This window comes from Haliotis cracherodii, unplaced genomic scaffold (assembly GCF_022045235.1).
Source record: "Haliotis cracherodii isolate W230 unplaced genomic scaffold, xgHalCrac1.p SCAF_1, whole genome shotgun sequence".
Lineage (NCBI taxonomy): Eukaryota > Metazoa > Mollusca > Gastropoda > Lepetellida > Haliotidae > Haliotis > Haliotis cracherodii.
In genome coordinates, this window is record NW_027266264.1 from 10137646 (window position 1) to 10200198 (window position 62553).

A 62553-nucleotide genomic window follows, 5' to 3' on the forward strand; every position below is an offset into this window, starting at 1 on the left:
GGATGAGGTGTCTTTTGTTATAATTATTGGGTAATATAGATAACTTCAAAATGGCACACCTGAAAAACAAGACCAGTGGCCTTGAGCACACCTGTTTTTTGTCTTATTTTGAGCCCTGACTGATATTAGTGGTTTTGAAGGCGTTTTAAATTAACTTTGAGCTTTTGGGATTAGATTGAGTTTAAAATTTAAGATTTAATTTTATTTTTGCATTCAATGAAATAATATTCAGCTAAACATGCTAAACATATATGCCTCTTCCTCTGTATTTTTGCTGACATTTGCTGCAGACTTAGTGCTGAATATTGGCTTCTAATCAGGACTAACTAAATCTCTGTATTTGTGCTTAATTTGCAGCTCTATAGAGTTTACATTAATACATGAGATGAATTTATTAAAATTGGAGCCAGGTTCAGTGTTGAAATATGTTAGTGAAAGTATCCAATTCCACATAACCATGATAGGTACTGTTCCTACGTTTTCTTATGTTTAACATGTGTTTAATATTACTGTTATCATGATTATGTGACTTGGTATTATGTATATTATACCTTTCTGTTTATGGATAATTCAGTGTGCACTTGATACAGTAACCATGGTAACTGAGTATGTCTATCATGTTTATTTATTGCATGAGTTTATCGAGGTGTTCTCAGGTAACGAAATATAGAAACCATTTCTACCATGTCTACAGCAAATGTTAGTAAACATTCCCAAATTTGATTGTGGAATAATTGATAATTATCACAAATGCTAATCACTGTGATTAGCATGATTAGGTGATAGCCCTATTGTTTTGTCAGTGCAAAGATTACTTGCATTTTCACATGGTGATATTGATAGTGGTATCAATAAACATGGTCATGATGATAAAGAGAATACATGACATGCATGATACTTCAACATGACTTTATCATGACTTCAATATGTTCAACAGACCGCCTCCATGGTCTAGTGGTAGAGTATCCGCCCGAAGAGCAGAATGTACGGGGTTCGATCCCCGGTTGCGTCATACCAAAAGACATTAAGATATGGTACTTGTTGTTACCCTGTCTGGCACTGGGGGCGGTCGGGTAGCCTAGTGGTTAAAGCGTTCGCTCGTCACGCCGAAGACCCGGGTTCGATTCCCGACATGGGTACAATGTGTGAAGCCCATTTCTGGTTTCCCCCGCCGTGATATTGCTGGAATATTGCTAAAAGCGGCGTAAAACCATACTCACTCACTTACTGTCTGGCACTGAGCATTAAGGGGCTAAAACAAGGACTGGTCGGCTCGAAGTCAGTATTCTGTGTCTGAATAGGGTATTCATTTTAATGACATGAGATTTATGGTAATCCTTACAAAAACATGATAATACTTAACTTGCTTAAGAAATGATATTCCTGTTTTTCAGGCCAGTACTCAGTACACAACCATAATAACCTGAGACAAAGAACTGGTCAAACAGTGCCAGCCCAGGCTAGATCCGAGAGGTCAGGAGGACAGAGGCCACAAGGTCTGTATGAGATACTAACAATACTGGTAATCAGTAAACATGGTAGCAGATTTATAGTTATAAAAGATGCATTAGGACTTACAGTTGCTTCATCAGCATTGAAACTTTAAGCAATACACAGACAAACAGATGCACGAGCGCACATGCACACACACACATACTAACATATAAATATATACAAATTGTATGCACAGTACATTGTGTAGTACTACAACATTTTATTTATTTATTCACCTCATGCAGTTTTGAGACCATTAGGTCGTACTCAGCTTTTAGCATCATTTTCAGAAGAATTTAGCGTTGTTGTGTTGACAATTATTAGTTGAGATAAGTAGAGTAAACATGATTGTACTATTCTCTGGCTTCATACCAGTGGCCGAAGTCACAGACTGGCTATGTTAGGACGGTATAATCATGATATTGGTATAAGAAGTAGAACTCATGAATTAATATAGACACAAACTAGTCGCAAATAGGACATCATTTTATCATGTTCATGATGATTATAAGCTACTCTCGTGCTAACTCTTGTTCTGTTTAAATTGTGTGCTTGTATTTTTGTATTGCTTAAAAACATAAAGAGATGTTGGTGAAAATTATAGACATGTTTCAAATTCAGGGACCGAGTTCGCATTGCCATCATTTTGGAAGAGAGTTGCAGCTGAGCTGATTGACTTCACACTGCTGTTCTACATTAAGCTTGTTGTTACTGTCATTGTGATGAGAGAACTGGGCTACATGTAAGTCTACCTGTGTCATATCATATGCTGTGTAGTGTTTTCAGTCCTTAAGCTTTGTTTAGAAGTTAGATGATAATGAATGTACTCAAAATGCATTTATTGTAGCTGCAACTTTGCAAGAGACAAATGGCATTGGGACATTTAAATGATTTATCAAAATTTGATTGGACATCTCTATGTCATTCCCAGATTTGATCTTCGGGACATTTTAAAATACAGTCAGTGAATATCTTAGATAAGGAACTGATAAGAAACCCTGATTGTTGGTCTATGAGACTTAGTATTCGTGTGAGATGCCATCCTGAATGCTGAAGGTTTCCTTTTTAAGTGAACCCTACTTAAGGTTAAGGTCATTCAATCAAGGTGTTCAATTAGAATGCCTGACTTGCCTGACCAATGAAAATAAAGTGTCATGAAAGTTGGACAATAAGATTTAGAAGCCCACGGGCAAGTACGAAAGACAGCAGTAGACGCATCAAAAATAATTTGTAATTACCGCCCTTTACTCAACTCCTTGCTAGATTAGACTTGTTCCCTATCCTAATACTTCCCCTCAGCTAGCCTACTGTTGTGTGGCATTAGTGTGCATGGGCAATGGAGGCAGGGGGACCAGTCTACTCACTGGATAAAAATCCCAATTGACATTCCATCGGTTAATTCCGATAGTTACTTGAATGCTATCAAGTCCTGTAAAGATTTGGGTTAGAATTGATCTTCAGCAACCCATGCTTGTCGTAAGAGGCGACTAACAGGATGGGGTGGTCAGGCTCGTTGACTTGGTTGATGCATGTCATCATATCCCAGTTGCGTGGATAGATGATATCAGTCATGATATCAATCACTGAATTGTCTGGTCCATATTCGATTATTTTCAAACCACCATCATATAGCTGGAATATTGCTGAGTGAGGCTTTAAACAACAAACAAACAAATCAAGTCGAGAGTGTAGTGTTCATGTTTCAAGGTTCCGAGCGATTTAGCAGGGCAAGTTGAAAATCAGACTGGGCAAGTAGAATTTTAAGTTTACTTGTCCTTGGGCAATAAAGAAATTTTGGTATTAGAAACCCCCTGATATATATACAAATTATTTCAGTAGCAGGTCATGCTGACCTACTTTAATCATGTAAGCTGTGTCAAGTTTTTGTTGTAACATTATTTCAAGGAATATAATGATTATTGCATCTGCTGTATGCGTACGTGGTAAAATTGGGAAATCTTTTGACATAACTATTGCTTCAATAGGTCAAACTGACTCTCGATAATGCTCAAGATTGTACTTTTAGCATATACTTCTTTCCTGATCAAGTTCAGACCTTTTGTGTGTTAAGGACTTAATATTAATATTATTCATGATGTTTCGTGGTTATTTTCAGGGATGGCAATGTTGATTACAATTTATTTTTCAACCTGGAAGAAATGGATTATGACAAAGCTTTTGCTATCACATCTGAAGTTATCGCCATGGAGATTGTAAATCGACTTCTTATTACCATGTTTGAGGTAAGTTTCTGACCTATGCTTTGTGTTGAATGTTGAGTTTGACCATTGTATCAGTTTATTGTTATAGGATGGGTTTGTAAAATGGGGTTCTTTTGGCACAAGAGCGCTTACAAGTGTTTAGTTAATCAAAGTCATTGTGCCCTTGATTATTTATCATAGATAGATCAGCTATGGCTCTAGACCTGCTCAGACATCAATATTCATCCCTAAGTCCCTAAGGGCAGATATCAGTGAAAATTCCCAAATTGGAACTATAAATTTCCCAATTCATGCTATGTTAGTGATAACTAAGGTTATGGCTAAGTTTGTTTAGCAGCCAATTTGAGAAACTAACGATTTTTTCCCCCAGACTGCCTGCCAAGGGCACTTAGTTCGGAATACTGGATACATCCCTGTCTGTGTTACCATGGTTACTATGGTCATCGGCAGAAACATTCTTCAAACTGATTTCTGGGTTTATTTGACATTAGGATGAACGTATTCAATCTGTAGTTTGAGAATTGTTGTTTGTTTCAGAAGAAATATTTATGCTAATACTATTAAATGTATAATGAGGTTTCAGGTGAAGTTGACGAAGTATATGAATAAAGTTTAAACCACACTTATTGCTAAGGCTGGTAGTGTGTAACCATGGTAACCAAAAATAATTTTTACATTTCAGACATTATGTTTACGTCAAGGTATTGGAACAATCGGTGGTTCAACACCTGGCAAGAGGCTTCTGGGATTGAAAGTTGTTTCGTGTAGTGACATCATCGATGTGGGACATAACCGAATTCTTGTCTATCCTGCACAGAACATTGGCTGGGGAAGGTAAGTTATCAGGTGAACAGGGGATTGAGGGATGGCTGGACTAGTGCTGACCGGGGCATAATGCTCTTAATCAGTGAATGAGTACGCTACTACATGTACAAACAACAGCTGGGCTGACGGGTATTTCGGGCAATATTTTGGATGATTTTAGACCTGCTTATTGTTCAGAATAGATAAATTCTTCAATGATTTATCAAAGTTATTGCAATCGTATTTGCAACCGAAACATACAATTCTACAACACATATTTTGGTGATTCATACTTTACTGAAACTCAGAGTACTACAGCTTATTACTAATAGAGGGTGAACACACTACGTTCCTCCAGACCCGTGAAGATCCGGGGTAGAGTAGATCTTCAGCAACCCATGCTTGCCATAATAAGCGACTGTGCTTGTTGTAAGAGGCGACTAACAGGATCAGGTAGTTAGACTCACTGACTTGGTTGATGTATGTCATCGTATCCCAGTTGTGTGGATCGATGCTCGTGATGTCAATCACTGGATTGTCTGGTCCAGACTCGATTATTTACAGACTGCAATCATATAGCTGGAATATTGCTGAGTGCGGCGTTAAACAACAAACAAACAAGCAAAACGTTCCTCCGTGTCCCAGGATTACATTTTGCAGTGTTGCTATTTGTAACCAACAAATACAGTTATAGCCTAGGTCCTGTGGGAAGGACACCAGGAATTGCACAAACCAATGAGTTCTCAGATTACATCACTCAAACAGTAATATTTCTCGTGCACAGGGTGCCATTCTTGCAGCCATATACTCCTAGATTCAAGCACGGAGTTGAGCCATTTCACTGCCTTAAATTACGAATGGCCTCGTTTCATTACACCACTACAAATACACTTGTTATTACTTGTCAGTTGCATGTGTTCCAGGAATGTAGTGTAAAGAAACATGAAGTAATCACAATGATAGTTTATTGAAATGTGTAATTGTATTTTGGTTTTGACTTGAAGTCTAACTGTAAATGTGTCAGTTCCTGTGTCAGTGTTAAATACCATTCCTACATCTCCGAGCAGTCTGTCACATTCAGATCCCTTCCTGACTCTGAAGAATTTACCTTTTAAAAATCAAGTTGTATACTATAAAATAATGTCTAGTAGCCACAATGAGAATGAATAATTTATCTGCTGAAGTCTAACGTCATCATGTTTGCTTTTCAGTGCCCTTGTGAGATCAGTGATCAAGAACTTTACGATAGCCTTCTTCTTCCCAGCATGCCTCACGGTATTTTTCTTCAAGTACAGTCGCGCTGCCTATGATGTTCTTGCCAGCACAGTGGTCGTCCAAGCAGGGGAGGAAGACAACATGTAGAGGACGGCCTTGACCGACACCGATTGTGATATACTGGTTCTCATCTCTGTGTAGCTGGACTTACTAAGGGATTGTTCTAAGCAGACCGTGATATTAAGTAAACATTGGGACTGCCACAGAGAAATTAAGATAATTAGTTCAGTATGTTGATTCTGTCAAATTATGATTATGTTATTTAATGTGATGACTATGTCATTAAGAGGTAAATGGTGTGGTTTTGATGACATAGATTTTGACGTTAAGTTTCGTCAGGCAGAAATAATATTTTTATGTGTATATTTTCCAGAACGTCTGATGCTTATATTCCAGTTTTATAGAATTTTCCTATTCGGAATATTCTATAGTAATACGTTACCACTTGTTATACCGAGGCTGTTGTCTCCCACAACTGCTCTTATAGCGAAATCTACCACAGAGATCTCAATTACCTCATGCAGCATGTGCGTAACCACCTCAGCCATGTGACACCCTTCACTCTTGTCTCTAGCGAGAGCAAGTGCTCAAGGGACAGTCGGGCGGGCATCAGCCAAAGTGGTAACATATTACTATAGAATATTCCGAATAGGAAAATTCTACAAATTACATTAAGTAATACGTTACCACTTGTTAAACCAAGGCTGATTACCACAGTAGGTGGTGGCGAGCACCTAACAACCCAAACCTGACTGCTCGTGTCTCTTCCGACCAGCGGAAGTAAACAACTAGGCAGAAGCACTCGATGCGCATGCTCCCAGCTTGGCGTTACCATATAGGGATACCAAAGCACTGTCAAGCGCATACCGTAAGGCTCAATCATCTTTGCGATTGGTGACTCCAAATGGCCTCACTGGATAGGTATTTCATCGCCGCAGCGGAGGAGAACACAGTATCCGTTCGACCTAAATCTTAGATCAGGTTAAACAGTCGGAGAGAGGGAAATTAATTTCATTCGGACTGTATATCCCAAGAGCAAGCCTACTTCAAGTATGCATTAGGCGCATGACCTAATTCCAGTATTTGTAAGCATGCATCACAAGGTTGGAATACATGACAGACAATTAAATACATAATTGTCAAAGTACAATCAAGGACGAAACACACTAAAAGCCGCCCTCACCTGTGGTGTGAGGGCGCTGGTTTGCGGGACCCCCACTCCTGTACCCACGACGGTGGGAACATTGGAGTCGACCCAGATTGACCACAGTTCAAGGTCTGACGCCTGAGGAATTTCGGAATTGCGCTGGGCACACCCCTTATATGACCGCTTGCGCCGTGATGCGCGACCCAAGACGGTGCACACCCTCCACGTCTTCATCAGAAACCTTTCTGAGGTAATGAGTGGCAAAAACCGAGTCAGAACGCCAGTAACAACCTCGCAATATTCTGTGAAGAGAGATATTGGAGTGTAGGGCAAATGTTGCCGCTAGCGCCCTGATCTCGTGCAGGTTTGACCCCAACAACCAGTATCCCAGGGGGTGGTAGATGGCGAGACATCCATGTCCGACATTGGTTGGAAGAGAAACAGGAACGCTTCAGAGCAGTCAAGGTACACGTCTTGCTGGAGCAAGCGATGAGACAAGAGTGAAGGGTGTCACATGGCAGCTGAGGTGGCTAGGCACGTGCTACATGAGGTAATTGAGATCTCTGTGGTAGATTTCGCTATAAGAGCAGTTGTGGGAGACAACAACCTCGGTATAAGAAGTGGTAACGTATTACTTAATGTAATTTACGTAGCCTTGGTTATTTTACAGACACTCAGAACCTTGAAGTTGTTGGATTTAGCAATGTTACAAAATCTGGTTAATTGAGCATGTTGAGATAATCAGAAACCAACAATTGTTTCAAAAAGGAATATTTTGGACAGTTTGCATATACCATTGTGATGATCTAAACTCAGATACTATTCAATCACTGATAATAATCCAGAGGAAACAAGGACTGATCATGCTTATTGAGCAGAGGTTCATGTTTTTAGTCTATATTTGATAATGTCCCAGAAGCTGTTGTTGTGATTGAGAAATCAGGATGGACACATTGCCAATGAACTTACATAGAAGGCAATAAGAGTTCTCCCGTTTTCTGTGTACCAATTGACCCAATAGACATTACATTCATGTTTGGTGTACCAGATGGTGAGGAATGACTAGTGACTAGCCATGTTTACTGGAGGACATTGGAGTATGATTGCATGCAATGGGAAGATAACCGGGGACATTGAATTGCTTTTGTACGTGGCACTGTGATAGCCGATAATAACTCCCGGGGCACGGGTGACCAAAGACGCCGCGATTTGCTGTGCAGAGTTGCATCCCCTGGCTACGCCAGAAACCTATGATTATGGGTTTCCCCCCGATTATGTTTCTAGGTTTGTCAGCACCATACCCGTCCTTGTGGGTTTCACCTAGTGGTTAACGTCTGAGACCTGCATCACTTCATTAAGTTGATACGCTGTGATATAACTGTGACAGTGTTAAAAGAGGCATTTAACCAACTCACTCACTCACACTCATCACTTAACAAAAATCATGACATGACAATAGAAATGGAGATCTGCGTAGCCTGTTGATTACAACAGCACAGATGGAAGGTTTGCTTGTGGGCCAGTCTACCTGGCATGTTGTGCACTGTGACACACCCACCACAGAACCCTGTTCAATGAAAATGGATTCACCATGATACTGTAACAAAACTGTCTTTAATGTTATTTTAGCAGTAGAGCAAATCATATTAATACTGTATTTGTAAGTAGCTTCTTGTCTATGTAAGCATGATAAATACTAATCATGTTTTGGTCTAACTTTTGTCTTGCAATGATTGTAGTAGTAAAGGCTATGATCCATTTCGACAGTATTTTGTGTTCCAGTGTAGAAAGTGGTAATACTTTTGTGCTAAAATGTGCTGAATCCTAGCCCCACTTTATCTCTTGTAAATATTAGATGTTAGTAATTCTCTCAAGTACCCTACCTCTATTACATCATAGCCTTACATTCCTGTTTCGGCTGAGAATCTCACCATACATTACTTAAATTGTTAACAGACATCCTCTTCATTGCCAACATATGTGATAGTTGTGAGGGAAACTCTATCTATCCTTCACAGCAAATGCATGTGCTCAGTAGATCTTAATGTTATTTTTTTTTTTATTATTAGATGAACTTACTAGACTTTATGAAATTTACAAGGCTTGGGTTATACCACTTTTTAATCAAGAACTAAATTTTGCACATTACCAATCTTGCTCAGAGAAAGCTGTCCAGAAATGGCCGCATGAATCACCCAACAGTAAAGGAACGTTGTAACTTGTTTCATATTTTCTGTTTTACCATGTGCTCTTTTAAGAACAAAACCACCTGACTGATTCCCCCCATTAATAAATGTGAATAGCAACTTGTTACATTGTGAGAATCAAAATATTTATTTATTTTGTCACAATGTGAAATAGACTTATTGTACTACGCAAGTGTGACTCATTCGTCAACAAAAGACATTGGACCTCTCCAACCCAGTAAGTAGAATGTGGGGTAAGACACTCTAATCTGAGTTCAGGCTATAGTCATGATTAAAAGATCAACATGGTAATATGTTATGAATAATTAAATTTAGTTACTTGCTTGGCAAAGGCACGGCTTAAAATGGGAAGTATTGGTATTGTTTGTTTGTTGTTTAACGCTGCACTCTACAATATTCCAGCTATATGATGGCTGTTTGTAAATAATTGAGTCTGGACCAGACAATCCAGAGGTTGATATCATGAGCATCGATCAATGCAATTGGGATACGATAACATGCATCAACCAAGTCAGCAAGCCTGACCACCCGATCCCCTTAGTCACCTCTTACGACAAGCAAAGTCGCCTGTTGGTATTGTAGGTAGCTGAGGCAGTGTCAGACCCTGACAGGCTGACACTATTTTCAAAAGCGGGTTTGACCTTGCCTCCTAAAATTTTGGAAGGGGATGGCAGGTGTCTAAAGCATAAAATGATATCAGTAAAGTCTTGAATTCACTCAATGACTTTGCAAGTAGACCCGTGAAGATCCGGGGTAGAATAGGTCTTCAGCAACCCGGGTTTGCCGTAAAAGGCGAATATGCTTGTCATAAGAGGCAACTAACAGGATCGGGTGGTCAGGCTCGCTGACTTGGTTGATACATGTCATCGTATCCCAATTGCATGGTTGGTTAGTTGGTTTATGTTGTTAAAAGCATCGATCATCGCAATTGGAATCGATGACATGATCAACCAAGTCAGCAAGCCTGACCACCCGATCCCGTTAGTCACCTCCTACGACAAGCAGAGTTGCCTTTTATGGCAAGCATGGGTTTGCTGAAAAACTGTTCTACCCAGGATCTTCACGGGTCCCCAATTGCATAGATCGATGCTCATGATGTCAATCACTGGATTGTCTGGTCCAGACTCGATTATTTACAGACCGCCGTCATATAGCTGGAATATTGCTGAGTGCGGCGTTAAACAACAAACAAACAAACTGTGCCAGTACTGATGCAATTAGGAATTTCATAAGTGTATTTTCAACACAAACTGTGCCAGATATGCTGGTTACTTGTTTGAGAGCGAACTTTGCTTAAGGTGAGGTGGTCGTGCACGGGGGTTTACTGATTAAAGCCTGAGAGCTAAGACACCTTAGCCCTGAAGTTGTTTGAATCCTCTGTGTTGGTAAACATGTTGTAGATGTGGTTCATACGTATTGTCAGTAGAAGAATGTGTGATACCCTTAACCAAACCAATGAATGAGTGAGTATGGTTTTATGCTTTTAGCAATATTCCAGCAATATCACTGCGGGGGACACCAGAAATGGGCTTCACACATTGTACCAATGTGGGGAATCAAACCCAGGTCTTCAGCGTGACAAGGGAACGCTTTAACCATTGCCCCCACTACCAAAGATGTTGCCGTGGTTATATCATCACAGCGTTTTCAGGGTATTTGCTGTATCATAGACAAGGACTGATATTCTTGTCTTTGATATCACTGTTCATTCGTGCATCACCCGAGGCAATTCCCGGGAACATTTGTTGTTGTAACTGGGGGTGGGGGGGATCTCATCTAAATCAGTTACTCTGATTAAATGCCTCTATTCATCAAGATCTGATCACTATAGGTCATGTAAGGTGAACTTTCTAATCTATCCATGTTTAGGCTTCTAAACTCTCGGTACAAGCAAGCAGATCATATGGAGCAGCAACTCTGATATAAACAGGTAGCTCTGAATGGAGATTAATAAAGAATGTACTATATACATTGTAAATACGTGTATACACCCTGTCGTTTCTTTGCACCATGGCATCTACACCAAATAGTGTTATCAAAGCTACATTTGTGTTATGAAACAATTTTTTCACTTATTGACATTTCCAAATCAAGGTGATAAAGGAGAGATTCCAAGTTATTTTGGAAAACTGACATCTGATTGGGTCAAGAACCTACACATTGTTTATTTGGATTGGGCGGTTACAGTTTATTCAGTGTTAACCTGCCATGACCCCTTTAGGAAGGGCTTGAAGGAGACATTAACGGAATCCGAGCAAAAGATCGTATTTGAATGAGATCGACTACAGTAGGCTCATCACGCATATACTTGACAAATGAGTTTCCGATTCATGCTGTCAGGATGTGATACAGCTTGTCACTTTATCACTTTGTGTATTTGGTCAAGAAGGTATTATTTCATTTGATGATTTTCTATGTTTGTGGCCATTACTATCTCCAGTGTTTCAGTGTATGGATTCAAGTTTTCAGCCACATGTACTAGTGTGTGATATTTAACCATGTGTTACACTGTTGCTTGCTATATACACCTGTACAAAGGTTAAGCACCATTCCTTCTGTATCGTCATGTATCTTTTGGTTATATCTATGTGATCTGATTTGATAAAGATACCACCAGACTCTGGTAAAATGTTGGTATACAAGAACACTGTATGTTTCTACAAAAGCTGTATTCCAATGTGAGTATGTCACTTTGTAATCAAAAACAAATGTGCTTCATGAGAAACTTGATGCAATGGCTATTTTATTTGAAATCATCTAGTTCTTGCCAAACAGCACTTTAATACTTGGATATCGTTTCATTTGGTAAATATACACCTGAAAATGATCAAGGCAGTGATACCCACTGCCTCAATTATAGCAGCATTTCATTGATATATAACGGAACACACATACGTTGTTTGAATAGCATGATTGCAAAATGGTCCATCTTTAATTCTTGTACTTGGTATTATTAACATGTATAATGTTTACCATTGTTTCTTTATCATGTGTCCATTTTCCTTTAGAGTATATATAATTTGTGAGCTTGGCAGACAGAAGTTGACTAAATATGTTGCAAAATTACAAAGTGGGATGTGGAAATTTCTCTTATCCAAATCACATATTTCTTGATGTTAAAGTTTCTGTTGAGTATCTCCTTGTTTAACATTTAACACTCATATCTTCTATAGTCAACATGTTATGTACAGCTGAAACTATGACATTCATACTAGAGGCTGTTATCTGCCAACTCACCTTGTATTTATTATACTACAGAACACAACATTCTTTCATCCAACTTTTCTTCTCATTAAGTATAATGTGTGATTATTGCTTAGGACTGCAAATTCAGTTGTATAAACTAGGATTTGTCTGAGACCTAACCACATCTGGCTGACAGGTTCTACAGACACCATTATGTCAAATTCTTATTTTATTGATTTTTACACAAGGCATCTAGTCACTTCTACACAATCAACACTGAACTGTTCAATGTTGAATAATTGAAGAAATATTCAGAATGTACTTTGTCATGTCTGTAGTTTGAAGGGTTGCCACAGCACTGTTTATATGTCTTATTTGTCATTGCAATGTTGAGGTGTCCTGATGCTTAGGTGAAATAGGTAGGATGTCCTGAACTTGTGATACAATATCGTGAAGCTGTCCTGCCAATGCATCATCATTCATGAACAAGGTTATTTATAGCAATTATGAGTTGTGTTTTCCTTCATGAGAAGCTGCCACTAGTCTCCCTTTGCTTACCATGATCTATTTCCTGATCATTAGTTCACCTCGTGGGTTTCACGGTTTTACGCCGCTTTTAACAATATTCCAGCAATATCACGGCGGGGGACACCAGAAATGGGCTTCGCCCATTGTACCCCATCTTCCCGAGGCAAGTGAGTTAACTGACTTTAAAAGTCCAGTTTCCACCCTTGCCGAACTAGGTTGGTATTATGGAGTTATATTTTGGCTGGACTAGCAAGTCTATGCATAGTCCAATCAAAATCACGCACCAAAATCAAAATCCGGTTCGTAAAAGGTCATGCAGATTTCGGTCGACTGCAGGATTTGCAAAGCATGTGTACCGCTAACTCGTTGTCAAAAGATATTTTCTAAATCTTTTCATGCTTTTAATCAAGGTGCTCACGTGATTTGATGCTCTTCGCGATGTAAGACTCGTTTTATCACAATATAGATCTTGATTATGTCAGATCGTCTTGACTGATTATTCAGTAGGAGAGGCATAGAAAGGACATAACTCGTAAAAGCCACTGGTGGCGCTACGATCGAGCCCAAGAATTCCAGCCTAGTTTGGCAAGGGTGGAAACTGGACTTTTAAGTCGGTTAACTCTCTTGCCTCGGGAACATGATTGTACCCATGTCGGGAATCGAACCCGGGTCTTCGGCGTGATGAGCGAACACTTTAACCACTAGGCTACCCCACTGTCCGAAATTTGCTGTAGGGGTATAGATTAGAGATGTCCTTTTCAGTTACGTGGACAGGTTTACAATGCTCTACAAATCTCTAACATTGCTATATGAAGATTATTTTAGATGGCAGCTTCAATTCCTGACGTTGAGTCATTAATATATGGCAGTTTGCATATAATCGAATCTGGACCAGACAAACCCACATCAATATGAATCACTGACTGTGCACACATGGATAGGGGCACTGGGACTCGGACCACAGCTCAGAGTTGGGTCTTCACAAGGTGATGTGATTGAAACAGACCAGTTGGTATTATAAATAGGTTTATTATTGATGAAACATGTACATGAACAAAATAAATGTAAATCTGCTGTAATTATTCAAATGTTGAAAAGATGTGGTGTCCAGGGTAAGTGTACATCAAGCACTTTAGAAAGTGTGAACTAAGTTACGCAGGGTAAGTGAAGGGTGTTAGGAAACACTGGCTTGTATTAAACAGAATGGAAGGCCTAGATTCATCATAAATTTTCTATGTCGACCCTGAGAAATCTATTGCAATTAGTCATCACAGCAAGATTGTACCTGCTGGCCTTATGACGGCAGGTTCGGTCCAAACAGTAGGTGATGTCCACCTCAAGTCTGTTTTGAATAAATTTGAACCATCACAAGACCATAGTTTTGAATGGCTGAATTTCAAACCATGCGTGTGAGGTTGTTCTCTATACCAGTTCATTTACATAACCTGCTAACTTCTGAAGAATTGTCCCTTAAATTTCCGACATCCTTATTGTCCTGAAACTACACTACCGTGCGTTGGCATCATCTCACAAGAAATGTAGTCATGGTGCTGAACAACTTACAGTGTTACCAATCTTAAGTATTTATATCTGTGCATTAAGTAAGAAATTTGTGCTGTCATAGATCTAAAATCACATTCCAAACATAATCAAGAAATAACAAATGTATAACTCGCAACTGAGCAGCTTAACATAAAATTGCACCAAAGAATTAAAAGCTGAATAGATTCATTTCTCAATGAACAACTGAAGTATTTAAGGAAACTTAACAGAAGGTTTGTGATGTTTAGATAATCAGCAAACTGAGATGGACAAGCAAAGTGACAATTATTCAAGCACTCTCAAACACTCAATAAAACTCTTCACACACGCATCATCCGTACAAAGCCTGGTGCATCAGGCTTCAGTTTAGCTGCATAGAACCTCCTTTCACGTCACAAAAGCAATGGTCATAAAATTAATGATAATATTTACACGTGTCAAATTCATGTATTCTCGAAACTGTTTTTCTCTGCTCATAATTTCTAGTTTTTCCTTTAGTGAGCAAAGTTAGTTGAATGATGTGGATTTTCCCATTTGGAGGTTTGGCAGCAGCTGCATATCCCCAGCTTTCATATCCCACACAGATTGTCTCCCTTGACCGACACATCACAATTCATCCTTGTCCAAATCGTCGAGTTCTACATCGCTCAGATCTATATCATCTTCAACTGGGAGCTGTAATAAAACCAATTAACATCCGTTAAACAGATAATAAATAAATATTTTGAATAGTTTTAGTTAGGGATCATAAACAAAACAAGATCTGCCCCAAATCTGAAGAAATAAAATGCTGTCATGCACAGAAAAGATCTCTCAAGATTCTATTTTTGCTTAGGAGAGTGTGAATCTTACCACTCCATCTTTTCCGTCCCAAGCTTCTGTATCCACAATAGTTGGCAGCTTAGCATTCTTGATGGGGGCGGTGGATCCACGGCCAAATGAGAGCTCCCTGAAGACAAAATGAGTGAGAGGTTTCAACGGAGGGATGGAAGTTGCATAATGGATAACCCAGAACCCATAACAACTTAACATCACACAAACAAGCACACAGTTCACAATGTCTGTTTCCCCAAAACTTCAAACTTCGAGAAGTTGCTTTTCAAAGCACTTAGATAAAAATGCAATTATTTCATCACCACTTGTAACTGTACTTTGGAAGCAATTATATGACTTCCCATTTACCACGGTAAGCAGTAGCCTTTGCTTAGAAGGTGAAATTCACCAAATATTAAGCATTGATAAATCAAACCTTACTACAGGTGAGACTCAACATTCTTTTATTTATATTTGGCACTGGTCCTTTCACGGACATGGCTCTCACAAGGTAGCCCTCTCGAGGACATGGCTCTCTCACAAGGTAGCCATCTCGAGGACATGGCTGTCTAAAGGATGTGTAAGGTAATCTCACCTGAGGAACTCATTAATTCCCTGTTCACTGAATGGTCCCTTGAGCCAGGAGTATTTCATCTTGCGGCTGTTTGCAGCTGCCAACGCCTGTCAAGACAAAACAAATTGTATTGTGAATTTCAATACACTCTCAGTTCCCTTACAGATAAGTAGAGCATGGTAAATGTATGATACATCTCATTGCTACATCCAATCACTGTCACATCTGTTTGCATATGAAATGAAGATAGTTCACACTAAAACTGTTTTGTTTGTTTGTTTGTTGTTTAACACCGCACTCAGCAATATTTTCCAGTTATATGACGGCAGTCTGTAAATAATCGAGTCAGGACCAGACAATCCAGTGATTGACATCATGAGCATCAATCATTGCAATTGGGATACCATGACATGCATCAACCAAATCAGCAAGTCTGACCATCCGATCCCGTAAGTCGCCTCTTACGACAAGCATAGTCACCTTTTACGGCAAGCATGGGTTGCTGAAGACCTATTCTACCCGTATCTATAAGGGTCAAAACTCAAACTGTAAATTTTAGAACTAGTATATTGACAATGGGACCATGTAGATCCATATGAAATTAAAAGCATTTGACTAAGATAAGCACAGTTTCAGAACACAAGCATCAATGCCTGCACTCCTGCACACCATGAATCCCTCACTCAGTCACATTCTTCAAAGCACATCCCACCCATGCAAGTGCCATTCACATTCAGCAGACATTGTTTCTACCCAATGACCATAAAGTCAGCTTCCCTTACCAGGAATTTAGTATCATTCTGTTTCCATATCCCCACACAACAACGGCAACATTCTACTTACAGGGTATCCAAAGCCACCGATTCCGAAAGCTTCCTCCATAGCGGACTGAGCACCAGCCTCGGCCCACACCCACCTGGGAGAACAATTAGTTGTCAACTCATAACCCTTTTCAAGTTACAGGAATCCTTTCTTATGTATTAATAATAATAATAATAATAATAATAATAATAATAATAATAATACATGTCTATGGCGCTGTACTCAATGCATAAGCGTGCTCTAAGTGCTAAGACCTTTATTCCAGTCAAAGGATGTGCGCTCAACAATCAGTCTGAGCTCCCTGGGGAGTATACAACCCAAACTGCCGGATAGGCGCTAGAAGGTTAAGAACCACATTTTTAACTCATCCTATCTGGTACCCATTCACTGCTGGGTGAACAGAGGTACATTTCAAACAAAGTCAATTGCACAAGGAGACACCACATGTTATGTGTGTTTCAGTAGTACTTATACCATGTTTTTCATCTGTTTTTAAGAATTATAGCATGACAATTACAAACTGATGATAAAAAAATCATTTAAAACATAAGTCACCTTACATGATGGTTGATTGATAAATCCTTAGCCTCATATCACAGGAATTGCATTACAGTGATATATGTTGCACATGTCACATGTCTTAAGAGTGAATATGATTTTATGCCGCTTTTAGCAATATTCCAGCACGGCGGGGGACACCAGAAATGAGCTTCACACATTGAACCCATGTCGGGAATCAAACCCAGCGTGACGAGCGAACGCTTTAACCACTAGGCTACCTGATGTCTTAGAAGTACATCCACAAAGGCTTTGAACTCAATTGAGCAAATTGTTTCACAGTGACAAGTCTGTGACTTTTGTAAAAAAGACAAAATTGAGGAACAAGCAGTGATAAAGTACTTGCAGAAAAAGGGCTCAACACGGCAAGCGATATTGGTACAAAACTAGAGAAGATTTCACTGTTATGCGAATCCTTCTATGATGATTAGAACTTATCAATCAACCCTCGTACATGTCTTTTACTCCTTTTAATCAACTTTCATGACTAATTGAATGCCCTCATATTTATCTTTGTAAATAAATACACTATTTTTTGTCTTCAATTCACTGTGTATCAAGCATGTGTCTGTCTGTGGCTGGTTTTATTAACTGTTTCTTTCTGTCTTTTTTAACGCTGCACTCGACAATATTCCAGCTATATGAGGGCAGTCTGTAAATAACCAAGTCTGGACCCAACAAACCAGTGATTGACATCATGAGCGTCGATCCACTCAATTGGGATACAATGACCTGCATCAACCAAGTCAGTGAGTCTGGCCACCCGATCCCATTAGTCGCCTTTCACGACTGAAGACCAATTCTAGCCCAGACTAATGCCAGTTTTATAGTGCTAGCCTTCTTAGAAAAACATGCTGCAGTTTAACATGGACACCCCACTCAGACACAGTATACTGACTGAGCTGGCCAGTCCTTTTGCCAAGCACGAGGCATAATAACAACAAGTGCCATCTATTAACATCTTTAGGTATGATGAGGCCAGAGATCGAACCTACCGACCTTAGGCTCTCTGGGCAGATGCTTTATCAACCTCACCATGGGGGCGGTCGGTCATATATGTACCCTGGACTGACGCTCTATCCACCACACCTTGGGGGGCGGTCAGTCATATATGTACTCTGGACTGACGCTCTAGCCACCACTCCTTGGGGGGCGGTCGGTCATATATGTACTCTGGACTGACGCTCTAGCCACCACACCTTGGGGGGCGGTCGGTCATATATGTACTCTGGACTGACGCTCTAGCCACCACACCTTGGGGGGCGGTCGGTCATATATGTACTCTGGACTGACGCTCTAGCCATCACACCTTGGGGGGCGGTCGGTCATATATGTACTCTGGACTGACGCTCTATCCACCACACCTTGGGGGGCGGTCGGTCATATAGGTACACTGGACAGATGCTTTATCCACTACACCATGGGAGCAGTCGGTTTATTGACCACCCCATGGGGGCAGTCGGTCTATCGACCATGTCATGGGGGCAGTCAGTCTATCGACCACTCCATGGGGGCAGTCGGTCATGTAGGTACTCACCCCCAAACATTCTTCTTGTACTTGTCTCCGAGTCTTGTGAGAATTGAGATGTAATCGTTACGGCACTTGGACTGACAGTCGAGGATGTGAGGAAGAATAGCGATGACACACAGCTGATGATTCTCACAATTGTCTTTCAATACCTGGGCATTCGTCACCTGAACAGGAGATTCGTAGTATCAATGCATAGCCCTCAAAATTAATGCAACTCATGATATTACAGGGCTAATAATGTTAGTCCTACGTGTGAGTGAAACATGACCCTTAATACCTGATACTGCTGTGATTCAGCTTCATACCACCCAACATTTCCATCGAAGATGACTTTCTTCTCTCGTAATGAGTGACAGTATGCTGGATTACCTCCCCCTACCTGAACCACTTGTGCTTTTGTTTGATTGTTTTTTGTACATTGATACACTGTTGTTTGTTTGTTGTTTAACGCACACTCCGCAAAATTCCTGTTACATGATGGTGGTCGATAAATAATCAAGCCTGGGCCAGACAACCCAGTGATTGACATCATGAGCATTGGTCATTGACAATTGGGACCATGCATGCATCAACCAAGTCAGCAAGCCTGACCACCTGATCCCGTTTGTCGCCTCTTACAACGTGAATAGTCGCCTCTTAAGACAAGCACGGGTTGCTGAAGACTACTTCTAACCCGGATCTTCACTGGTGCTGAACTACTTGTGTGCGAGTGAAGCTTGAGTTGGGAGCCTGATTGTCTATAAACTTTGGAATCAGGCTCCAGGTGAAATGGAGTTGGCTCTAAACATATTTGCTGTAGCTACAAGACTATAATCAGGGCCCCATTCCACAAAGCCATCTTAGCGCTAAGGTGATCATAACTCTTGTACTTTAACACTGGTTGGTTTGGTTGGTTTGTTGCACTCAGCAATATTCCAGCTATTTATCGAGTCTGGACCGCACAATTGGGATACGATGACATGCATTAACCAAGTCAGCGAGCCTGACCACCCGATCCTGTTAGTCACCTTTTACGACAAGCATAGTCGCCTTTTACGTCAAGCATGGGTTGCTGAAGACCTATTCTACCCCGGATCTTCACGGGTAACTTTAACACCGGTTTCCGATAGTCGTATCCCCCGTGGAAGGGGGCCCAGGAGCCAGGTGGTCCTATAGGAGTGGGTGTGAGTGAGGCCTTCCTTCAGTTCTACACTGTTATCATCCCACCCATATTCCTGGAGAAACTTCAGTATTGTTTGTGGGTTTTGTTTTGTATAACATCACATTCAGCAATATTTCAGCTATGCAGCCATTAAACAATAAAGCCTGGACACGAAAATCCAGTGATTGATATCCTGCAACAATCGGCAACAATCCACACCATCGGAGTACAATGACAGTGACTCAACCAAGTCACCAAGTCTGACCAACAATCCATTAGCCCAAAACTTATGGCCTTGTGGACCATTTGTAACCCAGAATCCGATGACCGCCAGCATTATGTGAAAAGTTCAGTGCTGAAGCACCTCCACCTACCTGAACCACTTCTGGAGGAGGGACGTTGGCAGCAGCCTTTTCCGTAGCCCAGGCGATGATGTCTGATGCTGTTCGACCTCCATCATAATCTTCTGCACCATCCTTCTTACCACTTGGGAAATACTTGATTGTCGGGAAGCCTTGAATCTGGGAAAGTTACTCTCCATTACAAGTTGCTTCTTCACATACACACCACATAATACTGAAAGTTTCTTTGATTAATTGACAAGGGGCGGAAGCTACTTTCAGCAATACAGTAAACTAGGTTTCTAACGAATACGCTTATTAGGAACTGACGGCTATAACAAATTGGTTTTTGTGCCCATCCATTTCCTATGTGTATGTTGTATATATGGTAAAACAAACTACTGGTCCCTCTGAGTTCGTTATAACCCATTTACTGTATTCCAGTAATATCAAGGTAAGGGTACACCAGAAATGGACTTCACACATCATATCCATGTGGTGAATTGAACCCCATTATTTGAGAAAAGCCAAAGCTTAACCATTAGATTAACCAACCCCCCAAAAAATATCAATGAAGTCACTTATCCAACTTGTAAAGGTTACTGTTGTTAGTAATTCCACTGACCAGAATCCACACAGACAGAAGTATGAGAAATACGAATAAATATAGAATTTACATGGAAATTAGCATGTCTCAGATATTTTCTGATCCTGCATAAGATCTAAACCACATGTTAACAACATAAAAACAAGAAGACAAAGTTATTTTAGCACAGGCCTTTTCAGTAATACCAACTCAACCCATAACATGGCACTCTAAACAAGCAAAGGTACGAATGACCAATCACTTACTCCATATCTGCTAGCCATGACAGTGTGAACTGTGGCATCCAGAGCGCCCAACTTGACCTTGCCCTTGAGAGAGGTGGCAGCTTGAGCCCAGTGAGGGGCAAGGCTCTTGCAATGTCCACACCAGGGGGCGAAGAATTCTACCAGCCACATGTCTTCACTTTTCAGCACCAACTGCTCGAAGTTACTGTCTGTCAGCTCCACAACATCATCGGGGTTCCCGGGCTAGACGGAGACGACAGGCAATTACAACAATGTATCATAGACAGTGCTGAACATTACTGTCTACTATCCGTGCTGTCCAGTGCTGTCTACTGTCAGTGCTGAACATCACTGTCTACTATCACTGCTGTCTACTATCAGTGCGGAACATCACTGTCTATCAGTGCTGTCCAATGCTGCCTACTATCAGTGCTGTCCAATGCTGCCTACTATCAGTGCTGTCCAATGCTGCCTACTATCAGTGCTGAACATTACTGTCTACTATCCGTGCTGTCTACAGTCAGTGCTGAACATCACTGTCTACTATCACTGCTGTCTACTATCAGTGCGGAACATCACTGTCTATCAGTGCTGTCCACTGCTGCCTACTATCAGTGCTGTCCAATGCTGTCTACTATCAGTGCTGCCTACTATCTGTGCTGTCCAATGCTGCCTACTATCAGTGCTGTCTAATGCTGCCTACTATCAGTGCTGTCCAATGCTGTCTACTATCAGTGCTGTCCAATGCTGCCTACTATCAGTGCTGTCCAATGCTGCCTACTATCAGTGCTGTCCAATGCTGCCTACTATCAGTGCTGTCTACTATCAGTGCTGTTCAATGCTGCCTACTATCAGTGCTGTCCAATGCTGTCTACTATCAGTGCTGTCTACTATCAGTGCTGTCCAATGCTGCCTACTATCAGAGCTGTCTACTATCAGTGCTGCCTACTATCAGTGCTGTCCAATGCTGCCTACTATCAGTGCTGTCCAATGCTGCCTACTATCAGTGCTGTCCACTATCAGTGCTGTCCAATGCTGCCTTCTATCAGTGCTGTCCAATGCTGCCTACTATCAGTGCTGTCTACTATCTGTGCTGTCCAATGCTGCCTACTATCAGTGCTGTACATCACTGTCTACTATCAGTACTATCTACTATCAGTGCTGTTCATCACTGTCTACTATCAGTACTATCTACTATCAGTGCTGTCTCCTATCAGTGCTGTACATCACTGTCTACTATCAGTACTATCTACTATCAGTTGCTGTACATCACTGTCTACTATCAGTACTATCTACTATCAGTACTGCCTACTATCAGTGCTGTCTCCTATCAGTGCTACACATAACTTGTCAAGTGGTCAAGCATTGGTCAGTCCCATGTAGGATTCCATGATACGTACATCAGTATGTCATTCACAGTCACTGATATCTTGTCTAGAAAGGTTATCTAAAGTACGAAGCAAACCACAAATTTGTCTGAAATAAAATAAATACAAAGTGGCATCTCACCTTGCCACCGCTGCCTCCACTACTGCCGCCACCAGACTTGCCACTGAGACGGGCATTCACGATACTCTTCAGCTGACTCAAGGCCTCGTTAACCATACTCTGAGCATCACGACCTCCTGACAAACACAAAGTAAATAAATAGATAAAAAGCCTGCCACAATAGATACAAGAAACAAAATGCTCACAGTATCAGCAAAGCATCCATGCAATTATTTCTTCCTTCAATCATAAAATCAAAATCTTAGCATCTCGACATCAAACATTTCACTAATCCACACCAAGTTTTTGCTTGGGAGTCAGTAGCTTCATTTTCACTTACCATTATAATCAGAGGGACTGTTCTTGTTGGCCCCAAAGACTTTGATTGTTGGGAAGCCCCGGATGCCATATTGACCTCCGAGTCCTTTGTGTTCATCAGCATCAACAGCAGCCACCTTCACAACGCCCTGCAACCACGACATCAATCTGAATAGTCCTTTACATTTTACCATAATTGTTTCAGACTTAAAAGCAATATTAAAAGAACTTTTCACTACTTTTGCCTAGGCTTAAAAAAATTAAAGAACTGATTCTCAGGCAATGACTTTTAAAAATATAGTGCGGGGGCTGTTGGTTTTTTGTGATTTTTTTGCTTGTTCAAACTACAGTAAAGTACGGTTATAATGAGTGAGTGAGTGAGTGAGTTGGGTTTAACGCCGCTTTTAACATTATTCCAGTCATATCGCGGCGTGTCAGCTTAATGTGGGAGGAAAGCCCGGAGTGATGCAGGTTTTAGACGTTTACCACTTCGGTGAAACCCACGAGCACGGGTATGGTGCTGACAAACCTAGAAACATAATTGGGGCGAACCGGGATTCGAACCCACAATCATAGGTTTCTGGCATGCCCAAGGGACGCAACTCTGCACAGCAAATCGCGGCGCCTTAGACGACTGGGCCACCCGTGCCCCCCGGTTATAATGAACTCAAAGGGACTACTTATTTTAGTTCGTTATAACCGTAGTTCGTTATAAGCATATACACAGTATAACTACAGCAAATAGTCGGGACCAAAAAGTAAGTTCGTTATATCTGTCAGTTCGTTATAAGCGTGTTTGTTATAACCGTAGTTTACTGTAGTATGTAACCAAATAAATAGTTATGTACCATCAACCTGGGAAAGGGCCTCCCTACATAACAAGCATACAAACTCCTATAGCCACCACGACACAAGACACACCGTAAAGCAATGCGCATGTAAAGGGAAGTAACTGTGCTATATTGGATAGCATTGTTTTTTAAGTATTAGGATTATTCTTTTTTTTTGTAAAATGGAAAAGAAAACAAAATGTGTGGCAGACTTCATGATACGGGCAGTGCCTGAGAACCAAGAGTATTATTTTTTTAAGCCTTAATTGTGCATCATTCACGGAGGCAGAACTATTCATGCATATCACTCACCTTGAGAGCCTTAGCAACCTTCTTCCATTCTGGAGCCAAGTTGCGGCAATGTCCACACCTGCAAAAGTGACAAGAATTTTAATGATGGAATACCATACTGTCCATACAAAAACCAGGAAACAGCATCAATGAATTTACTCACTGACACATGTCATATCGTTTCTAAGTTCAAATACTTATCAAAATGGCGTGGGACAGTTCCACGAACAAGGTGAACATGACAGTCTGTAACTTCAACCACTGGTCCGAAAATGCTGTTAGGTCTTGTAAGATCAGATAATAATAGTCCATAAGACTAAAATGTACTAACATGTACGCTAAGAGCCATGTTTGTGCAAGTAGACTTAAGAGATCATGGCACAGACTGACATGCTGAATGATTTATTAAAATATTTCTGACAAAGCACACACCAAGGAGCATAGAATTCCACAAGGACAACTCCATCGTAGTTTTTGACCTCCCTGTCGAAGTTGTTGGCGGTTAGCTCCACAACATCATCTGACGAGGAGTACAGGCATGACACCGTCGCCACTAGCGACACAGCATACAACGACCAACCTACAAGACAAACAACAAAGTTCACATATGCTTTACCTACTTGATGTTTCTAGTCTGATGATAAAGCCATTAATGAATGAGATGATAAATAAGAAGGCAAAGATAAAATCTACATTCAGGACAGCCTAAGGCATAGTTGTGTGGCCAGCAATAGTTGTCACAGAATACAGGTATAGCATCACAACTGACCGGAGTGAGTGAGTGAGTGAGTGAGTGAGTGAGTGAGACCACCCGATCCCAATTATTTCTTGAAAATGAAACTTGTCTACTTTGACAAGTGATTGCACTTATGGCGAAGGCCAACCAACTCCAAGTACCAAATGTACTTTTCCACGATATAGTAGAAAGTAGAAAGTTAGTACGATATATTTGTGCAATGCTGCTTCACATGCAGCAGTTTATTGATCAGAACAGCTGATAAGGTTTGTGAGCCAGGCATGTGAAAAGATAATCTCAATTAAGGAGTCTTTTGTATATCAATTTCATCCTAAAACCCAAGTGAGGGAAGTCCAGAAAAGACAGATGTTATTGAATGAAAACAACATAGTAAATAAGGGACCTCACATTTGCCCTGTGTTGGTAGGAAACCGGTTTAGTCATGAGTCCAGATATGAAAGGGTTCCGCTGTACATGTATTTCAAAAGTCCTGACTTCTTTACACTATATACTACTAAAAAGATGTTAAAGAACATCCGATTCTTTCATATTGTCTATGGCAAGATAAACTACAGTAAACTACTATTATAACGAACTCAAACGGACCACTAATTTTAGTTCGTAATAACCGTAGTTCATAATAAGCATATATACAACAAATGGCCAGGACTAAAAAAAAGTTTGTTGTATTGGTCAGTTTGTTATAAGAGTGTTCATTATCAACGTAGTTTACTGTATAGTTATATGAGTGACTTAGTTGAGCTTAATGCCACAGTAAAAAGTATTCGTGTTATATCATAGCATGTCAGCTTAATGTGGGGGGAAAGCCTGAAGTGACGCAGGTCTGTAACGTTTATCAATTTGGTGAAACCCACAAGCTTGGCTTAAGTGCTGACAAATCTAAAAACATAATCGGGGCGAACCGGGTCACAGGTTTCTAGAGAACCCAAGGGATGCAACTCTGCACAGCAAATTCCAACACCTTAGATGAGTGGGCTTCCCAGTTGAGGAACAAACTCTCTATTACCTAAAAAGGCCATATATTGATTTTTCTTATATGTGTAACAGACTTGGCCAATTCTATTAATGTCAGACACAAGCAGTTAACTACTGAAGTAATTACAAGTAACTACCAAACAAGACCTGAGTACAATACCAGGCTTTCGGGGCAACAGTCCGTAAAATGTACAGCTGTTGATTGATTGATTAAATCTGAATAGGACACCTCCCATACGTGATTGTTGTGGCTGCAAAAGCACTTTTTAAAATCTTTTAAATCGGTTGGCTTGGTTCCTTTGTTTTTATCCCTCAATTTTGAATGTATTATAGTGTGGGGAAATTAAAATGAGACAAGTTGGTTTGCTTGTAACGAACTAAGGATATAACGAACACATTCTCTTAACCAATGTTTTACTGTGTTTTAAAAAGAAAATATATATAAAAAACTTATCGTTTGACATGAAACTATTTCTACTTTCATAACCGGGAAGAGGAAATGTCTCATGCAAATATGCATCAATCAGTTGAAAAGGTCTTGAAAGGTCTTGATAAATTCCAACATCTGCACGGACGTAAAGTTCTGATTTGTATTAATGTCATCATTAATACATAAATGATGTAGAAAAAAATCTATATAACATTTCACGTAGTTGTTACAGCCTGTCCAGAATAGGAAAACAGAACACTGAATGTGTTGAAATTAAGAAAAATGTTGGATTTGGGGGGGGGGGGGGGGGGGGGGGGGGGGGGCAAAGAAACGTACAAGTGGGCTCCCAAACATGAATACACGTAAATCGTCTGAATTGACCAAAATCGCTTTGTCAAACATGACGCAAATGTTGTCACTTACCAGCAACTTACTGATTAATTATATCAATACCAATATCAGTAAATGCGTCCCTGTTCGAAATCACGAATTCAGCTGTTTAGCTCACGAAAACTGGTGACAAGGAACAATAATAACACCTCTTGGTGCCACTCGTGGCACTGCATCGCCCTCGCGTCTACAGAAAACATACAGTGGGGAAAAAATCTTGAATTATCGTTAGATGTATTAGGTCATGAAGCACTTACCTAACATGTTGTGCACGTCTATCACCAACCGGGTTTGCGAGATTGAATGAACAAGCCGATACCTTAGTGTGTATTTTGCGTGGAGACAACACACGTTGACTAGGCCCTCCAATACGGATCGTGGAGTTTTCTGATTGGACAACAGCTGCAGTACGTGTCAAATATAAGCCGGTACTTTCCTCCAAGGGAAGTAACTCTCCTCATCACACGATTCGATCAATGAATGTCACATTGTATCCAAACATATGTTATAAACCCTAATTCAAACAAGTAATATTGAACTGTTATAACCAAAAATAATCACTAATACCGACGAGAAAATGGAGAAATATCTATTTCCATTTAACTTCCAAGCATTTGTCTCACCCGGTTATGAATTATTAAATTGTGATAGTTTGCTCAAATTTTACAATTATAAATTCAAAAAGGACAGGACACTTAAGATATGTAACATATATCTTTTATTTGACCTTTTGATAGGAAGATATTTATAATTGCGGTGACAGGGCGCAATACCGGAAGACAATCGATTGCAGAGTACATTCTTCCTAAAAATATATCTTCAACGATCTTCAATTTCTTTCATACTGTTTGAAGCAGCTGCATGATGATTTCTTGACAAAATATATCCACGAGACCCCTGTTTGTTGAAAGAGCCGAATAAATGAACATTCGGTGGCCACAGTGAATAATGAGTAATCGAGGTATTTGGATTTCATTGTGAACAAGCCGAATCTGCATCTTCTAAAACGACGACGTTGAATGTTACGTTGACCACATATCGTACACTGGTTTGTCTGGTCGAAACTACTATTTTAAATAGTCGTCACACATGTAGCTGTGAAATGTATGACAGCAGTATCTAACATACCAGCGGCGATCAAGCTCGTGTGACAAACAGTCCTTGTGACACAATATGGCGATGTCGCCACAGTGGATACAGTATTGTTATTTACATGAACTTTACACATGGATATAATACACGAACATATATATCATCATCATCGTATTTCTCGAAGAGTGTAATGTATCCCTCCTATTGCATCCGCCAGGGAGCCAAGTTCATCAGATAACGTTACGCCGACGGCAGGTGCATCCATGTGTAGGACAGATTGCTCTAATGTCTACGCACAGATTAACTAGTGAGTGAGTATGGTTTTACGCCGCTTTTAGCAATATTCAAGCAATATCACGGCGGGGGACGCCAGAAATGGATTTCACACATTGTACTCATGTTCTGAATCGAACCCGGGTCTTCGGCGTGACGAGCGAACGCTTTAACCACTAGGCTACCCGACCACCCCCGGGCATGAAATAGAAACATATTTCACGATCTAAAATGTACAACACCTCCACTCCACTCGATTGTGCTTTTGAACATAATATTAAACGTATTAAATAAAAAAACTGTCAGGAAATAGTAACACTTACATATAATCTATACTCATTAACCATATCAAATTCAGACTTAACTGCCGCGGTATAAACGTATAATGATATAACAATATAACGATGGCAAAGGGGATGGGAAGCAAATGACGTTCTGATTGGAATGATACAATTGTATGTCTTTATTTTGCTATCAAACGTGTCTCACGCTAGTATTGTTCTTACAGAGATTGGGTATTTTATTGTTAATAAAGAACGGCATAAAATGATATTTTTTTCATCAGAACTCCAGACTCATGTGCCAACAGCCTGTATTATTGATTTAAACACGTGAGCTGTACTGGGAATAACATTTCATTACAGCCTATTGGTTATTTGGTTGCCATCAATACAAGCTGCGGCAGCGTGCCTTAAACTGTTCTTTGGGCGACCTATCTATCATTCTATGGATTTGTTAATAGCCGATATATAAGTGCTGGGGTTGTATGACTTTTAGTAATTACCCCTAGGGTTACTCCATAACGGAGTTTATAAGTATCGCATGTGAACTACTGCAAATACCACTTTAGCGCACCAGTGTACTGTTAACGTCAGCCGGATGGCATTGTTGACGTCATTCGAATCTTTTCGTGATGTAAAGTCGAATAATTTTTTAATTTGAAGTTTACACGATATACGGCTTTTCCATTGTACGAGAGGTTGGTCACATGACCATGAAATTGACGTTCATAAGTGTATGAACGACACAATTTGACGTTCATACGTTTTTCACGAGACCGTGTTCTTTAAATGACGTAAACACTGACGGACTACTTCCACATTCCTGGGCAAACCCCTGGGAATTCTCTAGCACGAAAACACACATAAGCGTTCTTTCTGATCATTTAGAACCTTTATTCTTGGTCTCAGCGTTTCAGTATACATTGAGAAATGTCAGAGAGCGTGACTGCATGATTGTTCACGAATATCCTCGCTGCGGCCTATCCTAATGAACAAATGATGAAATGCACATCTAAACTATCGTAGTGTCGACTCGATCCGTGCCAAGGCTGACATTGACCGTCTCCAGCAATCTATGAATTTACCTTAGTGTCTGTTTGACGCATCTTTATTCACCTTTCAATGATCGGCCAGTTGATCAATGATGACGTACACATGTAACCGCCACACGTTCATTAACAACTTCGGAAATCTCTCCATTCACGTTTATCGTGTCGGCCATTTTGACGTCTTGTACTTGATGTAAATGTATTTCGACGCGCTGTCATTGTGACTGACTTACTGAGGTAGTTCTTTACAGACCTTTCTCATCTAATGAGGATATGATTTGAACACATGTGCTGCTTAAGATGTTTCTGAAGAGCAAGTTGTGCATCCATACGCCCATGTCACGTCGCAAGCTCCGACGTTCATACAGTTTGGCCCTCACTCTATGAAGGTTCATACTCCAATGAACTCACACAAAGTGAAGGTCAATTCTTAAAGGGGAAGTGTACACGCAAAAATCACTTTCTTTCTTTTTCTAAACAAAACGCAATTTTAGAATTAGTTAGTATCTGTGTTTGAAAACATTCACTCATTTTTTTTCACAGTGAAAGTAGGAAGCTCACAATAGTGTGAAAGTGATATGCCGTTATGAGGCCTTCGTTTTATGAGCGAAATAGGCCTGAGTTATCCCCCTTAGATTATGACGTAATTGGTGCCAATTCAACTGGGTCCCTGTCTATTCTCAACGCAAAAGATATCAAGGACCAGTTTGCGGTAAAACAACATGGTCTACGACACACTCCGGCGCAGTGGTGACTCAGCATAACACAATTCTGGCTGGCATCTGAGATGCTAGAATCACAAAACTGTACCTACACCACGTGAAGCGGCTCTAACAAAGCATGATGACGTCATAATGTTTATCAATTGGCACCAATGACGTCATATTGCAAGGGACATAAGCCATGGTGTTTTTGTTATGGAAATAGAACACTTGGTAAATGTGAAAAATATAAATCGTTTTAGTGCAAAAAATATGTTAATTAAATATGATGTTTTTATATTTTTGTCTATGACACTTCTATGTTAACACTTTTAATGTGGAAAAAGTACAAGAAAAAAAGGTTCATTTCCGTGTGAACTTGCCCTTTAAATGACGTCACACTAGAAACGGCTTCATAACTGAAGATTGTTGATGTCATTGGATAATGTGTTTTTTAACTAACAACATCCCAAGTCAATTAGCTTTATCTTTTTAAAAAATATCTAAATAAGTGTGATTAATTCTTATGATATCTCAATTTGAGCGAGAGCCCGACATGGTGGTACTTCCGTGTCAGAGTTCAACAACGTAATCGATACATGCAGGTGACACCTGGATCTCGGCGATAGAGCTTGAGTGACGAAGTTGATACCTATCTAATACGTGGGTCACAGCGCAGGGGTCTGGGGGCCACAGGTGATGACACTGGGTCAAGGGAAATAATTAAACTCTATCAACTGATTAATAAGTCTGATAGCAGGCTGATCAAATTGAGTATGTTGATCATATTTGAAACCAAGGCAGATATATTCGTTCGCCCTCAACTCCTATTGGGGGTGCCAAAGAAAACTATATTTCAACACTGAAATATTGGCATCCTCTTTGCATCCAACGTACGGCACTGTTCGGAATACCACTTAACGGGGCTCGACATACGGCGTACCTAAAGTCGAAACCAAGGCATATTTGTCGGGTTTATCATCACTTATTCAATCTGAAAATCAACATTTACTCACTCACTCTGAAGCTCAAATTGTTATTCTCTCTGATGTACAGCTTCTTGATATCACAATAATGTTTGTTTGTTTGTTGTTTAACGTCTCACTCAGCAATATGTCAGCTATATGATGGCGGTCTGTAAATAATTGAATCTGGGTCAGACAATCCAGTGATTGACATCATGAGCATCGATCCACACAATTGGGATACGATGACATGCATCAACCAAGTCAGCGAGTCTGACGACACGATCCCGTTCGTCCCCTCTTACGACGAGCATAGACGCCTTTTACTGCAAGCCTGGGTTGCTGAAGACCTATTCTAACCCTGAGCTTCACGGGTCTCATATTCATGCAATCACATGATATGTTGTGATGTTATTGCTTTCTGCCCCTTAGCAGTCTGTCAATTATACTTATCATTCTCACACATGAATGGCCTTATCAATAAATGGCGGTCCACATCACCAAGTCATGGATTTGTTCGGGTTTTTCAAACTATGTATATATAAGGAGATGACTTCTTGACGCATTCAATCAGTGCATAAAGATGTAAAAAATACATGTAGCAAAGTGAAAAGAGTACTTTGCGTAATTGCGCAGCGTGTTCTTAAACGCCAGCGATTCAAAACTAGTTGGGTAATGGGAATGTATTTTGCTACGCAAAAACGCAGCTTATCTAGAGCGCTTGTTTGGATATGGTCAACACACATACTACATTTGGTTTTCAAAAGGGGTTTCGGATGTGGGGTGGTCCGGAATCCCCACCTATGAAACCGCCTATGCCTAGCAACATGGGACAGTGACTAGCCTCTCCACATCGAGAACAAATTTCTTACTCTCATTTCTTCTCCTCATACCCAAAAACAAGTGTCAATCAGTGAAGATCTAATTAGAATTGGTCTTCAGCAACCGATTCTTCTAACAGGATGGGGTGGTCAGACGAGCAGATTGGTTGTTGCATGTTAGTGTGGATCGATGCTCATTCACTGGATTGTCTGGCCCAGACTAGATTATTTACAGACTATCGTCATATAGCCAGAATATTGCTGAGTGTGGCCTTTAACAACAAACGAACAAGTGCATCAATGTAGGCTGACACATGGCATATCAGTGTTGTGTACTTTGTGTGGCAGGTACCAGGTGTCATATCCTTATTATGATGCTTACTGGACAATCTTATGCAAGGTGTGTCACATCAAGTAAATATGACATACACTAATCAGGATATAAAGGGGCATCAGGCTGATATTGTTCGCTGTAATTTGAAGCTTGTTTGCACACACAGACTGTATGGGCAGTTCTCATTGTGTGCCCAGAAAGTTCAACTTGATTGGCACATCAACTAAACAAAAAATGGAATGTTAGTGAATGTTGTTTATCACATACGGAATGAGTGAGTGAGTTGGGTTTAATACCACTCTTAACAGTATTCCAGTTATATCTTGGTGTGTCAGCTTAATGTGGGAGGAAAGCCTGATGCAGGTCTCAGATGTTTACCACTTTAGTGAAACCCACGAGCATGGGTATGGTGCTGACAAACCTAGAAACATAATCAGGGCAAACCGGGATTCGAACCCACAATCATAGGTTTCTGGCGTGCCCAAGGGACGCAACCATGCACAGCAAATCGTGGTGCCTTTGAGTGGGCCACCTGTGCCCCGTTTATCACACACTGAGCCATATTCCAGCTATAACGATCAAGTCTGGACCAGGTAAATCATTGAAAGCACAAGCAATGATTCACACCACACACAATCAGCCAAGCAACGTGTGTGTGTGCATGCGTGCATGCATGTTTGTTGCTAGAACAATAGCCTGTAAATGATTGAGTCTAGACCAGACAATCCAGTGATTGATATTGTGTATACTGACATGCCATCAAGCAAGTCTGACCACCCGATCCACTAGTTTAAGCCTCACACAACCAGCATAGGCAGCTGTCGACCAGTTCTTACCCGGAATCACTCCAGGGGCCATAGTGCGAAAGTAAAGAGTGGAAAATCAAATTAAATGTTGCTATGAGACTTGGTTAGTCAGAAACAGATTATTTCCCCCTAATGTATAAGAAAACAGCATGAACCTTAACAACCAAGGCAGCCAATTCCCATGAAGGCCATTCTTCACTTGATCAGCAGTAGGCCCACAAGAATTTATCAAACAAACCATGGACGATATACTTTGTACTGCCTTTCAAAATTTCAGATGATGAAAGAGTAAAAGCTAATTTGTCCATTATTTTTTGTTGGTAGTTGAGACTATTTCTTTACTTGTCTCTGTGCCTTGAGAACCATTAGTCACAACAAACAATTTAACAGATATAACTGATAATGTTTATTTGTAGACATGTCAAATAAATATACACCTGGAATGCAGTCATTCATAGACACAAATTTCTCACTCTAAAATATCCAACAAACAATTGCACTCTACGATCTAAAATTGACAGTAACCATGGTAACTGAAAAATGTGACTAATGACATACACTCACTCCTTGATCAGCAAATTACAGTAATTTCATAATCATTTGCTGCTTGATTCCTGCATAATTCATGCATGGTTTCAATGCATTTTCTTAACCAACCACAACAGTAAATATCTACAACATACATGTTTGATTATTATAGTCAGTGCAGATGCCCTAAATTTCCTTAACTATATTGAAAGTGAGTTACTCCTTTCCTCATACAGGAATAATTCCTGATAAAACTTTCATATCACAAACAAAGATGAATATTGACGCAGGTTGTGGAACACTATCTGGATATTGTCCCTGCCTACAATGAGTGATCAGAGTATACATTTTAACAAACTATGAAACACAAATACATGGGCACCTTTGGATGTGCAGCAAGGCTGACTTGTAGACCACCATAGATGGTGGTTGGAACACGATGATTCCGTTCTATCTCGGAGAAAAGGGCAAGGGTGCCTCTCACTTCCTACAACCAATCCTTACGAAGGATTAACAATTCTGACCAAAGACAAAAATGTCACTCCAATAAATTTCTGAATAAGATTTCCATGTGTGTTTGATCCAAAATGTAGTAAACGACAATATAGGAAAGAGTAACTTGGACCTTATTTTGTGGAAATAAAAAGATAAGACGACTTCATCCTTCCCTATTCCTTATAGACAACCTAGATAATCTAGAACGGATAAGATGAACATCTAGCGAACAAGTGGGGTTTGTTTAAGCTGCAGCAACATGGAGCGCATTCTGGACACATCTTTTGTGGACTTCACATTCTTGGGGTTGAACTCACACAACCGACATATTTTCTCCCACTGAGCTCCAGGGATGGACTCGTCACGTTCCTTGATGAAAGCAGTCTCGGCAGCTCTGAAAAATAGTGAGTGAGTGAGAGTGAATATTCTTCTCAAATACATATAGTTTTAGAGGTGAAAAACAGCAGTCCAAGATTGGGCTAGACAGTCTTCCCCACGAACGTACATGTTACACAAAGCACCATTCTGAAATACGCTATGGATTAGTTGGATTTAACCCGATATCATGCCATGAGATATCCTGGGGGGGTCAGAACAAATTTGAACAAGGTCTCTGTGCCACAGGCAAATTGATAATCACTTATACACTGATCTATACTCAAAAGAGGTTAAAGAACAAGTCAGGTGTTCAAGAACTTCTTTTAAGTGGCATATAATAGTCTATAATAGTCGTGCAGTTTAAGTGAACAAATTTGGAGACAGCGGAGGCCTAAGGCACTGGAATGAACATTACATAATACCAAATAAAAAAAATAGTGTCAAAGATTTTTTCGTCAACATGGTATCCTACTATGAAGAAAGAGAATCTTGAATGGGAATATTTGAAATGCATAACATACATTGATGAAATGGGGTTATACATCACATTCAAGATTATTTCACTTATACAGTGACATGCATGACAGTCCAGACTAATACCGACATTTAGTGCAAGCCCACTGAGACACCATGCTACAGTTTAAAATGAATACCCCACCCAGACACCTTATACAGACTTCGAGCTGACCAGTCCTTGTTTTAGCCCCTAATGTCGAGCACCAGGCGGGGTAACAACAAGTACCATCTATCAACGCCTCTCCGGGCAGGCGCTCTATCCACTAGACCACAGAGGCAGTCCAGATGTGAATGATGAATGGCTAGATGTGTATTTGTTCAGCTCTACCTGTTGTTCTCCTTGGCCTTCTCCAGCTGTTCAGCATGATGCTTGTACCAGTCCTCGAGTTCCTTCCTGGCCACATCGTGCCACTCCCCCTTCTTCTGCTCCTCTTCCACATCTGAATATCAACATGCAGTAGTTACTGTCCCAGCTTTCAACCTGGCCAAAGCTCTGACCACTAGGCTACCCAACAGCCCTCTTCACACATGTAGAAATTTCTTTTTTTCAACAGAGTGCTTAAATAAGTATGTTTTTTTTATTACTTTGGAGAGTGATGATTAACAATACTGTAAAGACATGTAACTATATCATACACATCTGCCTTTCACAAATTGGGATACTGAGCAGCCCCAATTTTACCACCCTTATCACTGTTATTGTTAAAAGTATACTTTTTAAAATTATGTTTTGTTTGTTGTTTAACGTCGCTCTCAGCAATATTCCAGCTATATGATAACGGTCTATAAATAATCGAGTCTGGACAAGACAATCCAGTGATTGCCATCATGAGCAACAATCCACGCAATTGGGATATGATGACATACATCAAACCAAGTCAGCGAGCCTGACCACCCGATCCCATTAGTCGCCTCTTACGACAAGCATAGTCGCCTTTTACGGTAAGCATGGGTTGCTTAAGACCTATTCTACCCCGAATCTTCACAGGGTTTTTATAAATTATGATTTCAGCTGCTTGTTGCCATCTCTCTGTGCATATGCTGTATCACCTTAAACAAAGTCACACAAATGACACACCTTTTTTCTCTAGTCTATTTTTCTGTTCCTCTCTCCAAAGTTTGATCTGTTCAGGCTCAGCTCTCTCCGTGTCTACCTGTGAGATGGCAGAATAAGCGTCCGATGGGCCATTGGTCTGCAAAATCAACCAAACCAAATAATTATCCACTTGTCCAAGGTGTCAACAGCAACACGACAAGCATCCTGACCTGTCAATTCTCAATAGCTTACAATTACTTTCTAGTTCATTAGCAGTTGAAAGTCATAGTACAAGACGCTGTCGTCATGCTGTGCCTACCGCCTATTTTTCATTGGAAAGGGGGTCCACTTTTGACTTGCTTGAAATACTTGCTTGAGAGTTCACTGCTCAAGGCCGTAGTTAACTTTTTTTGACAGGAGGGGGGGAGTTTCAACATCAGGTTTTTGACAAGTATGCTGTGACTTGTCCCTGATCATAAGAACTAACAACTGATTGATGGCATGAATTAATGTTAAAGAAAATAAATTAGTAACACGTTAAAAGAAAATAAATTAGTAACACGTTATCATTGATCAACAAAACACCATATGAAGTTGTGTACAAAGTAAATAATCAAACCAAAATATGTAAAACGGCATGTTACACCATGTACATGATGTATATCATTAACAACATGCGTCAAATGTGCAGATTTAAACAACGAGCTTGCAACAAACTGAAACACAAAGAGCACAGATCATAAACAAGGAAAGCAACAGTCAAGCAACATGGAAGTGTTCACACGTAGATCAGCCTTTCAAATTCACACAATTCTGCTAGCCTGAAATTACTAAATTGTGCTGAAGACAAGCAAAAATTCAATGTTGGTAGTCCTCACTGACTGGTTGCATTTGTGGGCTATAATTCTCAACCAGTTCTCAATTCTTCCATTTTGCCACAAAATGGAACTGAACAAAACTGACAGAAAATGAAAACAGCAAACATTTGTCTTGTTCAAGCAGGACTAGTTACAAACTTCAAGGAAAGAAGGTTTACTCTAATCCTCTGGACTAGTCTTAAAGAATGATGAATTTCTAAGGCTGTGGATCTGTCATCAAGATAGGGAGTTAGTATTTTTGTTATGCCATAGTCATCACATTTACAGGACCTCCAAACAGGGCCTGGGCCGTCTGCTCAGTAGTGTAAGCAATGCACAGACACACAGGGCAATACTGCAGATCCACCTTGCTCTAAGGTATCTATGGTGGTGTTAACATGTCTAAAAGGTGGAACAATTTAGGACTTTCCAAACAATCGATCCAATCTATATTAATTTCCCATTCAATGTGTCGAGGTTAGAACAATTTACAGAAAAACTACAATTTGATTACAACATCTTCTACACCATGTTCCAGTGCAATGGGGGGTCAGAACTTCATCATGTTGTAAACACTGCTTCCCTCCATCATGAAGTATTGACAAGGAATGGAGGATGTCATCAATGTCATGTTCTGCTGAACATCAGAGCTCCAGATAAGCTTCACATTTGTGTAAAATACACAAAATATACCACCATTACCCCAGTAATTTTGATTTGCCTACATACAAATACACACGATAAATTGAAAAACAACAATACTATAACAAAAAGTGAGTCTGAGTAATAATATATCACCCAATGCATCCATGAAATCTACTGTAGTGAATAAAGCATAACAAGGTGATACGTCATGCTTATTGTTCATCACTGGTGTGAGATTATGACATGCTGCACACTTGTGCCAGCACATGAACAGATACAATTTTGTCACATGAAACAGCAATTTAAGCAGAATCATTTTACCAGTGTCCACTCGTTGGTGTTAGAATACCCAGTAGACAGGATTTAAGGGAGTGAAAGCACTGAATACCCAAAGAAAACTTACCAAAACCCAATGTGAATGATAACATGTGAGTAAATGTAAAAACATTATCTGGAGCCCTGTGAATATTGGTTTAGGATTATGCTTGTAGATGAAAAGGATGTGAATGATTCAGGTGTAGCGTTTCCACGTGCACTACACAGAAAAGTGTTTGGAACATTATTGCTTCCCAAATGAAGGTTAGTTCACACTCAATGTCATCAGTTTGACGAAGCTGTCACCAGTCCGTGCCAATAACCAATGGCCCAAAGCTTGCAGTCAGGCTTGAAATCAAGGACACAACTGAATATCTTGGGCTGATGTATGTTCATAACATCAGTTTCACTTCTAATAACATCATGCTTACGACATGCATAATGTTTTCTTTCCAAATTTCCTCAAAAACAAAACAATCTCCCAAATTACTCTTAACAAGTTGAAAGATTCCTTTCAGAATACTGTCACTATTGTTTCAAAATACAAACACTTGGGCGACACGGGGAAAACCAGTGTTAACTGTTCAACAAATGATAACCGTTTAGTTTTAAATGCAATGGAAACACAGGGAGTGAGGTGGCAGGGATGTAATACAAACTGCTCACTGCCGGTACAGATTGTTCAGGGGCTGACTGTTCATTGACCAATGGTGGAGCAGCATCCATGTCCAGCAAGCCTCCAGAAGGCTCTACTGACCCCATATCAAGGAGTCCGTCTCCCAAGGAGTTGTCTCCCCCTACCATCTCAAACCCACCACCTTGACCACCACCAAACAGGTCATTCTGAAACAACCAGGTCATGTCTTACATCTACTGAGTTGGTACTTTCTAAACTGGAATAAGGGTTCATGGGATGGTGGAGATGTGTCTGAACAATGCTGTATGCATCAAGAGTTTGAAGATGTCACTATGGTCATAACCGTTTCCCACAAGGACAGAGACTGAGAGAGGACCTTGTATATAAAAGCATGTCAAGAAAAAAGACCAAGATTCAGCTCTCAGCAGCTGATTCAAAGATATCTGCATGGAAGAAACTGGATGAAAATAGTTAGAAAATAAGAAACGAGTAGGGCAAAACCAAATGCCACTGTACATGTTAGCTAATTAATTTTCTACAATCTCATAAAAAATAAATCTTTTACTCTGATAGCTCTCTGCACTCAGAAATGACTGGAAGTATGAAATATCCACAACAATATAACGGTGTCGCAATACTTTCTACTTTTGGAACTTGTTGATTTTGTTCATTTTGGAGATACGGAAATCAGATATACTGGTTTGAATGCTTCACTCACTCACACCAAGAATTTAGAAGCCTCGATGATGATTGGCCGATTAGAAAGATGGAAGCGTCCTCAGATCTCCAGGTAGAGAGCTATCATATCGGAGTAAAACATAAGATTTTAATGAGACTGTGATTTCTACTGAAGCAAAGCAATACATGAATAGTGTAAAACTCCAGTAATTCATACAGAACCATCATCATAAAATTCACCTGGATTAACAACCTCCAGAATAATGAGCCATGGGTAGGCAATAATGACCATTTGTATTTAAAATTTTATATTGACGCTCTCAACAAACAATCATGGCTGACTTTAAGCAGATCTTAATTCTATCATCATTATCTTACAGATAAATTTTATTTACTGTTTTCAGAAACAAATACTTTTTATGGCAGCAGTTTCTTCTGATATCCTTATGCGTAACTGTCAATAATTTGAATGATTATGTTTGTAATCCTTCCCCCAAATCAGTAGCACATATCACATACAAAACATACACACTGTTAGGACATCCCACTGTCTTCCATATATGTAGAACTACTGGACAGACACTACAAGAAACAGGATACAGTGTAGAACTAAACCAACTCACTGCAAACTCATCATCAACATCAACATCATCATCATCTTCTTCTTCCTATAGCATGACAAATAACAAAGTCAAGCATGGGATATTGTACAACAATCATAACCATGCAGGAAGCTACGTTTCTACCATGATTCATGCAGCACACAGCACAATATCCAATACAATAGTTATACATATTGGTGTACCATGCATTGAGCTCAAAGTACTGTGCATGATGTCACTAATAATTACCATAATAATTTGAAATGTCCGTTACTGTATCCAGATAATGAGTTTTCCTACTTCACCAAACTTTACCAACATTGCCAGATGAAGGAAACAGCTGGAAAGGTTTGCCTTTCTACCTTGTGTTTTTTTGTTCTGTTTGTTGTTTCATGCAGCACTCAGCAATATTCCAGCTATATGATGGCAGCTAGTAAATCCAGTGGTCAATATTGTGAGCAACAATCCATGCCGCTGGGGTACGAAGACACACAATCAACTAAGTCACTGATTCTGACAACCCAACAAGTCGCCTTTCATGATCAGCATAGGTTGCTGGGGAGCAATTCTTACTCTGCATCCCCCTTCCCCATGTGATTCATAGCTAGTGAAGTTATTATGACATAATACATTACTTATGCTCATTGTTTTTACAGGTTTGACATTCTTTAAGGATAAACAAGTAAATGAATAGACAGCAATATGAAAATATCCTACTTCAATCATGTTAGTATTGCAAAACACATTAAAAAAAAATACACACTTCAAAAAGATGTGTCTAAAGGATTAGCTAAAGTATTACCTGAGCTGCAGGCTCTGTGGATTGACTGCCAAAAGCATCAAAGTCACCTGGAACAATAAAATGAGTTGATAAGAAAAAACATATTTCAAAAATGAAAACAGTTTATGCAAAGTTGACAGAAGAAAAGTACATAACTCAATTATCGATATGATTCTAAAAATACCTGTCTGATATGTTGAACACTTTATACCATCCAATTTTTCAGTACTCGTGTAAATATCATAAAGGCGAGTGAGAAAGGTGCAGAAAGAGAGGGAAGTAAGTTAATGTGAAATGGTGGAGGAATGTGGATTCAGATACTAATATCTTTCTTACTGGACCGTCTCCGTGGTCTAGTGGTAGAGAGTCCGCCCAGAAAGCGGAAGGTCAGGTGTTCGATCCCTGGCCATGTCATACCAATAGACGTTAAAAGATGGTACTTGTTGTTACCCTGTCTGGCGCTCGGCATTAAGGGGCTAAAACAAGGACTGGTCGGCTCGGAGTCAGTATACTGTGTCTGATTGGGGTATCCATGTTAAACTGTGGCATGGTATCTCAGTGGGCTAGCACTATAAATCGGCATCAGTCCAGCATCAGTCCTGACTAGTACAAGCAGCCACACACACACACATGCATGCACTATAAGTGCAATAATCTTGGATGTGACGTTAAACCCAATTTCAGCTCACCTCTTTCTTACTGTATCATGGTAGGTGGCTTGAATATCAGATTTGAATAGAATAATATGAACATTGTTGAGGCATAGTTTGTACAGTTCAGGATGATAGAATCTGAGCTATCTACTGTCAGTTTTTGAGAACATGATATGCTATGAATAGAATTTGAACTGAAGGAGTTTGCTGAGTTCAAGCTTGTGTAGCACCATAATTTCTGGCCACCTTTTTCTGTTTACCTCAGCGACAAATCTTAGGGTTGAGATTTCATGGATGTTTTAAAATAAATATGAGGTAAGGTGACCACAGATGAACATGATTGTGTAGCCTATGGTTGGTTTAGCAAGTTCAAATAGGTTGAAAGATCTTGAAATGAGTTACAATCATATTTCATGCGATATCGAGCTGTGATTCGAACAGAGTGTGAAATCTTGAATAAGAACCAATATGGCGGGTGTCACTCCTTGTCTATATGTATAGAGAGGGGTGTGATTTTTTTTATACGAATATATTATGCTATACACGCTATTCATCGAGTTCCTGTGTTTCAGTCCACTTGTCCTTATAGTGATAACATGTAGCAAACCCTTTAAGATGGCAAATTTCTCCTAGTCCTTACCTTAACTATTGGGCAGTTTGGCAAGGACTATAGGACCAGTGAAATTTCTAAGGCTGGTTGTACAAATGCAGCGACCGTCGTAAAAATAAGGCCGAGGGTGGGGGCGTGGAGAAAATATGGGTGGTTTCGAATAAGAAAATAACCCTTTCACTGCATACCTCCCCCTGGCTGTGCCGAGCTATCTCCTGCGAAGTTATCATCTTCCAATCCTGCAAGTTCTGTTTGTTCTCTTGCAAGAAATTCCGCTGCAGGATCTTCCTCTGCGGTATTAGCACCCTCGAAATTGTCAAAATCTGCCATCTTTCTCTCTCTCGCTTGCAACCCGGCAATGACGTCAGAAAGGGAAGTGCGTGACATGCAGCTTCGCAAAACAATTTTTTCGATTGGTCGTTATTTTTAGAAATAACATGATGTTCAACAATAAATTTAACATGATTAATTCAGTTATCAAAAGATATATATTCATAATGGACAACAATATCGATCTCATAAATATATAAAAGATACTTGGAGTGTAAAAAATGCTAATATATCCAATTTGAGTTCTTTTACAATACAAAATTATCATAAATTGCATAGAGGACATCACGACTACCAAAACAAAAACAAGTTGGCGTGGCGTCAACATTGTGATGACATTTACTAAATATACGCTTTAGCTCAGGTGTCTGAAACTCAAAATGGAACACATACCTGAGACTCAGGTAATGTCTGAAGGCATGGAGCAGAATAACAACAACTCAAGAAATGTCAGTCGCAAACGGTTAGTCAGAAAAAGGTCATTTTTGGATGCCCTTACGGAGAAATACTGCGTTAATATGAATGATGATAATTATGAGTTCGTGCACATCGTGATCACAGGTAAACCACGCAACAATGGAACAGACGCGGAACTCGCACATCTGAGAAATGTCGTAAGTAGAAATTTTATTTATGAATGTATCAAAGCATCATCTGTCCACAGAAAATTATTTATGCCATGTCATGGCACATATAGTTGTGTGCAATCCCACTTGTCGGTTATTTCCTGGTAGACCAGTCATATCATATTTTTTGCCCAATGTTTTGTTGTTCGTACAAATATCATTTGTATAGTGGTGCGAAAATTGAATATTTTGTTTAGATGCTTTATGTTGATGAATGATAAATAACACTAGGTTAAAATCTTATTTTAATTCATTGATTTCTCTTAGAATGTCATTTAGTAGGGGAAAGATGTTTATCATATCAAAATGTTATCAAAAGAATCCTGCATACATGAAAGCAAATGATTCATTATGTTTTTAACAACATAGCTAAACCACCTGTGCTTTTATTTCTTTCATTTGTCATTTAGGTTTATAATAACATCACTAAAAATGGCTACGTAACTGTTTTATTTTACACAGAAATATAATAGTATAAATATATAATAATATAATGATACATTATTATAGACGTGGTCTGCAACAAAAGCATTGTTAGTCTCTAGATGTGGGGTTCAAATGCTAATAAGTTGATAAGATGATTAAATAATCATGTGCTGGAAAACTGGCATGTCTGGAGTGTGAATTGCATTATCCATAAGGCCGTTCCAAGTATTCTGGCTATTACTGTGTCTATTACAGTATTGATTTGTGGGAGCAAGCTGTTGAGGGAGGGTGGGGGTATTTAATTGCTGGTCTGTGTATTGGTACTGTTGGTAGTAGATTGCATGTTGTTCCAACAACACCTTGTGCAATCAAAGGTAATTAATCCCCATTGCCAGACTACCCTCCCAGCTCTGCAATCCTGGTTCATTCCATTTGTTTATTCAAGTAACACTGTTTACATTTGACATTCTAAAACCTGGAAAAACTAATTAGCATTCCTGAAATCAAATATTTGTAAAATGACACCAATTTATTGCAGAGAGCTTAAATATTGGGATATATTTCTCATTTTTTATAAAAGAATGCAAAGAAACATTTTACACAAATCCTGAACATGATGACTATGACACCAAATTAAGAACAGAACAACCCTTATTTTTTATCATATCTGTAACTAACTGATATAAAACCTCATCAAAATATGTATCCAACAAATATTTTTACCTATACCTAATATTCGATTGCTGTTATGAGCATGTTACCTGAACTACATCTAATACAGAGGAGAGATCATGTATAAAAAGTCATCTGTAGTTGTTTGGGGGTCATTTGTAACATATGATACAATTGATTATTTGGTTCATTAAATGTAGCCTGCTTCTAATAATTTAGGCAAAAGAAGCATGAAGCCAGATTTCTCCTCTTTTAACCCATGGGAAAATCTCAAGAAGAATGACACAAAGAAGCAAACAATGAGTTGGATTGATTGAGTTTCTTGAGTCTCAATCAATTAAACATCAACAAGGGAAAGTCTGTGTTGAAAAGCCTCATGTTGATTAGTTGATCATGAATGATTGAATTATTCAAAACTTCTCCCAGGCACACATATCGTCATTGACTAGGGGTGTTATGAAAAAGCAATTAATGTAAGATCATATCGACATGGCGGAGATACCCTGTAGCCAGTGCAGGACAAGTCATGATAGGAATTGGTTAAATTTCAGGATTCATCATTGGTTTGAAAAACAAAGACTGATGGTCAAATAATGATTGATCGTTAATGAGAAAAGAACAAAACATACATTTAAGTATTTTAATATTCTTTCTTTGTATTCTTTATTAGAATAAGGATGAATTAATATGCAATTCCATTTACAATACGCTTGATAAACTCAGCAACATAAACATAGCTGAAAACACTGTATATGCATATAAAACCCCATGTACCCTTTGTGATCCTGCTACATCAAATTTATCCTACTGACATGTTAGTATGACATTATGAAATTCAAAATTGATGGAAAACAGCTGTTCGATTGAGCTGAGGTTAGCTTGTGCTGTGTCACATGACTTCCACTGATTCGGAAAAGGCGTGCAGATTTTTGCTTTGAAGCGGGGTATAAGGGCTTTGTTCTCCTGCTCAGAAATTTATTTCCCTCCCAGGCGGGATACATTATATTTTTGTAAGATAACGTGAACCAATCAGATCTCATCATTCTGACTTTGAGGTATGATAATGTCTTTTATCTGACGTTTGTTATTTACATGATATGCTCAATTTATTACCCTTCACAAATTCATACATATCATTCATATATGTGTGTGTGTGTGTGTGTGTGTGTGTGTGTTTGTGTGTGTGTGTGTGTGTGTGTGTTTGTGTGGAAAATAATTCATTCAAAACTGAACAAAAATTCAATCATCCATGATAATTGGATTAATTTTGAATCTTAATTATAACAAAAACACCCAAATATTATCTATTAAATTAGATTTATATATATATAAAGAAATCTAAATATGTCACATTATTGTATTGTCATGCTAGCTCCCAGCCCTCGTATTTATTATATGTCACAGCCTCCTGCCCGTACTGTTGTTGATCTCTAATCCTGTTATACACAAAGGCTGGATAAGGTCATGTTTATTCTGTGTATCAGTGTTACACAATGCTGGCAAAATGCCAGAGTCAAAGGCACTGATGTGTAAGACTCAAGCACGAAGATTGTACAGGAACACAATGCTCACGCTATAACTGACTGGTCAAGCTACAAATGGTTCAAAGGCTTTTATTAATGCTTATGTTAGCTTCTGTCAGCATCCCACTGAGTACTAGATGTGTTCAGAGACAGCTGTTTAGTAACAGCTGATTGAATATGTGTCGGTGATAACCAGCTGGTTGAATACCTGGACTAGGGTCTCTATTGTGGCTGGACACTGAAAAGTCCTCCTTGGGCGCTCTGTTCACACAAGCCTTTGTTTAAATAGTCTATAATGACTTGATGTTCAGACTTGTGTTTGCTGTAGAGGTGGAAAGATATTATTGAAGATGGGTTGGAACGGACAGTTGTCACAAATGCATGTGTAAACAAGAAAGTATGACCCATGCTGTGTGGAACTCCACTTGGAAATCACTTGTCATCATCATAACACATGTTTTGCAAATTGGTGTACATAATTCTCCAGTCCAGTTAGGGCTGGGACAGGTAACTCAGGTACTCGGGTCGGGTGGGTACTGAGGAGGACCAGGGTAGTAAATTTGGACTCGCCCCAGCCCTAAATCCAGTCACCATGCTCCATGCACCTCCCCTTTTTGTAAGACCCCTCAGATGGTAACTGCACCCTCAGCATAGGTAGATCCTTGGGGTGGGGGTCCTGGAAGTCCTGGAGGTCCTGGAGCCCCCCTTTTGAAAAGCAAATGTAGCATGTTATAGGAAAACCCGTCCCACTGAGTGAGGATTTGGATATTTCGGACTCCTCCCTTTTTTAAAATGCTGGATCTGCTCTTGCTCGGCCAAGTAACTTTGTTGCCAGACTGTACCCAGTTTCTTGTCAGGAATTAGATAGGCTTTCTATGGAAAATCTTATCCCTAGGGGATTTCAATAACACAACTCATCAGATTGTATTTGGGTTAACCCACATTTGCTTTTCATACACAACAGATGGACACTGACATTTATGTTAATTCCTTTCAATCCGATATTTAGTTTCCACCTGTTATTTAGTTCAAGAATGCATATCATGACACTAGGTTAAAAATGTCATATTTTTTAATTTATAAACAACTCAAAAGAAGTTGAAGAATCATAGATAAAAAATCAAGTGTTCGTGAACATCTTTTGAGTAGTATATTTCATATCAACGAGAACATAACGGTGTGACCCAGTAAGCAGTGTTTGAAATTAAGGTGGGTCCCAGGGTCCTTGAGGTTGGTGCCCATAGTATTTCAATCGAGGGACCCCTAAATAGGGTATAACAAGGAATCTTTTAATTCCATGCTTAATATTGAACACCGGTTAGTCAAATATTAGCATTAAAGCATATTGTGGTGTATTTCAGGTGTTAGACCGACACAACATATCCCACGCGGGACTGCCACAGGAGGGACTCACCTCCATCTGCCCTAATGTGGTTGACCTTGACCTTGCATGTAACAACATTGACAACTGGTCAGAAATCCTGCAGATAATTTCAAAACTCCCCAAGCTCAAGTTTGTCAATCTCAGTGGAAACAAACTTATGAAAGATGAGGTAAGCTGTTCAGTCATAACATGACTTTGGGACTACAGTTGAATCTCAGTTGGAATCTTGGAATCTTCAATACTAGAATTTCTTCATGCATTTAATATTAAGAAATTCCATGGTTTCAAGAGAATTGTTTGTATATGATTGTTTGACTCGCAAAGTACAAGGGCCATAGTCATTAAATTAGGAGATAAACATACTATGTTTTCAATGCAGAGCTAGGTTACCTGTAGATTTAACCATGCTGAATAGTATTTTGAACCGAAAGTGCATTGTGAGATTTCAAATGTTAAATTGAACACTGTTAAATCTGCGGGTTACCAAGCTATTCATTGAAAAGAATCTACAGATAACCTAGCTGTACATTGAAAACACAGTGGGTTTACATATAGGTTTCCAAAACACAACTATTTGGGTTATTTGAAGATATTGAGTGAAATGACATGGGTTGAATGCATTGTTTTAAGTGGGTTGTCCATCTGAACTACAGACAACAGCTTTAAACAAAAGATGGCTCTGTATATGGTCAGTCAGTTATTTTACACCGTACTGATTCACTGACACTGAAAGCATGTAGTACAACAACTTCGTAAGCTTGGTGGGCACCCTTTTTGAAAACTAAACAAGCAAGTTTTTGTTCTACACCGCACATCACTATTATGACATCATCCTGCTGATTGTGACACAAAAGATATGACCTCATAGTTGTATGTGGAAAAGCGCCAAATTTCAAGCTCTCCATTGTCCCCAAAACTTGAAATACATTCTCTTTGTATATTTCTATCATGTTTTCTGCACAGGATATATTGCCACAAATCCTTTGAATATTGTAGTAACAGCAACTTACAGCATTTAACCTATAAGTATGATTATTTCGTTATTTAAAAAGGCCTATTGAAAATGATTGGAAAAGAAGTACTCTTCAATAAATATTAGCAATGATGAGGTCTTCAATTCAGCTGTTTCATTCAGACATGATTTGATAACCTCTCATTGACCAATCAGAATCTAGGAATCTCCAAATTCATGGTGAGGTGAGGTGAGGTGAAATTGGGTTTAACGTCGCGTCCAAGATTATTCCATATAGTGACGTGCATGCACATGTGTGTGTGTGTGTCTGCTTGTACTAGTCCGGACTGATGCCGCTTTATAGTGTCGCAGTTTAACCTGAATACCCCACTCAGATACAGTATGCTAACTCCAAGCCGACCAGTCCTTATTTTAGCCCCATAATGCCGAGCGCCAGACAGGGTAACAAGTACCATCTTTTAACGTCTTTTAGTATGAGGAGGCTGGGGATCGAACCCCGAACCTTCCGCTCTCCGGGCGGACGCTCTACCACTAGACCACGGTTCCAAATTCATGGTAGAACACATTGTGGTTTACAGCTGTCAAATACTGTTCATCCTAATTTCCTGTATGTTGGTATTATGCAATTTTTGTTACAAATATGCATGAATGTTGATTTGTTTTCTTCACCATGTATAAAAGACAAACAATCTCCTTTTAATCAGGCCCTGCTTCGTGACTGGCCACACCAACTACCAGCCGTGGAAAACCTGGTTCTGAACAAGACTGGCATCACGTGGACAGAGGTGGAGGCACTAGGACAAAGATTGCCTTCTCTGAGAGAGCTGCATGTGTGTGGGAATGGTATGTCCTGTACGCTCTATACGTTAGAGAAGGCGGGGGAGCTATGGAATTCAATGATTAATTTGCTCCCATTTCTATGTGCATTGATACAGAAATTCTGCAAAATATAAGGCTACATGCAAATTGTTTCCTGTGCATAGGCGAATCCAGAGGGGGTGACTAGGGGTTCCGGACCCCCCACCCTTTTGAAAACCAGATGTAGTATGCTGTAGGCAGTAAAACTATCTGAGAGGGGATATTGATATTTTGGACCCCTCCCTTTTAAAAATGCTGGATCCGCCTTTGCTGTGTCTATTATTTTTAAAATTTAGGAATTAGTGGGCATGTTTAACTTTCATTGTGTGTGTTATTATTGTACATACTTCTCCACAAAGTCTGATTAGTAGGAACATTTGGCAAATAGGACAGTTTGAAGGAATCTGACAGTTTGAAGGAATCTGGATTAGGATAGCTTCCAAGCAGCCTATGCTTTGTGTTAAGATCCAACTGAGTGGATTGGGTGGTTAGGCACCATGACTTGATTGATTGCGTGTCAATGTACCTCAGTGTCAAATGTTGCTTATGACATTTACCTGTGAGGATTCTGGGTAAGAATATGTCCCCAGCAACCCATGCCTGTTGTAACAGGTGACTTAATGGAAAAGCGATCAGTGATTTGATTGAATGCATGTCATCGTAATCCTATCGCGTGATCCGATGCTCATGATGTTAATCAATGGATTGTCTGGTCCACATTTGACCACCGTCATACTGCTGGAATATTGCTGAGTGCAGAGTTAAACAACAAACAAGTAAATGCTCATAATAATAATCACTGGTTTGTCTGGTTCAGACTTGTTTGTTTACAGGCTACCGTCATACAGATGGAATATGAATAAGTTTGTGTTATAGAAACCAAATTGGTTTTCTTCGTTAGTTGTGTTTGACTATGATGTCAAGATACATTTTTTCCACAGATTTTGAAGACCTTGAATGCGAGTGGAAGCACTTTTCCAAAGTGGAATGTTTGCGGCTCAACAATAATACTATCAAGAGGTGAAAGTTGTTAATGGAAATATGTTTATTATTCAGGAACTGAGTTGCTCTGTAAATGCAATACGAGCCAAGGGGTCCATGATCAGATTTTAATTTATCATTACTGTCTGAATAAATTTTCAGAAGTTTTCTTTTAGAAGTTTCATCCATTTCATGTTGTACCATCTGCAGCAGTTGTCCTCTCTGGTGTGAACTTGATCTTAGCGAGTCCAAGCAACTCTTCATGTTCAGAAATGTTTACAGATTTCCGATTCTTGACTGTACATCAATTTTTAAGCAGAAACCAAAATATCCAGTAAATTTCACTATTTATTAATCTACAATCCCACATTTGCCAAAATCTAAAAAAATTGTAATCCACATGCCTTGAACCTCTCAGTCCTCCTCATTACGTATAGTGCTTGAATTTTGCAAGAAACTTCTATTGTCCCTGCTACTGATGACAATGTTACGTAACACTGTGAATGTTGTATTTCAGCTGGTCAGAAGTGTGGAAACTACGGACCCTCACAAATCTGAAAAACCTCATACTCTCTGGCAACCCTTTACAGGATGTTCATTATGAGCCCAGTTGTCAAGGCAACCAGCCTGGTGACCTCAAGCCAAATATGACCCCTATGCAAGACTGCAGTGCCATCATTGATGTTCTTGTGTCAGAGGCTTGCCAGTCTGGGGATAATTCTGTGAATGAGAAATGCTGGAGCATTGTTGATGAGATTTTTAATGAGGCTTGCAACATAGCTTGTGAATCATGCAATGCTCAAACAAAAGAAACTGATCCTTCAAATATGTTCAAATCAAAGAAAAATTGCACCCCAGAAAATTCTGGAAAACCCATCGCCAAATCAGATCAGATGAAGGGAGACAACTCTGAGGTTCCTGATTCTGGAGGGGATGATGCCAGGGAAGACGGCACAAGACCTTTCCACCAACTGCACACATTGTGTTTAAGCAAGACCAACATCACTGACTGGGAACACCTGCATGCCTTGTCTCAGTTCCCCTCCCTTTCATCAGTGAGGCTGACCGTAAGTTGTGACTATACTGCCAAACGTAGTATGATGTCAGGCATATGTTTGTTTGCTTATATGTTTGTTACTCCACACTCTGCCATGATGAGTTATATGATGGTAGTCTGTCAACAATTGAGGACCAGACAAACCAGTGGTTGATATAATGAGCAACATGAGGGAGATGATGTCAAGTAGTCGTGCACCATGACTATGGAATATATATATTTTATGAAAAAAAAACACCACAATCTTGAAGCGTATACAAAAGCAAGTCTAGCCAGCTGTAGCTAGCTCTATAATCAGCGTCGGGAAAGTTATTTTTTTTATTTTTAGAGTCAAGAAGGGTATTGTGTAATATAAGATTTCATAGATTAAATGTTAGTCTAGATGTCAAGCAGTCAACCAAGTCACTTAGCCTTACCACCCGAAATCAGAGTAGTTAATAGATTTGGATAAATGTGTGAAATAAGCTGGCAATGGTGTACTGTTTTGGCTGAATAGAAGTGTGCTTAAAGTACTACAGACCACATAGTCATCAGGAAGCTATTTTAGAGAATTGGTCTTCAGCAAGCCATGCTTGTCGTAAGAGGTGACCAACAGAATCAGGTGATCAGGCTCGCTGACTTGGTTGATACATGTCATTGTATCCCAATTGTGTGAATTGATGCTCATGATGTCAATCACTGGATCGTCTCATCCGGATTCAATTATTTACAGACAGACATCATATGACCGGAAATATTCCTTGTGTGATGTTAAACAAATAGTTATTTTAAACAAACGAGTTATAGGACCATGTATTAATCAAAACTATTGGTTGTTATTGCAACTATTCATGCAAGCAAACGGAATATTGACATAGTGAGTGAACATTTTTCTGTGCAGAGTTTGATTAGGAATATATTTTTAACAATGGATGTATTATTGCAGGGTATACCGCTTGTCGCACAGATGGAGCAAGATGACCGATGGATGTTGTACATAGCAAGGTATGGTATAGTTTTAACATTGAATTGAAAAGTAAATAAAGTATTATTATTTCATACTTGACTAAGTTTTGAGATGAATTCTACATTTCATGATGAGGTTAAAGCAAATGATGTTGTTCTTCTGACAGGGTTTTAAGATAAGGGAGAAGAATGTTGCCAGCTGTTCCTGACCAGCTGTGTATGTCACAGTGACCTTACCACTTACATCAAGTTTTTTTTATCTTGTCATCCACCAGACAACTTAAAACTCTTCTGCAAAATTGCTGCATTTATTGATATTATGTATACACAATGTGTTCTAAAATGAACTGTAGGTCTTGGCTCCAGGTAATCAATACATTTATCATTCTCTTTCACAATATCATGAAGATTGTTTATTGTGGGACTCTGTTTCATCAGCTTGCCGAATATCAAGCTTCTGAATGGCAGCGATATCACCAACACAGAGAGAGAGAAGTCAGAACGGTTCTTCCTGCGACACTTTCTAAACACTGCTGAGAGTGATCGACCAACAAGATTTGCTGAACTGGAAAAAAAGCATGGTAGGTCCAATTGAATTGGATGTAATGAAATAATTTTGTTTCTGCTCATTGATGGCATTGTCCCTTGGCATCATTTTCAGTAGATATTAGTGTTATGATATGGGCTATTTATTATTAGCTGAGTTCACTTGATTGAACAGAATTATACTAGACTCGCGCTTCGGATAGTGGCTGAAGTAGCAGACTGCTTGGACTCTAGTCAAATCACACTACAATTCCTCATGGGTTGGAATACACTACTTTCACCTATGAATATACACAACCACTCTGCAGTGTAGTTGCTATCCTAACCAGTGAATCAAGTGTCAAGTGACAGTCCTTTATGACACAATGTCTAAACTTTAATTGGAACTGTGCAACAGCAACACCTGTATTACTGTCTCTAAACACGTCTTTAATGTTGGATTGGTGCAGGTAAACTGACACAGATAGTTGACATTGACCTCGGTGCAAGGTACGAGGAAAGGCCGACCTTGACCTTCATCCTCTGTGGGAAAGTGGCATTCAAGGAGAAGATCCATGTTGTGGGACCTGTAGGGAAACTGCGCAACTTCGTGGCCGACAAGTTGGGTGTGCACAAACGGTGAGCCAACCATGATTATGTCAGTTTGGTCTGATCACATTTTGAATGAAAATAAGACTCCTGGTACTCAGACCTGTTCAAAATGTTCCAGATTTTGGGAACTGGGAAGTTAAAAATGTCCACAATATTGTTCAATGTTCACTCGAGGGAGGCAACTGAAGCAGATGTGAGACTGTTTTAGAAAGTTACATACTGTATGAGAGACATGTAGCTAGGTCAGCAACTAACACATATTGGCAAGTAAATAGAAAGCAGGACAGGGCTAGTGTTTTCATAATACCAAGACATTTTAAATGTAATGATGTAATAGTGACACCATTTTGATGTAATACAGACACCATTGTTGATGTTGTACAGACACCATTGGCATGTAATACAGACACCATTGGCATGTAATACAGACACCATTGTTGATGTTGTACAGACACCAATTGCATGTAATACAGACACCATTGTTGATGTTGTACAGACACCATTGGCATGTAATACAGACACCATTGTTGATGTAATACAGACACCATTGGCATGTAATACAGACACCATTGTTGATGTAATACAGACACCATTGTTGATGTAATACAGACACCAATGGCATGTAATACAGACACCATTGTTGATGTAGTACAGACACCATTGGCATGTAATACAGACACCATTGTTGATGTAATACAGACACCATTGGCATGTAATACAGACACCATTGTTGATGTAATACAGACACCATTGGCATGTAATACAGACACCATTGGCATGTAATACAGACACCATTGTTGATGTTGTACAGACACCATTGGCATGTAATACAGACACCATTGTTGATGTAATACAGACACCATTGTTGATGTAATACAGACACCAATGGCATGTAATACAGACACCATTGTTGATGTAGTACAGACACCATTGGCATGTAATACAGACACCATTGTTGATGTAATACAGACACCATTGGCATGTAATACAGACACCATTGTTGATGTAATACAGACACCATTGGCATGTAATACAGACACCATTGGCATGTAATCCAGACACCATTGTTGATGTAAGACAGACACCATTGTTGATGTAATACAGACACCATTGTTGATGCAATACAGACACCCATGGCATGTAATACAGACACCATTGGCATGTAATACAGACACCATTGTTGATGTAAGACAGACACCATTGGCATGTAATACAGACACCATTGTTGATGTAAGACAGACACCATTAGCATGTAATACAGACACCATTGTTGATGTAATACAGACACCATTGGCATGTAATACAGACACCATTGTTGATGTAATACAGACACCATTGGCATGTAATACAGACACCATTGGCATGTAATCCAGACACCATTGTTGATGTAAGACAGACACCATTGTTGATGTAATACAGACACCATTGTTGATGTAATACAGACACCCATGGCATGTAATACAGACACCATTGGCATGTAATACAGACACCATTGTTGATGTAAGACAGACACCATTGGCATGTAATACAGACACCATTGTTGATGTAATACAGACACCATTGGCATGTAATACAGACACCATTGTTGATGTAAGACAGACACCATTGGCATGTAATACAGACACCATTGTTGATGTAATACAGACACCATTGGCATGTAATACAGACACCATTGTTGATGTAATACAGACACCATTGGCATGTAATACAGACACCATTGTTGATGTAATACAGACACCCATGGCATGTAATACAGACACCATTGTGGATGTAATACAGACACCATTGGCATGTAATACAGACACCATTGTGGATGTAATACAGACACCAATCGCATGTAATACAGACACCATTGTTGATGTAATACAGACACCATTGGCATGTAATCCAGACACCATTGTTGATGTAATACAGACACCAATGGCATGTAATACAGACACCATTGTTGGTGTAATACAGACACCATTGGCATGTAATACAGACACTATTGTTGATGTAATACAGACACCATTGGCATGTAATACAGACACCATTGTTGATGTAATACAGACACCATTGGCATGTAATACAGACACCATTGTTGATGTAATACAGACACCATTGGCATGTAATACAGACACCATTGTTGATGTAATACAGACACCATTGGCATGTAATACAGACACCATTGTTGATGTAATACAGACACCATTGGCATCTAATGCAAACACCTCTATATGTGTCCCACTCCTCGTCTTCTTGCAGTCAGTTCCGGATGTACCACCAGTCCATGATCCGGACATGCATCGGAGAACTCCCTGATCTGGAGGAACTGTTCCTGGACTCCCTCCCTATGGGCAGATTTGACTTCTTGACTGGCGATGAGATCCATATTGATCTATTCTCCTTCCGATAGCAACATGGAGTCACACAATGTTAGACTATATAGTTTTGATAACAATGTTGAAATGTTCCCGACCATTTGCCAAGCTAAATACTAATTATGACATTACTGATATTCTACCCAAACTAGGATTATGACTTGTGAATGAAATAACTCAGTTTCATATTAAGTTATCAAATATATATTAAAATACCTCAAAATTTACACAATCTTCTAATTTTGTTCTTTGTACTGTGGTACTGGTATCTTCTGTTTTAGAGTTCATGTGTATTGGCAATCTCATTAGAATCAGATCTGACACAGAGATCTGAGGACATCTCATTCTAGATCACATCTGAGAGACCTTTCATCCGACCAGTCAGCTTACAAGAACACCAAAGTGAAAGTCTGAATGTGTTTTCTAATCATGCAACCTCGAAACATTGGGCATTCAGAACGACAGTTACGGGCTGTAACGTGCACTAAGATCTGATTCTAATGGGGTTGTGTATATTGGTGAAATGCATTTATAACAAACAGTCCTATTAGTATTAAGTAATGTGTAGAAGAAGGCCATTGGCCATGCAATACTAGCACTTAATGAGAGAGGTGAGAGGCACCCCAAAAAAAATATAAAGTATTGGTATATATTCCATTCGGTATTCTGGTAAATTATTTATGTGTTGTCTATGCAGTAAGCAAATAATTAGATAAATTTCTGTTTGTTCCAAGTAATTAATTTCATGATTAATGTTATCCATACTTTTATGTGCACTTACATGACACTGAACTATTATTTTAGATTTCGGCCACACTTTTTTTATTTTTCGTTTCATGGGCCCGCTGCCCTAACTGAAAAGCCGCCAGAAAAAAAAATTAAACATAAAAATATTGATTTATATTATGTCTCCAGCTAGTAATATAGACACTCAATGAAAACTGTTATACATAAATTCCATGTCTACATCGCTATCAGTGATTCAAGAAGCCAGCTGCAGTTTTAACTCCTCAGCAAATATGTACATATTTTTTTCCATTCCCTTCATAATACTGGGGAGAAAAAATAAATGGAAAGATGCATAATGAATACATCATAATACCATATTTATATTTCTTTGTTATTACACATGGAACATGGAGTGTGGTGATATTAATCATATCATCATTTCCTGGCTATCTAAATACTTTATGAATATATATGGTATGTATGACCATATTACCTGTATTGCACATAGTGAAACATAAACCTTTGTTTGTATCCTTTATTTGATATATTTTCATTTTAACAATAAATGTTTTTGAACATATTGAAGCCCCCAATATTATAGATGAGTTGATATATCTTGCTACAATTGATGTGTGACAAGTTAGATTTGTTGGTATACAAGGGGGCCTTGTTCCTTTGCATGAGTTTATTTATTGTGATGGCTGGATACAAGGCTTCACAAAGCAAACATCGTTTTACAAAGTAAAATAGTTTGTTCTCTATAGTGTCAAGGTGCCATGTTTGCAGCCACAGCTATTGTCTTGACATTCAGAAGGAAAATTATGTTTGATTGGGTTATAGTGACCTGAGTGCTCTCAAACATTCTATCGTAATTTTCTTTCTATATATTTACTATTGCTTTTGGCTAAAGATATGATCTTAGTTCACAGTTCACATTAGCTAAGATTAACAACCTGCATGAAATCTTTGTATTTCTACTGTCTAAAGCTTGTATTTCTTGTTTTTTAGTTATCCTGAATTTCAGTTATTCTGCTGAAACACAAGACTTGAAAGAAACCTTTTAAAACAAAGATACAAACAATCCTTTTTAAATTTGTTTTTGTTAAATTTTCAAATTTATCATGTTCATAGGGCAGGCATTTTATTAAAGAAAATGGACAATCTTTTCACTTTTTTGTGTGTTTTTGAGGACTTTGGGCTACCGACACATTTGTGATTTATTGTTCATTACTATTTGTGTGATGACATTGTTTACAGTAATAATTGTGCTTTTAGAGAATGACAATGCTACCTTATAATATATACATATATTTTGGTGGTTGACTTCTGAATGTGAGTCAGAGTTTTTAATCATGTGTATCACATGAATGTGTATCAACTGAATGCATATATACTACTCATAAGAAGTTAAGGATCACCCGATTATTTCATATCACTGCAGGTAATCTCTCATTTCAGAGCAGATTAACAATAGTAATATAAAAGAATCGATGATCCTTAACTTCTTTTGAGTAGTATATTTTAGTTATAGATGTGTTGTGATTGATGTCTTTGTCAGATATTTCCTGTTAGTGCTCCAAGCCAATATCTTTATATTTTGTATTGTGTAGAATAACGTTTGCATTTTGTAAATAGCTGGCATTTATTTAAGCAATTAATATATCATTTTGAGTGGCATTTGGATATTTTGCAGGTACCGGTCAAATGTAGTAACATATACTTTTAAGTAGAATGCTCAGGGACAAGTCAGCATCAAGTGACTTTCACATGGAAATTCCAAGGAATTGCTGTAAAACATAATTCTAATGGTCTGCAAATCTCCACAAGAATTAGCTGAAGCAAACCATATGCCTTCTTCACAGTCTAACAAACATTAAGCCTTATTAAATGTGTATGCTTAACTAATCCTGTATGAACTTTCTCCTTCTTCAAATGCAATGTTGAATGGTTCAAGACACTTTTAGACACACATTTTCAAGGGCACACCTGCCTGCAAAACTGTTCCTATTCTTTTAGACCAAAGTTTTATTACTGAAAATAAGGCTGAATGTTTATGAAGTTATTTTTATTTTCAGGCTTAAAATCAAGTTACATTTAGGGCACTGATGGTTGAATGATTAGCAACATATATTCTTGAGGCCTAATATTAACCAACGTTTGGTGGACTTGTGAGTTAAGGCTCCATGTCTCTCATCTAGGCCAGGATCTGCTGGTCATGGGTTAGAGGCCCAGACTGAACCCATTACCGGTATAGCCATGGTTTGCTGGAGCTATGCTCTTGCCCTTGGGAGTCCTCCAGGTGGTGAACACCTGCAACCTGTGTCACTCTGACCAGTCCTCCCACATGACAGTGATGTTAAACCCAACTCATGTACTCACAACGAATGCCATAAAAATTCACAGTGCAAAGGGCCACACATGTCAAAACTGTTGTCACTAGTCCTCTGTGTGAATTTCACTGGCTTTTGTCCTCAGTACCATATCATATTCAGCACAATCATTGTTGAAATGAGGACATTAGGAATATGGTATATTTAAATAAAAGAAAAGAAAAATGTGGACCAGGTATTTTAGCAATAAGAAAATATCTTTTATATTCTCAGTTTTCTTGTATATTTCACATGTTATCATCAGTTAAAATGTCATGTTACATATGTCGCCATCTTGTATCAAGAATCTGTGGCAGTGGATGACAGTCAAATGTCTGTACTGTAGCATGTCATTTATGTTCAGGTATTTGAGGATGTATTTTCTAAGGTGAGGCTTTTTTAAGACTTTTTCAACAGATTTGACACGATCTTAAGGCTTAAAAAAATTAAAGAATTGGTTCTCAGGTAATGGCTTTTGATAATAAAGTGCACTGCACAGCAAGGTGGGGGCAGTCTCTTTTTTAGGGCTGGGGGGTGTTGTTCAAGCTAGTATGTAACCAAATTTTGTTTGCAATAACTTTGGTGAAATCATGTTCTTATTGTAGCATTTCACTGCTGTGTTTGAGACGAGGAATATTTAAAAAAAGTGGTTTTTTTAAAACGGAAATAAAAACGAAATATGCGGCTGACTTTATGATGATGTGGATGGTGCCTGAGAACCAAGACTATTATTTTTTTTAGCCTAAATAACTACAAGTTTGGGGTGTACATATTTCAGTAATGTTCACCACGATACTATGATAAAACTTAGAAGAACAAACAAAATCTGTATTGGTTTTTTTTAGTTTTTTATTTTCCCTACCAACTGTTGAGGGATTTTTCAGAGATTGTCTGTTAACCAAAAAAATGAAAGTCTCGCATATGGATGCTTTACTTGATGTAGGGGTATCGTACCAGAACAAATCCTCTCAGGATCTATGCACAAAGGCACCATGATGACAGGCAGCCATCTTTATGTTCTGAGGTTTATAAGCATTCTGTGATAGAGACTTGTCCGTTACGTATATAGTGAGAGTTTAAGTGTAGTGTTTATGAGTTGACGTTCAGAGAGATTATCACACATTTTACAACTGAACATCCCTGTATGATGTTCTGTAATAACTAATAAAACATTGATGTTAATCTTTGAAGTACTTTTTGTTAAAGATTTCCTGGAAAAGTTAGAATTGTTGCTTCTGTTTATCCCTTTAGAATAAGTCAAAACCCTTGAAAATATTACTTAGTTGGAAAAAAGATACATATGTTTTGTATTGGGCAAACAATTTTGTATGGAACAGGTGTCAAATTAAGAATAATTGTACATATACCATTTCAGCTAACACTGAGATAATGAAAATATTGAGATCTCTACAGATATAAACAAAATGACACAAAACAAGTATCCATTTATGTAACAATTACTTGTCACTAGGCACGGACACAGAAGATCTAGATTCAGAAATGTTATGTTTTTCAATATGACTTAGTGATTCAATAAAATATTGGCAACATTTCTAGTGTTTATATTTAAATACTACATCAACTGCTGAAGTTATATATAGCAGTGGAATGTCACCTCGACATTGAACAAAGTTGTGACTACAAGACTTGTAGACGTGGTTCTCCTATTACGTACTGTTGTTATACCCAAGTTTTGATGTTTTACCAACCTTGTATAGTTTAGAATTTATGGCACTATCTTATGTGTTGCATATTTTTCTTGATCACTCTATTTGTGACAATAAACTTATAGCAAATATGAATGTACTTTGTTTTCTTTTTATGAAGTTCATATCACGTACTAAAGTTGTGAAACTGAGACATTGTTTCCTGGTAATCATAATATTTGTATTAGTAGACATGGCTACTATGCTGTTAGTCCCAAGACTAATTAAATCTACAAATGAGTTGTGCATGAGTTGAATATGACTCAGTGTAACTCATGGTGTTTGTCCTTGATGCTGTGTCTTGCTGGATATGCTTATCCTTTTCACAAATGCCTGGTGTCGTTACTGATTTTCAGCAATCCATTCATATAAGTTTCCCAATCATTTGATCTTTTACGTCCAGTGGAATCTGTTCCTTCTAATAATTGAGACTGGTTATTCTCTGGCGTTAAGATGTTATATATATTGGAATGACTTGAGACAAACCTGCTAGTACTGCCAATTAGCCAAAGGCTCATGTCTCCCTATAGTTTGTGTATTACAAGGCCATGAGCATGGTGAAGGAAAGTTTGTCCTTTGGCAGGTTTGGTTTGTTTCCATTCACACTATGGCAAGACACTGCCATTGCTTAAGAGCATTATGAGGCAAAATGATTGACCTTGTGCTGAAGACAAGCCGTTTGGGTACAGAGTGATTTCAGGTAGTATATGTATTCATACTACTTACCGGACACCCATGTTTGCCGTAAAAGGCGACTATGCTTGTCGTAAATGGCGACTAACAGGATCGGGTGGTCAGGCTCGCTGACTTGGTTGATACATGTCATCGGTCCCAATTGCATGGATCGATGCTGATGATGTCAATCACTGGATTGTCTGGTCCAAACTCGATTATTTACAGACCGCCGTCATATAGCTGGAATATTGCTGAGTGTGGCTTTAAACAACAAACAAACAACAACTTACCTGACCCCAGTTTGTGTTTTTGGGTTGATAGTTAATCCTCTTGGAGAGCTGGTACCATTAGATAAGATGTGTAATGTTTTCAAGTTGTCAGCCCTTTGCTAGGTGAAAAAACAATCTCATTGAAATCAGATCTTGGTGCTTGCTACTGCAACATTGTTGCACAGCAAGCACTTATCCGATGTTTATGAGATTTGTGAAAAACTGTTTGTGCACTCTTTGTTATGCTTCATCTCACACTACCCAGACAAACAATAAGCCAGGTCATGTGAGTGATTTTGTTTGTTTGTTTGTTTGTTGTTTCACGCCACACTCGGCAATAGTCATACACAGATCACAAAAAGAAACCATTGTTACATGTAAAGTATTTGCAGTACAAAGAACCACACAGTTGTTACAACTTCATTGAAAAATATATGTTGAAATTGAGTGTGTACGAAATGATTATACCACAGACTCAAACTTCAATCATACACTCACTCAAAAAACATGGGCCATAAACAATGGATGACGAAAAGAATTACTTGTGTTTCGGGTAACCAAACAGACTCATTGTCTATGCGACCTGTAAGTTTTTATCACAGCTGGAAACAGCCATCAAGAGACCCATATTTTACACTGGGAAAACAAATTGTTTCTGTGTCTTATCATTGCTGTATTCAGATACACAAATTCAAGAAACATTCAGTTCTAAACAAGTCATCTGCGTTCAACATTCTTACAAAATATCAAATGCAATACCAACCCATACCTGTTGGGTCCATGTTAACTATTATACTACACAAGTATTCTTTTCTTCGCCTGATGCCCAAATATAATTACACAGTATGACTATTACACCTGCCCCTTGTAGCCTCGTTTGTGGTGAGATCCACACAAAGCCACCAGTCTAGAACCCAGCGTATATGTTAGGATTCCTGCGTCATACATATTATGGATATGACTATGAGTCTACCTGCATCACTTAAAATAAAATGTGGCCCTCAACATAGCTGACAATCCAAATATTTCACAGTAACCTACGGTTTAACGAACTCAAAGGGACCTCTAATTTTAGTATAATACCATAGTTGGTTAAGCATCTATGCAGCATATATACAGCAAATTAATGGAACCAAATAAAAAGTTTGTTATATCCATCAATTCATTATATGCATGTTTGTCATAAACGTAGTTACTGTATTCATAAGAAGGGAAGTAACTCCTCTATGACCCATCAACCATACACCAATCACCTGTAAGACAATTTAGGTGGGAATTATTTGAGGGATATGTTTATGTTTTTGCTTTTCCCCTCAAACAGGGTCATCATAGAGCACAATGACTTAGTGACACTCATGACAAGATTGTTATTATCCATACTATTATAAACACATATATTTATTTCTGGTGCACAGAGTGAACATAACTTGAAACAAGTTACGTTAGCACAGATGGCATGTTGTGCATGGAAATATGTCAGCATGTCTGTTTGAAATGTAAATATACTTCCATGCAGACTTATACAATGTAAACTTGCACTCCCCTGGTGGTCCTGTAAATCTGACTGACATTTATTCTTTATGTTATGGTTTTCCACATATATTCATAAAAACGTACGTTATTACTCTTAGGTGGTGTGTACAAAGAAGGGAATTCCTTCGTGACATATTCATATAACAGAATACTTAGGCATAGCTTTTGCTACAGTTAATGACAAGCTTGAATATTAAAAAACCATGAGCCATGTTCTCGGTGATGATTTTAATGTGCTTTCTTTCAATCAGACTCAATGTGAAAAATGGTGGCAGGTTTTCCTTTTGATACAGCCTATATGATTACTTCTGAGCTACAATATTTGAATTATTAGTTTTTCATCCAATTCTTAACAAAAAGGAATTACATTTTGTTTCATTTATCTTTGTTTCAGGGCATCTGCATTTTATGAGATAGACTGACATGAAACATGATAGGTTGAAGTATTTATG

General features: G+C 39.1%; 4 protein-coding genes across 6 annotated transcripts in view; 2 read left to right on the forward strand and 2 right to left on the reverse strand.

Moving 5' to 3' along the window:
* The window catches only part of LOC139459667 (protein FAM8A1-like), a 7667-nt gene extending 1558 nt beyond the window's left edge, over positions 1–6109 (forward strand). The window contains exons 2-6 of the mRNA XM_071241288.1: positions 1395–1496; positions 2116–2236; positions 3611–3737; positions 4399–4550; positions 5732–6109. Of these exons, the coding sequence (XP_071097389.1) occupies positions 1395–1496; positions 2116–2236; positions 3611–3737; positions 4399–4550; positions 5732–5882 (653 nt within the window). The 3' untranslated portion in view covers positions 5883–6109. The remainder of the gene's footprint in view (positions 1–1394; positions 1497–2115; positions 2237–3610; positions 3738–4398; positions 4551–5731) is intronic.
* Positions 6110–13876: 7767 nt separating this feature from the next.
* Positions 13877–26885, reverse strand: LOC139472318 (protein disulfide-isomerase A6-like). The gene is made up of 12 exons (XM_071254766.1): positions 26753–26885; positions 24376–24523; positions 23965–24022; positions 22845–22971; positions 22526–22641; positions 21038–21259; positions 20219–20365; positions 18710–18867; positions 16636–16708; positions 15814–15899; positions 15258–15354; positions 13877–15080 (listed from the first exon to the last, which is right to left on the reverse strand). Exons 1-12 carry the CDS (start codon positions 26757–26759, stop codon positions 15012–15014), a joined length of 1308 nt encoding a protein of 435 aa, XP_071110867.1. The 5' UTR covers positions 26760–26885; the 3' UTR covers positions 13877–15011.
* Positions 26886–33208: 6323 nt separating this feature from the next.
* On the reverse strand, positions 33209–41912 carry LOC139472326 (clathrin light chain A-like). 3 transcript variants are annotated; one of them, XM_071254797.1, is made up of 7 exons: positions 41737–41912; positions 40307–40353; positions 39526–39570; positions 38254–38430; positions 35813–35927; positions 35063–35174; positions 33209–34234 (listed from the first exon to the last, which is right to left on the reverse strand). In XM_071254797.1, the coding sequence occupies exons 1-7, from the start codon at positions 41876–41878 to the stop codon at positions 34063–34065; spliced, it is 810 nt and encodes a 269-aa protein (XP_071110898.1). In that variant the 5' UTR covers positions 41879–41912; the 3' UTR covers positions 33209–34062. The 3 variants fall into 3 exon arrangements, with proteins under 3 accessions (XP_071110898.1, XP_071110879.1, XP_071110888.1); XM_071254778.1 differs by lacking the exon at positions 39526–39570; XM_071254787.1 differs by lacking the exon at positions 38254–38430.
* A 275-nt stretch (positions 41913–42187) lies between these two features.
* On the forward strand, positions 42188–59661 carry LOC139472342 (tubulin-specific chaperone cofactor E-like protein). The gene is made up of 9 exons (XM_071254808.1): positions 42188–42492; positions 46487–46678; positions 48187–48325; positions 49282–49360; positions 49839–50388; positions 51304–51362; positions 51762–51904; positions 52319–52487; positions 54705–59661. Exons 1-9 carry the CDS (start codon positions 42259–42261, stop codon positions 54853–54855), a joined length of 1716 nt encoding a protein of 571 aa, XP_071110909.1. The 5' UTR covers positions 42188–42258; the 3' UTR covers positions 54856–59661.
* The last annotated feature ends 2892 nt before the right edge of the window (positions 59662–62553 follow it).

What these genes read in the sequence shown, in the direction of transcription:
- LOC139472342 (XM_071254808.1), top strand. Translation starts at nt 42,259, where the DNA reads ATGGAACACATACCTGAGACTCAGGTAATGTCTGAAGGCATGGAGCAG. An exon ending in TCGCACATCTGAGAAATGTC is followed by an intron (nt 42,493 to 46,486) that starts GTAAGTAGAAAT and finishes GGTGTATTTCAG; the next exon opens with GTGTTAGACCGACACAACAT. An exon ending in GCTGCATGTGTGTGGGAATG is followed by an intron (nt 48,326 to 49,281) that starts GTATGTCCTGTA and finishes TTTTTTCCACAG; the next exon opens with ATTTTGAAGACCTTGAATGC.
- LOC139472318 (XM_071254766.1), bottom strand. An exon ending in TCGGTGGCTTTGGATACCCT is followed by an intron (nt 15,900 to 16,635) that starts GTAAGTAGAATG and finishes TTGTCTTGACAG; the next exon opens with GCGTTGGCAGCTGCAAACAG. An exon ending in GGGACGGAAAAGATGGAGTG is followed by an intron (nt 15,081 to 15,257) that starts GTAAGATTCACA and finishes GTTTTATTACAG; the next exon opens with CTCCCAGTTGAAGATGATAT.
- LOC139472326 (XM_071254797.1), bottom strand. Translation starts at nt 41,878, where the DNA reads ATGGCAGATTTTGACAATTTCGAGGGTGCTAATACCGCAGAGGAAGAT. An exon ending in CCACAGAGCCTGCAGCTCAG is followed by an intron (nt 39,571 to 40,306) that starts GTAATACTTTAG and finishes GTCATGCTATAG; the next exon opens with GAAGAAGAAGATGATGATGA. An exon ending in CTGAACAATCTGTACCGGCA is followed by an intron (nt 35,928 to 38,253) that starts GTGAGCAGTTTG and finishes TTGATTTTGCAG; the next exon opens with ACCAATGGCCCATCGGACGC.